Here is a 71,624-nt window from a genome sequence, read left to right as displayed (position 1 = left end):
TACAGATTCTATTTAGATTATAACTGATTAAAAAAAACATGCAATATAGAATACAACAAAATAAAGACACAACAAGCCGACCGAAGCCTTTCTTGATTCACCAAACTGTCGGATTAGACAGCGAGGAAAGCTTACGGGAAAATAGAAACAAGACTTGCTAGCAGTGAGGCTGCACGCAGTGCTAACAGGCCGATGTTTAGCAGGTAGGATGTTTGCCGTGTTCGCCATCTTAGTTTGGCGTGTTAGCATACTAACATTTGCTAATTAGTCGTAAAGACAGTGCACACACGAAGTCAGGGAGAGCCATTTGGTCATAAACCAAAACAATTCATCATAAAGTATGGAGGGATGTGCAGGAGAGTGACCAGTAATAAATAGTTCTGTGAGGGAACCTGCGCTCTGTTGGTGGGCCCGACTGCCGACGGGAAAAAACGGTTTGCGTGGCGTGAGGCCATCTCTCCTGCCAGAGGGAAGGGAGGGACACGAACAGACAATATTTCTAGCCCACTGCAGGGTCCTTGAAGCGATCATGTCCTGGAGGGAGGGCAGATTGCAGCCAGTCACCCTCTCGGCAGAGCGGATGATGCGCTGCAGCCGGCCCTCGTCCTTGGCAGTGGCTGCAGCGTACCAGACGGTGACAGAGGAGCAGAGGATGGACTCAATGATGGCGGTGTAGAAGTGCACCATCATTGTCTCAAGAAGAACATCAAAGTTAAACCAAGGGATTTAGTGTGTGGATCTTTTATGATGATTTTGATGTTTGCAAAGTGTCTTTGAGTACTATGAAAAGTGCTATATAAATAAAATGTATTATTATTATTAATCATCAATTCCCAGTCTGCGCAAAACTACCAAACGGCCTTCTTCAAGGACCGTGTCTTTCAATGCGTCCCTCAAAATGTTGCTGAACCTCAGAGTGCCAATTGGTGGAGAGCGAGGCCAGCTTTGCTCCCACACAGATGGAGAGCGCTGCTCACCGGCCAGCAGTATACAAATGGCCGCTGACAAACCCGATGTCTCGGTGTGTCCGTGCGGACGCACTTAGGAGTTAGGTAGAGGCAGAAGCTCAGAGAAACGACTAAAAATCGCTCTCTCGTCACTTTGTCTCTCTCTCTTTCTCTTTCCCTCCAAGGCTGCAGTTGAACACTGACGTTTTCATCCGCTTCTGAAAATCTATAGGCAGTGACTTCTGCCATGAAATCTCGAAGGAAAACCTTGACTTATGAAAATGTAATGTCGTTCCTCGCTGCCACACATCCGCCCCGCCCCCATCCCTCCTTCTCTCTTCTTGTCCATCCTCGAGGCCGCGGACATATCCTGGATTCAATCTGCCTCTGGCTGCCTTCCACTTTTTTTTCTCTTCTTCACAACAGCAAGAGCCAGCTGGACACGAAGCGCTTCAGAGAAGAAGCCAAGAATTTAATAAAGACATAAGAGCAGGATGCACAAATCAAAGGGAAATAATTACAGACAAAAAAAAAAAAAGAAGGGAAAAAGAAATGAAGCATGCTGGATCCTTGGGTGATAATTCAGATGCAGCGCCTTCTTGTGAGATTGCTTTGCTCTACCGGGTGGCACGCAGCTCTGCGAGGATCAAAAGCCTCAAAGCGAATGAGTTTCCCCGCTCTGACGCCGGTAAAGCAAAGGTAATGAAACCCGGGGGAGGGGGCGCTGCTACCCATCGCAGGACGTCGACTTCCAACGCCGTTTCCACACAGTTTCCCCGCTCACAGTCTGCCGCCGGGACATTTGCCTACGTGGACACTTTGTCACGCGGCACCAGCCGTGTGAATAAAAGTGACACTAATTTTCCGGCGTTGTCTCGATCGCTATTTTTGAAGACGGTGCAAGTCCCTTGTTTGAAGCTATTTAACCCACCAGGTACATATAGTGACTGCACACACACGGCCATGCCATGTTGTGATCATGAATACAAATGATATGCATCGAGTGTTGCAGAGGAATTCACACCGACCCCTTTCAGCAGTTCTTCCCCCGACTCAGACACAATTTATGGAAGTAGAAATGTGTATTTACACTCTCGTGATTTGGTTTATTCGGCTACTGCGACTCGTCAGAGTGTCTAAAGCTAAGCTAAAGTGTAAAAGAATAAAGTATTACCAATGGAATATACTTAAAATACCAAAGGTAAAAGTATAAGCAGGACGGCCCATTTCAGAATGACGTTTATTATAAAATTGTATTTTATTATTAATGGATTTATGTGTACTTTACTTTATTTTTCAATACATGCTGTATATATATGACACATAGCAACAATTTCCTGTGAAATTCAGTGACCCATTGAGTCTGTTTTAATCTTTATCCATAACAATATATCATAATATATTTGTTGATTACATTTTCCATTTCTGTGTATATGTGACAAGATAATCTGCCAACAAAGCGGATTCTTCTATATACATGAAGCCAAGGGCTGAGCAGTATGTGGGGTCACACAGTATACAGATATTAATTATCTCACAGATTAGAAGCTGAGGCAACTGTGAGCACTTCACGAAATTAAGACCCATTTCCCATAAAGCCATTTTTTCCTCCTGTCAAAAAGACGATGTTGCGAACAAAAAGCTGCTGCTTGAGTGTTGTTGTGTTTTCCTTTTCTCCACTGAAGAAGAAACACCAACGTTGGAAGTGCATCTTCCTCCGAGGATCTCGTGAACTCGGAAAGCTTTGACTCCATTTGTGTTGGAAGACATTTTTTCTTTCTTCTGTAATCTCGCCGAGTTCCTGCAGCGCAAGATGCCGTAAAGGGCTGCCGATCTTCTCCCAGACGGACCGTTTGTTAATTGCAACGCGTAAAATCAATACGGTGACGCTAATGTGCTGAATGAAGAATACTGCCTGATGAATATTGCATGTACACAGACACACGTGGACCGAATGGCATCCGACCTCAGACGGTGGTGCGTTCTTCAACATCGGAGGACAACAGACAGAAAAGGCACACTGAGTGCAGTCTGTCTTCATAAAAAACAACCACCACCCAAAAGGTGGAGGTACATCCCCTTTCAGGCTACCTGAGATCTCTCATCTCTGCCAGTAAAGTAAAGTTGCAGCCAGGTTCACAATGTGCAGCCGTGTTTAGAAGCAAGTGAAGGCACACATGCTAAATGAAGGTGTGGATGCTGCTGCTAATGAATTTGGGCCTCAGTCTCTTTAAAGATAAAACCTTACTCATCAAATCTTCAGCCGTCGTTCTCTCTGTGTGATGAAAGCCTTTTGCCCAGATTTCCCAAAGTGAGACCTTTACAGTTATCTTCCAATATCTACACAATTCTAGAGCACACATACAGTTTTGGACTCATCATTTATGAGTGTGTGTCTTTGGTTGGTGCCTTTTTCTCAGTTTTCTTAATGTTTGGGTTTCATGGAAGGAGGTTTGACTTGTGTAACTTTTGCCTGCGTCAGTGACAAAACAAAATCCACCCTTGAGGAGGAGGGATACGTCAGAACACGAGAAGAAAAAAATAATCTAAATATAGCTTGTTGACATAAAATAGTAACTGTAGCTAATAGCTAATTATCCTCACAAACTTGACAGAAACATCGCGCAGAATGCCTAATGTATGCAGAGGAGAACATAATCTTGACTGAGTTGAACTGAAATATGTATTTTTGTGCGTTTCTGCTGCTGGAGGATGCATGTCAGAGGGAAGCGGGAGCGCGATGTTGTCAACTGCGTTACGAGGGATTTAAAGACTGAATGAGGTCTGTGAAGTTGCTCCCACTCCTCGTGCACGCTCATTATTTTGACTGCGTTAAAGAGAAGTGCGGTGTTTGTGAGCATGTGTATTCTCTTTTTGTTTAGTTGCATCACTTGCCGGGTGTTTGTTCACAATACACCCGACGTGAATCTCCTCGGTTTCATGTGGTTTGACTGACAGGCGGCATAACTCACCCCCGAGAACAGACGGGGTCACGCGCACAAGCTGAGCGGGAACAAAAGAAGCGCCGTTGTTTTCTGGATTCGCAACCTGAAACGTTGCGTCGGGACTTCTGACTCAGAAACACAAGACTGCCAGCCACAGTAGGAATATAAATATGTGGAGTTTGAAGTGAGCAGTATTTGAAATGTGTGCATTACTTGTTGTACTTGGTGTGTATTTGCTTTTGGTCCAAAGAACCAGGAAGAGACGCCAATCAAAAACAAATCCCGTGTTTGATTTTGTCTCCGGTGGAGCGGCGGTGGATATGTCGACATGACGAGTCGCTGGCAATCTTACGAGTCACTTGGCACTTCATGAACTCCACAGAGCGGCACTGTTCAGCAGACTGTGGAGCCAAATTTTGGGTAAAGAAAAATGTGTGTTTTCGAGTGTGTTTGGTTGTTGAAGGTTGACGGGATTCAGACCGTTTTTATAGCAGCAAACAACAATGTCTATGGAAAGAAATAGTGGAGTGATGTCTACTAAAGCACCGAGCTAAAGCACGGAGCTAATGCACGGAGCTAAAGTACGGAGCTAAAGCACGGAGCTAAAGCACGGCACTAATGAACGGAGCTAATGCACAGAGCTAATGCACGGAGCTAAAGTACGGAGCTAATGCACGGAGCTAAAGTACGGAGCTAAAGCACGGCACTAATGAACGGAGCTAATGCACGGAGCTAAAGCACGGAGCTAAAGCACGGAGCTAATGCACGGAGCTAATGCACAGAGCTAATGCACCGAGCTAAAGCACGGAGCTAAAGCACGGAGCTAAAGCACGGCGCTAAAGCACGGCGCTAATGCACGGCGCTAAAGCACGGAGCTAAAGCACGGCGCTAAAGCACGGAGCTAAAGCACGGAGCCAGCGGTTTCCATCACCTCTGTGTGGCTTCTTCACTCTAGTTTGTAGGGACAGGTGCAGCTTCCTGGCTGTGCACTTTGAGACAGCATCAAAGCAGCAGAGAGAACGAACGCTGTCCGACTTCCAGCCGGCCGTACGAGAGGAGTCGCATCGGGGCGACGAGCCACAGCTCGCACGGCGAGGCCTGAATTGTAAAAGTAACGATCCCAATAGAGCGGCACGAACGGGAAAGAATAGACGCAATCGATGTGAGCGAGAAAAAACGCCCCGGTAGGGTTCGATTTCCGCAAGATTGCACACAATCGATTCATTCCAAATGAAGCCATTCAAGGCCTTTTGTCTGAGGAAACCTTCTGCAGAGTCAGTCAGCATCCGGAGAGAGGATGGGGAGAGAGAGGGAGGGAGAGGAGGGGGGCGTCAAAGCCCTCCTGGAGAGCAAGACTCAGTGTTATAAAGAACTACTTAAATGGGATTAGAAACCCTTTTTATGTTCTCGCGCAGGCGGTGTCCATACAGATGTGAAACCCCCCCTATCCCCCAATTAATTGCGGCATAAATCAAAGACGAGGTGAGTGAAACGGCCCCGCTGCAAGATTAAAATGCTGGAATATCTATTCAGTGCAATCACAGAAGGGCTGCAGCGTGGGAACACTCCACGTCCGCTCGACGCATCTGTCGTGGAAGAACCCGTCTTCAAACGGTGGAATAAAGAACAACACGTGGAACATGAGCAGCTCACTTCTTCCTCCCATTTCTGATTCACAGTTTTGATCGGCGGTATCTTGATGTATAATCGTGATGGCACGTTCCTGCACATGGCCCACGTAGCCACGTCAGCAGGACACCCCCCCCCCCGAGGGTCCATATGGACACTTTATGCCGCACAGCCTTCTCACGATCGTGATCCTCTCTGAATCTATATCTCACACGTGCACGTTTGAACATATCAGAGCGAGCCGTCATCATGCGGCCGAATCTGTCCGCGTGCGCGGTGGCGTGTGGAGAGTTTTCATGAAGCGATGGCGTGGCTCCGTGTTCGGCCTTTCTGCGATCACCTCGTGGTGTGAAAGGTCACTCTGGATTAGTTCTCCCCTTTTTCATCAAGATGTCGGATAAATAAGTCAGCCGAGCCGCCTCCGTGACAACGGGAGCGACCTTTCACTCTCGCCCCGAGATGCAGGAAAAAGAGCCGGTCAGTAAATGTGAAATCTTTGGGTTACTTGACGTAACCCCGGTTCTTTGATAACAAAGTGAGGTGGAACACCGAACAAAGTTAGAAAAAGAACCAATTATTCCTCATAATATTACAACTGTGTATCCAGTGGAGAGAAAAAATAACAATAACTGCACTTCATATCGTATCTTTTATTTTTTTTTATCTTAGTAAAGTGTCTTTTTGGATTTCGCTGCAAGCCGCCTCCTGTCTTGTCCCTCCAAACCCGGTCGCCACAACAAAGCTGCACAGTTTGACCGGAGTTGATGCTCCTCGGCTCTGATTGGTTGTTTTTTTCTGGGGGCGGGGCTAGTGGAATCCTGCAAAAATCCCATCAGAAGCTCTAACGGGAGGCAGAGGGACCAGGATGTGTCACAGATTATCTGCGTGTCAGGATACGGCGACGCTTTGACCGAATATGACACAAAGCGTAACTAAAATATACCAAACGCGGCTTTTAAAGCGAGCGCTGACCCCGTCAGGAGCGTGTCAGCAGGATGCGTCGCTGGCGTGGCTATCGTCTAAAAGATCTCCATCACAATAACAGAGTTTTGTGAAGCGTCTGCTTTATTTCATTAAGTTAAGATGAGTCAGACATTGTTCCCAGGGCTCGCTGGTGGCTCAATTTTCCTTTTTTTTTAAATTGTGGAGTGTATTTTTGTTGTTTAAAATGTTCCCCGACACAATCACACACACGACCGAGTCAATAAACCACAAAGAGCTCGTCACAAACCCATGAACAGAGAGATGAGCAGGTGAGAAGGTTTCTCCTCTCAAGAGTCCTGACCGAGGTCTAGTGTGCATTAAAAAAAAGCCTCTTCATATCTTTACAGCGGCGTGTACAAGAGGGAATGTGTCACACACACACACACACACACACACACACTGACTGCCACAGCTGCCATTAGCGTTGCAAATGAAAAGACGAGAGCGTCTTTAACTCCCTTACGCTGAGCCACCGTGGTAATTCTCCGTAGCAACAGGCTGACCCCGTTTCTATGGTTATCGTGTCCCTTCTGCATTTCTTCCAGGAAGATGATGACAAAAAAAAAAAAAAAAAAAAAAAAAGGAGCCACATGAGGACGTGGGTGCAGCTCAACCTGCAGCAAGTGGTTGACTTCATCCCAGGCCATGGAGACAGTGTGTGGGGCAGGACTCCTGCTGCTCGCTTCACGTCTCCTCTCTGTGATCCGCTGACTTGACGTTTTGATGCCGCCGGCGCCACGAACGCCGAGTCATCGCTTTCAAGCTGGAACGCGATCAGGGAACACCTGCAGGTTAAGACGCAGCCGGCAGGTGTATCACGCCGCAACGAAAACCTCCTGCAAGACAGCTCCAGCTGGATTTCCTTCTTTTTCTTTTTTTTTTTTTTAAACTTCTGAGCCGATAAATGATGTGGACTGTGATTTGATCTCCGGAGCCCTCGTGCCGGCCCGCGACTGCTCCGGCGTTGCCACGCAACAATCGTGAGCAACGAGAGTCCTCGTCGAGCGAGTCGTTAACTTTAAAGGCGGCGGTTCAACAGAGGCCTCGTGACTCGCCGGGCCGGCAGGACGGCGTCCACAAGACGACGGAGAGTCCCGCCGCCGCCGCCGCCGCCACTCAGCGTGACGGGCGGCCGTGACAGCCGATAATGAGCCAGACGAGACGAGACGGACGGCGATGTGAAGTAAAAGAAGAAAAGGCTCTTTTCCGGCTTCCTGGTCCCCGGCGTCCACACGACCACACCCGAGCTCTTGACCCCGAGTGACCCCGAGTGACCCCGAGTGACCCCGAGTGACCCCGAGGGAATCCAATTCCATTTCCTGCCGCCAGCTGCCCCGAATGATTACTCTGACTAACTCCATTCATGGAGAGGAGAGGGGGGAGGGGCTATGAGTGAGTAGCTGGCAGCTATGAGTGTGTGTGTGTGTGTGTGTGTGTGTGTGTGTGTGTGTGTGTGTGTGTGTGTGTGTGTGTGTTAGTCAGCAGAGGGTGTGTGAGGTTTTTTTTTAATTTTAAAAGAAACACAAGCGCAAGCAGTATTTATTCGTGTGTGTGGGATTCTGTTTGGTGCTTTGGCAGTTTGCGTGTGCGTGTGTGTGTGTGTGTGTGTGTGTGTGTGTGTGTGTGTGTGTGTGTGTGTGTGTGTTGTTTCATTACAAGTGTCCCCTGGCAAAACCAACACAGACACCAATTAAAGCTGCTGCAGCGTCCCGCTCCCTTTACATCGCTAACAGCGAGCCGGTGGAAAGGAACGAGCCGCTCTCACCTTTCACATCGACACCTCAGCTTTCCCCCTCAATAATAATAATAATAATAATAATAATGCATTTGATTTGTTCCTCAATCGGCCTGAGAGACTCTCACAGTCCGGCTGGATCTTTCCCTCTCCTTCTAAACTAAACTACTGAGACGTTGGTGTCTGCGCGCTGGTATGAATAACACTTCTTGAGCGGATTTGCTGGTGAATTTAAGATGTCTTTTTCTCTTCAAACCGCTGCTCTTTGAAGTTATGTCAGCCATAGTTCAGTAACTTCCTGCTCGCACTGTTTCCTGGCAACAGAATCGACTTTACTCACCGAGACATTTGCTTTTTTTAACTTTGAAAGAGCTGATTTTGGTCAACCACGAGGTTGAATTTGTGGGAATGCTGAGAACAGATTTATGAATAGATGGATCCACGAATGGTATCCGAGTTTATTTTGAAGTAACCGTGTGTAACTTTTTAGGAGGACCTGAAACAGAACAGAATATTATTAAGTATGTTTTATTTCGTCATCTGAAAATAAGAGTTAGTTTTTTGTTGCCTCCGTTTATCTGCGTTCGGACGTCAGGTCGTCTTCAGCAGGCGGCCATGTTTCTACAGGAGCCCAGAACGGACAAACTAAACAATGGTTGCAATCTGCAGCCTCACCGCTAGATGGCGCCAAGTCCTGCACATTTCTACAACTTTAAGTTATAAACCACGAGTATGTTTTACGTATGATAGTAAATGTTTTGAGTCACAAATATGAAGTTTTAAAGGTTAAGTTTAAAAGTTCTTCTTCAAAAACAATCCCGGCACATTGAAGTAACACAACTACCACTAAGTGCAGTTGAGATTGATTTAGTTTCCAGTTGCTTTTTGTGCAGAAAACAGACCTTGAAGCTGCTTCATGTTGTTTTAAAAAGTCATAATTTTATTTCCAGGGTCATTGTGTTGCTCTAATGGACACAAACAGACAAAGTGATGTCAAAATGAGACATTTCCAGATTGCTTACAGACAAAATGCTCTAACTCCTCCATCCCTCATCCCTCCATCCCACCTGGACGAGTTCATGTCCCTTTTCGTGGTCGTCACTTCTCTCGCTCTTGGTTTCCCAACGTTAACGCGACAGGACGTGAGAAGACGTCGCCGACCGAAGCGGACGAGTCGGGCCGAGGAGAAAGCGTCCGATCCTCGACGCTTTCGGACAGGAAGCGACAGACCGAGCGCACGCAAACCGATACGCCGCGGCATCCAAACGAGGACAGGTCTCGCTATCAGCTGTCGGCCGATCGCGGCTATTCAATTACACCGATGAGGCGGAGGAGAGAGCGAAGGTCGCGTGGAGGATGATGTCACCGGCCGCATAAACACTCCCAATCAGGCCGCAGAGCTTCCTCTACGATTGTTCGTTCTCAGCATCTTCTGTCGGAGGGCGATCCGTCACTTCCTGTCCTCTTACTCCTTACTTCCTTTCCTGTCGATGCGACGCTCTCTGCGTCGTACTGCAGCTGGATCGCTTTGGGTTTTTCCAGCGACGGCAGCGTGATTGAGGCAGTTGTTTAAAATGCTAAAATGCTTTTTTTCCCCTCCTCCCTCTCACTGATTCACAGGCCTCCCATGAGCAATTAAGTACAACACCAATTACCAGGAGAGCTTTTCCCCCCAGGGGTTTGTTGACTCTCTCTCTGTATGCTTTTTCAACATCTGCAGTCAGAAACCCCCCCGGGGTGCATCCGGCGTGAGCTGAGCTTTTCCTCCGACATCGGTGCTCAACCACAAAAATCTAATTACACCTCCTGTGGTATCGCCGTTTGCATTTCAACGAGCAAACACGCGCGTCACAATCACGATCACATTAACGCAGAATTTCTTTTAGAGCTCGACGCGGAAAACTCATGCAATTGTTGTTGTTTCCCTCTTCTTCTGCAAAAAAAAACAAAACACACATCTGCACTGTTTCTGACGTGGCGGGATATGAAGGCGGAAGCAGTGACACACACACACAGAGACACAGAGAGAGACACACATGCTACACACACACACACACACACAGAGACGCAGATCTGTTGAAACAGCAGCATCATTAGACGCATGTGAAGCAGCCGTGAAGCAAACGGAGGGTCAGAGGTCATCGTAAGACGAACCACCATCCGGCAACGTATATATGTATTTCCAGGGGAGCAGATTTTATGTTTTGCCTTTCAGAATATATCAAAAGTACAGCTTTATGAAGCAATACTGACATGCACTGAAACAGCCGCTGGCTGGAATTGTTCCTCTTGTCCACGCCGGCTGTGACGGAGTTTTATTCCAACGTTTGTGATCCACATGTCCTCCTTCTGGAATCATAGTATCTCCCAAATTCATAGTTCTTTCTGCACAAAGCCCTCCTTGTGACAGTGACACACACACACACACACACACACACACACAAACACACACAGGAGCCCGTTGGCATCCTCACATTTACGGATCTGCTTCCTGGATTATATTCCTCTGTCTCTCCGTTATACCTGAGGCGACACGCCCGCCACCGAGGAGCCTCCTTTGTGTCGTTTTATGTTTCTGGTCGGAGTCGATGCTGCAAATCAAACTTGTAAATCCTCACGTTGGGCTGTCGCAGCAGAACTTTAAAAAAAAGAAAAAGCATTTGTATTCAAAAGGACTGAGTTTGACCTCTGCAGGCACCGGATCTGTTCAAGGCCGGAAGGAACAATTACAGCCAACAGAGAGTCTGTCAGAGCACGAGTGGGCACGTGAGTCATGAATGAAGACAAAAGAAAAAAGTCCATTTATGATCTAAAAACAGACTGTAAGAAAAAAGAAAGAAAGCAAAAGGCTTTAAACTCCAACACATCCTGTTACAGGGCAGCAGGAGGAGGATTTCTCTCTCTCTTTCCTGCTTGTCTGGTCCATAAACTCAGCTGAGCACTTCTAGATCCTCATCAGCCGCTGACGCACGTGAGCAGGACGCCCGCGTGGGGCTGGATCCTGATCTCAGGTGGATCGACCCGTACAACTTGGCCGCGTGTTTGGAATAAGCGAAAGCCTTCCTCCTCATCATCTCCCCTTTCCACATGGACACCATGAGCAAGGTGGACAGCAGCACGCCCCCGAGCGTGAGCAGGCACAGTCCCGCGATGACGCACCGGTCCAGATGGGCCCCCACCGCGGCTTTCTCCCGCTCCAGCCGCTCCATCTCCCGGGCGGACACGCTGTCCGGGTCCACGCGCACGTCCCTGGGCACCGCGTAGGATATGGCGACCAGAGAGATGCCCGTCACCAGGCACGTCACGGCGGTGATGAAGCCGTAGTCCACGGACTTCCCCGAGGCGTCGTCGGAGAGGTCGTCGTCGGACAGCAAGTAAAGTTCCGGGATGTCCTCCTCTTCCTCCTCCTCTTCCTCCTCTCCCCCCTCCTCGCACAGTTCACTTGAGGAGCTCTGACTCAGGCTGCACGTCCCTATCAGCCGGACATCGTCCTTCTCCTCCTCTTCATCGCCGCCTCGGTGTTTGCAGGTGAAGGATGTTTCCGTTTCCGCCTCCGGCCGCGCGGCTCTCCGGGTCTCTGTCCGTGGTGCTGAACCCTCTCCTCCTCCTCCTCCTCCTCCTCCTCCTCCTCCTCCTCCTCCGACCCGTTGCTCCTCCGCAACCGGGGAGCTGTCCGTCGGAGCCGGTTGATCAAAGTAAAACAGTTCCAGATCCGCCATCTGAGCGCGCGGCCGGGTTCCCCGTTTGGCCAAGCCCATGCGTCCGTCTGTGTCGCTACAGCGCGCGACCGCAAACCAGAAAAGGAGCGAGAGGAGAAGACGTTGAAAGTACCTGAAACCTCTTGATTCCTCCCCGCATGCCTCGTCCCCTGCAGCCACTTTGTGTGTGTCTGCGCTTTAAGTGTTGGCGCGAGCGCGCGTCTTCCTCCCGGTGGGTGCAGCGCGAGCGGCTCAAAGTACAGCGAAGCAAAGTCTTAAATTAATCCCCATGACGATATTCATCCAACACTTCTTCTTCTGCTGCTCTTCTTCTCTCACATCGCGGCTCCGGAACACTTCGCGGCGCGCTGATGGATCTGATCCCCCTCGTGTGAGTCAATAAGCGGTTATTAAGCAACAACAACAACAACAACACAACAAAATGCGGGTTTCTGAGCACCTCTCTCTCTCTCTCTCTCTCTCTCTCTCTCTCTCTCTCTCTCTCTCTCTCTCTCTCTCTCTCTCTCTCTCTCTCTCTCTCTCTCTCTCTCCGCGGTTGCAGCTTCTGCTCCCTGGTCAATTAGAGGGGAAGGTTTGGCAGACCCCTCCCACGGACCGGGCTCCGGCAGACCGCCTCGTGAAGCTCATTACTAAGCCAACTCTCCGGCGCGTGCACGCCGACCAGAGGCTTCCCCTCATGTGGCAACGCACGAGCAGAGATGTGTCCTGTTGCTGTGGCCACCTCCAAGCAAGACGGTGCAAATGGGTCATGAGCCGCTGCTTCTTTCATAGTTCAGAGATCAGTTAGTGAGAGGGACATTTTGGATTGTCAGGCTGTGAGGAATCCTTCTCTCTACAGGGAGTGATGTCATGCTTTTCTCCCTTTCAAATAAACAGAGAGACTGCTGTTAAATGCAGATACATCATAAAGTCTGCAGCTGCGGATCACAAGTTTGTCACTTTCTGGTGGCCCTCCGGCGAAAAATCAATCTGCAATTACCCCACGAGACGAACGATCTGGAGCCGCCTCAGGCCGTTGAGCTAAATGCTAAAGTAAGCAGGCTAACATGCTCGCGGGGACAATGCTAACGAGCACAGTGTTTACCATAATCCGCATCTTAATTTAGCGCTGTAGCATGCACACACATTCGCGGATTAGCGCGAAACGTAAAGGACAAATATAGCTGCACGGCAGCGTTTGTTGCAGAGGTTTCATCGTGAATCACAGTGCGCACAAAACCACAAAGGTCAACCCGCATGGTGCAGCTGGAGGAGAAGTCAGAGGATCAGCAAAGCCATTAGGGTTCATCCTCTGGGGACTTTGCACGCCGGCTGAGGGAATCCATGCAATGAGTGTGGGTTGTTAAACGGTAGAGGAGCAAAGCGGTGAGCCGATTGGACGGCTTCCATCTAGCCGTGAAGCTAATGAGTCAAAGGGCTTTTATGCTATTGTCTCGTCTGCAGTTGGAAGTGTCGATAAATAATAAATAAATATCTTTTCTCCAGAAAGTCAGAGTTCAAGCTTCTGGCTCCAGCTTCCAACGGACCAACAGAAAGTAGAGCGTAAAGATCTTCTCATCTGACTCTCAGAAAGAGGATTCAAGTCAACACCAACATGTTGCTGTTTCTTTAAACATGGGCTCGCTACCAGTTTGCTAACAGCAATAAAACCCAATTTCCCACAAATAAAATGACAACAGATGACATGATGTCAGTGTCCTCAGTGGCTGTGTTTGCTCTCAGCAGAGCTTCAGATCCTGTCGTGGAGGAACAGATTCAACGTGTTATCGGTTTCATACGCATTCAAACAAAAACTAATCCGAGTCCAGAAAAAGAGATTCTCCTCCTTTGAAGAACAAAACGTTGGCTTTCCAGACGAGACAGCTCTACTTTGATATTCAATCCAAACCATGTCAAATCCACGCAGAGGGAGACGCTCGTGAATCCAAACTGGCAGCTTTTCAGGAAATAACAAACACATCCGCTTACCCCGATGACGTCATCGCGTATTTAAACGTTTACCAGAGAGGTATCAACGTCACAGAGTATCATTTTCTGACCCTCAAGAGGAGAATTTCATCCCCTAAACTTGCTTTTGATGGATTGAAATGAGGAAAAAAATGGCGTCCCGAGGTTTTTTAAACGACAGCCACAGATTCCACTTGAGCCGCTGGTTTGAATCCTACAGCTTGCAGCGTCTCTGCGGCGCACTGGAGCAGACGGAGGCTGCAGGTAGCCAAAGGTCACGATTACAGAGCGCTTCAACGCTCCACCGTTCAAGCTCCTTTCCTCTGTTGACGGAGATCAAGCGCCTGGTTGCTCGTGGGCACGCCGGCACGCAACCGATTCAGCCGTCAGGACCTTTTTATTTTCCCAGGGAGAGGAAGTGTGAAGGCGATGCGCTTCAGGGCGGCGTCAACATTTCCTACAAGCGGAGAGAGGAAGTTTAAAAGCAACAGAGTTTCACAGCTGTGCATCTCAGCCTGCAGACGGTCAGCTGCACGGACCAGGAGGCCTGAGGGGGTGTGTGTGTGTGTGTGTGTGTGTGTGTGTGTGTGTGTGTGTGTGTGTGTGCGTGTGTGTGTGTGTGTGTGTGTGTGTGGGCTCTTTAAAACAAATACATGTCTCACAGAGAATCTGGCATCGTTCTATATTGACAACCTACTTCATGGTTTGATTGAGCTGGAATCATTTTTTAAAGGGAGTTTGGAAGAAAAAAAGAGACTACGATCTGAAACCGTCTTTTTATTTTTATTTATTTATTTATTTATTGGCAAGTACACAAAAATACAGTGCAATCGTGATACATTTAACATTTTTCTTCCCCTCCCCCCAAGCGTTCAAGTCTCATTCTTCTTGTAAACAAAGTCTCTCCCCAATCAACAAAAATACAATTTAATTAATTAATTTGAAAAAAAAGAAAATATAAAAAAAAATAAAAATAAAAAAATGTAAATATATATATATATATATATATATATATATATATATATATATATATATATATATATATATATATATATATAACCTCTTATTTTCAAGATAAAAATCTAAGGAAAAATAAATGAAAATGATATAAGAATCAGTAAATATACAGTTATATAATAACTGTATAATAACATATTTTGAGAAAATAAAAATAAAAAATAGAAAGAAATATATATAAAAGAAAAAAGGAATAAAAATATATATAAAAGAAAAAAAGAAAGAAAAAATGTATATAAAAGAAAAAAAAATATGAATATATATATATATATATATATAAGAAAAAATATGCCTTATACATTTTAAGACATGAAACACAACATCACTCACACACTGCTCTATGAGAAATACATGATACATACACAAAACCATAAGTTTGTGACATTAAACATTCAACGTCGTAAAATCTCTTCGGGCCATCGTGAAGGAATCGACGTCCGTCAGCGATGGACCTCACACTCGCAAACTCTGCACTTTGAACAGCTTTTCCTGATTGGGGAAAGAAAAGACATCTTTTGTTGGGAAAATAACACGATATGTTGAAAATAGTTGGACGTCCGTGTCCTTTGCGTCCTCATGGTGGCGCTCCAGGCCCCGTCAGTCTGCTAGAGAACAGAATCTTAAGCTAAAGCGTTCGTTACCATTTTAAACAAGTATCCTGATGCTGAGCCGCTCCACGGTTCACTGAACAGGCCGTCGCCTTCCTGCGTCCACGTGCTTTTTCTGGCGACATCAGCGGTGCAGCACGCCTACACAGTCACCATCGAACAGGCCGACTCAACACCACCAGACCAGGTGAGAGGAGGAACGCTGCACAGAGCTGTCGGCTCACATCTCTTTTCTTCAGCTGGTTCGCGGAGCGTCCAGAGTTCTTCATCTCCTGACATGTTTTTCCACGTCCTCCAGCTTCAGAATCCGACGCGGTCGTGCTGATGTGGGGGCGATAGCCGAGGTTTGTTACGCCACTGCAGGCAATATCCGCCTATCCGTGTCTGTGCGGGACATGCAGTACAGCGTGTACAGCGTGTACAGCGTGTACAGCGTGTACAGCGTGTACAGCGCGGTCTATTCATCTGTCCTGCGGCGTCGTGGTTGTACAGTCGGGGCAGCACTTTAATACACAGAGTCTGGAAAAGCTAACAAGGCACGACTCCAGCAAGTATGATCCTTATATATACATATATTTATATACTTCCTATATTTTGCAGACAGAATGCGAAATCTGTGAAAACGCTCTCTGCTGCCAGACAAAGAAGAGTCGAACCTCACTCTCAGGGATTTATTGCCTTTATATCGCGCCTCAAGATATCAGCTGTTGAATTAATCTGCAGGTGTTTCCGGCTCAAAACCAGACAGAATTTTCTATAGATGTCGGTCTCTGAGACCAGGTGAGACTTCTTTTCAGACTTTCTGCTGCCGAAGCAGTTGTTGCTCACGGTTCAGTGTTGAACAGTTAAGACACGGGAGGAAACGGCAGTCAATGTATATTTTTATTTAACAAGAGAACCCAGAGCAGACAGTCTTAAACAAGCAAAAAGAAAACCGGCTGATTGGTTCAGGATGCGAGATTAGCTACGGACAGACGGACGGATACGCGCACGCACGCACACACGACAAAACACATGATCTCCCCCACAGGCTTACGAACTCTCTGCTAGGGCTGGAGTCCAGGACCCTGCAGCATTAATGCACCGCCGTCTCTGCTGTCCGGCCTTTATAACCGCGACTGTGTCACGATGCCAGGAAGACTCACGCATGCGTTCATGGCCACGCACACACACATTCTCACGCACGGAGGAGCCCGAGGGCGGCTGTCATCGGTCCAATGCTCAACGCGGCACGTAACACACGGTGCACATGCCCAACTGCAGCTGGAGGTTGAGGACGAGACGCGGCGCCATTAGTCCAACGTCCAACCAGGAAGGTGAAGGAGAGCATGAGCAGAGATACACACATGTGCTGCGGTTGTGTGATTTACAGGGAAATGGAGTGGAGGGTGTGGTGGGGGGGGGGGTCCCTTTTATACCTGGAGAAACTGCCATCAGTGCCTTTGGGTGGGGGGAGGGGGGGTCCATCTGTCTAACTACGACTTGGAGTGCAGCGCTGCGGTGAAATAAAAGCGATAACCTCTGGGCGAGCTGTGGAGACGAGCGCCTGCAAATACTCAAATACTCCGGCCCCGTATCCGGTCTGAAGGAAAACCAGCAGGCTGCTGTCGCGAGCCGCCGCCGCCGCCGCCGCGGCCGCAGCCGGTCTGTTGTTTATGATCTAAACTGATTTGTCATTTCCTCCAGAGACGCTCGCCGACCAGCAGGGCCCGTTTTATTTACGCCGTCGAGGCGAAGTGTGGCATTTTACACTGACGGATATCTGCTGCGAAGCCGCCCGAGTGCACGCGAAGCTAAGAATAGCTGATGGGGAGCCGGCAGCAGCAGCAGCAGCAGCAGCAGCATCAGCAGCAGCAGCAGCAGCAGCAGCAGCAGCAGCAGCACCAGCAGCAGCAGCAGCAGCATCAGCAGCAGCAGCAGCAGCAGCAGCAGCAGCAGCAGCAGCAGCAGCAGCAGCAGCGGCGGCGAAAGACGCAGGTCCAAGGTTAGACTAGGACAGCATCGCCAAGCAGGAGGACACGGAGACAAGACTGAGTCAGACGGCCTTTCAGCGGGGGAGGGGAGGAGGGTGTGTGTCTTTGACTGGACAGAGCGGTCATAAACACACACACACACACACACACGTACACACACAAACGTGTCCTGTGGTCACTAATCATAAGAGCTGAGCCGAGCTGCAACGCAAAGCTGAGCTGACTCGTTGTTTATTCCTCTCTGCCGAGTCACTCAGCACAACTTAAAGGGTATTTTGGCCGAGGTTCAAACAGGTAAATCACACGACATCCAGCAAACATTTACCCAGACGGCTGAGCTAAAAGCATAAGGGGAGGCCGGAGGTTCACTTCCCTCCTCTCTTTTTTATTTGCTCGCAGCTTTGTAGAAACAAAACCAAAGAAAAATGCAGTTTCACAAGCAGGACAGAGTGAGATGAGAGTTGGTGATGAGTGTAAAACATGTCGGATGACGGAAGAAGAATCGAGTCGATTCAGGAATAGTTCAAATGTCACTTCTTTTTTATTCAACCTCAGCTGTGACTTGTGAATAAAGAGCTTTAAGTAGTCAGGTTATGAAACCAGATTTAAGGATGAAATGGGAAACTTTCCACATACGGAAGGTATGGAAGCCCATTTTGGCCAAAAAAATTAAATAAAATAGAAAGTCATAATTATGAGATAATAAAGTCAAAACTATGAGACAAAAAGTCAAAACTATGAGATAAAAAGTCATTATTATGAGATATAAAAGTTGAAATTATAAGATATGAGCTTTATGTAGTTTTTTTTCTCTTTGTAGTCGTTTTGTTTTTCATTGTAGTCGTTATGTTCCTATGGAAGCCCATTTCCGCCACAAACAAAACTATATTAGGACAAAAAAAAAAAAAATAGAAATTTGTTTTGCCTTTTTTTCAAGTCAACAACAAAAAAAAGAGGACCAAAAAAAAAAAAAAAAAATTTTTTCCCCCGTTTTTCGAATTAGGGCAACAAAAAAAAATCTACTTTTTTTTTTTGCCTTTTTTGCCTTTTTTCAAATCAACGGAAAAAAAATTAGGACAAAAAAAAATAGTTGACTTTTTTTTTTTTTTTCGTTGACGAAAATATATATAAAAAACATCTAAAACCTTTTTTTTTGTCCTTTTTTTTGTGTCGGAAATGGGCTTCCATATGTTTCTCTTTGTAGTCGTTGTGTTTCTCTTTGTCGTCGTTTTGTTTCTTTGTAGTCGTTTTGTTTCTCTTTGTAGTTGTTATAATTCATAGCAGTTGTTTTGTGTCCTTCACATTAGCTTTGTGTTTACATTGTCATCTTATTAAATAATGTAAACATACTCACCTCTTTGTGTTCAGAGTGCTTCAAACAACACAACACCTCCGCTGTGCTTAACATTCCCAACACAACACGGCTTCCTTCAGACGAAAATATGTCAGAGGAATTGTCTTTTGGCAGCTCTTGAAGCTTCATTTTATGGAGCATTTCAGGGAGAAAACTGGAGAACACCCAAGTTTTAAAACACTGAGACGACCTCGCCTTCATCAATCGAGTACAAGGGGACAGACACGAAGACGCAAACTCCAAAGTCAAGAGACAATCTCAGCACGAGGTTCATTTAGTGGCCGTCACATTGAGATATTGATGGAATTGTTCAATCCTAAACTTCTGAATTCAATACAACACTTTCCTCATCAGTGCTGGGGAAGAATGCAGACACTTAATGTTCAACACACACATTTTATGATCCAGTTATAGTGAAACTTCTGCCTCCGTCTCAGAGGTCAAAGCATCACATTTCTGCAGGCCTCAGCCGGTCGTGGCTGAAGGAAACTATTCTCTCTGCTCATCTTTTTTTAAATTGAAATGTAAATAAAATCGTCTTCTCCTGTTTAACAATCTGTCCCGAGAGCGAAACACATATTGGTTGTGTTTCCATTGAGCGCACGTAATTGTGTTCTGTCGTCTGTTTGTGGCGTAACAAACGTAAAGCGACAGGACCAGATTTAAATCTCGACTCAATCTCAAAGGAATCCCCGCAAGACACTTTCTCATCACGTTCCACCCAAAACACTGAGAACGAAAACCAGGAGACAGGAATGAGGATCACGGTCCGTACGTATTGAACTGTGTCTGAACATTTTGAAGACGCACGAGGTGATTAGAGTAACAAATTAAACGAATACAGAGAGATTATTTACACTTAAATCAGAGAAAATACTGAAACAAACACCTAAATGTGTATTTTGGATGATTTCTTCACGCGTCACTGAAGAAAAACTTAAGCAGTGCATGAAAAACAATGTTCTCGTCTTTCTTTTTTATTTATATATTTCTTTTCTTTCTTTGTATTTTTACCATGTTATTTATTTGTATTCATATATTTATTTGTTGTGTTGGTGTTGTGGATGTTTCGGGGATGTTTTTCATTTTATCCGAGTCAGCGGATGACTCGGATCTTCCCTTGTTGGGACAGCCATGTTCACATTTTCTGTCTGAATTATTTTAAATTTTAAAGAAGATTTTAAAATGTTTTTAAAAGCCCTGGACGGGCTGCTGCTGCTGTCGTGGTCTCTGTCCTCCAGATGTTCGGTACGCGGCGGTGAAGACGACCAGGAGCTGCCTCATGAGCAGGAGCGATGCTCTCGGTCAGCAGGTTATGGATCAGACCCCACAGTGTACTTAAAGATCACTCAAGGGAGGTCAGGGTCGGCTTGTTTATGACCGACCTTCAGCCCTGTGTGTGTGTGTGTGTGTGTGTGTGTGTGTGTGTGTGTGTGTGTGTGTTCATGTGTCTAAGTCCACTCTGACCGACTTCCTGTAATAAAATGACCTGCCTCCATCTCAGTGAATCAAAGCGGTCAGAGGTCATTTCACATTTTTAAAGTACTCCGTTTGCTGAGTTATTATATGCAGAGCAGAAAAAGCAATCTTTTTTTTTTCTTTCTCTTCCTCCAGCAAATAATTATTTATTGATTTACTGAACAGCGAGCTGGCGTGTCCCCTCGCTGTGTGCACAGTGTGTAACAGCAGTATAACTCAAACCGGACTGACACCTTTTATGGTTTTGGGGGGAAGAAATACAGGCGCTGCTGTGCATGTGACGGCATAAATGTTGCACAATATCACCCGGCTCCGCTTATCAATATTCATGAAGTACCAGCAGAAGACATCACAACCCCTCCCTCTGTGGGCTTTTTAGTTTTAGTCTCTCAGAGCGAAGCAGTGCTGCTGGATGTGCTTCAGACGTCCGTCTAAATGTTCTTCTGACAGGAAACTCTTTTAGACGCCGCAGGAACAAACAGACTTAGAGGATGTGAGAGACGACCTGAACGGGTCCAACGCTTTTTTGTCCCTTTTGACGGCAGCGTGAAGTCAATGGAGGGTCCCAAGTGGTAAGACATGGCGTTGCTCGATGGCTTTGCAGCAGAAATGCAGAGGAGGGAGGGCGGAGTCGGGGTGGAGCACGGCCTGAAGGGATCCGCCTCTCAACTTCTTCAGGCTGAAATCAGAAATGTTTGGAAGTTTGGAAGTTGGCAAATGATTTGGCCTGAAAGAAAAGAATAAAAGGACGACGAGTCTCTAGAAAAACAAATCAATAAAACTCTGTGCAACAATTTCCTGCACACAAAAAGATGCAGGCTCAAGCTATTTATGTATGGATCTGTGTGTGTGTGTGTGTGTGTGTGTGTGTGTGTGTGTCTAAGTAACACTATACACCAGAGCATATGAATGTATAGTTCCTAAATACTAAAGTTACACACATATACATATAATTGTATCATTACTCCAATCGATACTTCCTTCCTTAATACAAACACAAAATCAATTTCATAATAATTCATAATATGCTTTTAGCCCAGTGTGCAGTCTTTGTGTGTCTTTGTGTGTCTTCTCGCGCTGCATTCAGAGCAAACGCTGCGGCCTCAACAACGTCGTCACACTTACAGGCGTTCTGTTGTCGTGTGATGACCTCGTCTCCTCCTCCTCCTCCTCCTCATCATCATCATAAGCAGCAGATCTGCTCTGTGGATCCAGCGGGGCGTTCGGGTGCTGCTCAGGTGTGTCCTTTGGGTGGCAGTAAAACTCTTCCAGTCCTCGTCCACAGCTCGTTCTTCTCTTCTTTCAGCCGCGGCTGCTGGGATTTGAATTATGTAATCCAGCAATTTTGAAGCAGGAGCAGCGTACGGCGGCACCGCGGTTACTGAGGAACAAAGATAAGGAGCCTCTGGCACGTTGTTTGTTCTGCAGATTGATCTGAAATTCACACAAAAAGCATTAGATAATGCCTCATTTGCATATTCAAACATAATATTTCAGAAAACTTGAAATCCAAGTAAAACATAACCTTAATGTGAATAATCTCTTGGGGAAGTTTCATGGTGATATTTATTAATTCACTGTTTTAACACCCATCAAAGCTCCAGTTTCTATCTTCTGAAGGTTATTAAAAAGGGATTTGTTCATATAAACTTAATGACGTCTGTCATATTACAATCAGTCATATCAGTCAAAGCATGATTTATTAAACATTTTATAACCAAAAACAAGGAGGAAATAGATTTTTTTGCATGGCTGTTGACTGATAGCTGTATTATTTAACAAGAGAGTTGTATTTAATGATAAGATCATGCATACTTTGCATATTCGAACATTTAAGAAAACTATCTTAAGGCAAGTTATTAACTTGAAGCTTTATGGGCAATTTCATTTGAGACATTTTTTTTCTCCCCTTAATTTGAGACATTTTATTGTCCACAAGTTGGCTCAGAAACAGCTTCTTACAGCTGCCACCAAACAAATCCTCCTCATGAGTCACTGCGGTGTGGACTCAACAGCAGGCGAACACACACACGGTCACACAGCGTGAGCTCACACTCTTCCTTCACAGCTGAGAGCTAATGGGAGTCATGGGAGAGCGGTAAGGAAGAGGGCGTCATCATTACGTCATCGTCCCGGTCCACCTGTTGGCCCTGAACGCAGCGCGGTGGTGATGAGCGCGTGCACAGATGGCGTGGAGGAGCAGCGCGTGCACAGATGGCGTGGAGGAGAGCGCGTGCACAGATGGCGTGGAGGAGCAGCGCGGCGCCACCTCCACACTGCAGGCCACGCCCACGGCGCTGCTGGACAGTACGGTGGCTCAAGCGGGTCACTGCGCTGTTTCTTGAGCTTTTCATGCAGACCGCTGGTTTATTTATTTATTTATCTTCAAACTTCACAGATAACATCTGGTTTTTTTTTTGTAAACCGTATCAGCTTCCTGTCCAGGGAACTAACTTGAGTGCCTTTAGTGCTTTAGCTCATATATTTTACTGCATGGAGGTGCTTCAAAGTGAGGACGTGTGTCTGATACAAACAATAACTCATAAACATCTCCACTGCTCTCCAGTCTGTAATGTCATTAAACTTATGACACACTTCATATGGTTCAGGATTGTATGAGCTGCTTCTAGTTTGCTTTTCAGGCTCTCAGGCCTGTACGGAAGCCCATTTCCACCACACACCAAAAATTAATTAGGACCAAAAAAATAAATAAATGAAATTAGGAACAAAAAAAAAAAAAGAGGAACAAAAAATAAAAATAAATTAGGACAGTAGAAAAAAAAATCAACTTTTTTTTTCATTGCCTTTTTTTTGTTGAAAAAAAACCGTTTCCTGTTTCATGCCAGGAGAGAAATAAGAACTTGACTGACTACAATTGTCAAAATTACAGTTACAGCCTAAATATATTTGTAGCTAATATATGTACACACAAGGTACATAGTTGTTGTTGTTGTCATTGTTGTTCCATTGACCATTTTTATGAACTAAGTAAAATTCAAAGTCCACACATATATTAAATGAATTATTTACATTAAAGTAACCCATCAATAGGCTTACGGGTGGTTGACATTGCCAAGTTATCTTTTGGTAAATAACAAGAGCACTTTAATATAAAACAGTGCTTGCAATGTTAAATTAAAAGAACACGTGAATTGAAACAAGATTGGATTATTATGTGACTTGTACTTTTTTTTTGTATGAACAATACATGTTTACATTTAAATGAAGGGATTGTAAAACCAAAGTGATGAAATAACGTATTGCTTAGATGTCTATTTTTTTTGGTCCTAATTCTTCATTTTTTGGACCTAATTTTTTTTATCCTGACTTTTTTTTGTCCTATTTTTTTATTTTTCTTTGGTCTTAATTTTTTTTCTCTTTGGTCCTAATTATTTTATTTTTTTGTGTGTGTGTTGCGGAAATGGGCTTCCATACACTTGAACTGGAAATGCAGAATATAATATATTCATGATACTGGGATACAATGTGTAGTGAGGAGACACTCTGCTTATAGACGGCTCAGCATTTTCCTCCTCGATCGATGCCAAGAATCCATCTGTGACTTGGACATATTCCAAGGAACAATTGAGACATTCATACGTCAGAACATTATTTATACCGACACTTCTTAACTTGGTTCTGCGACTGTAATCCCGCATTGCAGCTTCACCTGAAGCGATGCATATTGATCACAGCACCATTTTTCTAGAGGAGGCTGCACTTCATTCCATAATGCAGATTTTAAAAAAAAATGAATTAAAGTGGCAGCCAGTTGATCTGAGCTGCAGGCGGACTGCAATGCATCTGCAAGAACCTCACGAACAGAGTTCTGGTGTTCAGGGTTCAACTTTCTCGCTGCAGTCCGCAGACTGACACACGGACAGACAGACAGACAGACAGACAGACAGACAGACAGACAGACAGACAGACAGACAGACAGACGCCGACACGTTGAACTCATATTTACAAAACAGAAGCAACACTGATGTCTGCAGCCTTCTGTGAGTGATGAATGGACCGGAACAGTCGCAGCTACGTTGTGGCGTTTGAGCAGCTTTTGTTGACGGAGGGGGAGGAGGGTCTGGTGCCCAGTAATGTCATGGTGGGCTAATCCCCTCGCATGCGTAATGGGAGCTCGTGCCAAGAGCAGGGCTTCAAAACCAACCCGACATCTGCGCCACGGACGCAGTTTATTCTGACTGGAACTCGGCGCCGCATCGCCCACTGCTTTTTATCCTCTTTTTTTTACGCACAACCCGAACGCGTAGAGAGAGAGAACCATCAGAGTCCAAGCGGCTCTTTGGCACATTGAGATGTGTTCACGTGCAGCACGCGACTGGGAGCAGCTGTGAGCTTTTCGTGTTTTGTTTTTTCTTGTTTTTTCATTGCTTTTCGGACCGGTACACACTCCCTCCCCGGGACGCGCAGCGTTGATCCACCGCGCGTAAAACCCGAGCGTTGCGCGCCAAACCCCGCGGTGTTTTGGAGAGCTCGGACGTCAAGATGGAAAACTTTACAGCGGCTCCGGCGCTCAACGACACGTTGGGCTTGTGGACGGACTACAGCCTGCAGTACAAGGTGATCAGCAGCTTGCTGCTCCTCGTGATCTGCTCGCTGGGGATCGTGGGCAACGTGATGGTGGTGCTGGTGGTGCTCACCACCAAACACATGAGGACTCCGACCAACTGCTACCTGGTGAGTCTGGCGGTGGCAGACCTCATGGTGCTGACGGCGGCCGGCTTGCCGACCATCACCGACAGCCTGTTCGGGTCGTGGGTGTTCGGCCACTACGGGTGCCTGTGCATCACCTACTTCCAGTACCTCGATCAACGCGTCCTCGTGCTCCATCAGCGCCTTCACCATCGAGCGGTACATCGCCATCTGCCACCCGATTAAGGCGCAGTTCCTGTGCACGCTGTCCCGCGCCAAGAAGATCATCGTGTTCGTGTGGGCGTTCACGTCCCTGTACTGCGTGATGTGGTTCTACCTGTCGGACATCCAGCAGCTGGTGTACGACAACGTGACCATCATCGCGTGCGGCTACCGGGTGCCCCGGAAGTTCTACCTGCCGGTGTACTTCTTCGACTTCGGCGTGTTCTTCGTGCTGCCGCTGCTGCTGTCCGCGGTGCTGTACGGCCTCATCGGCCGCATCCTCTTCCTCAACCCGTTGCCCTCCGACGCCAAAGACAAGAAGAAAAAGAAGAAGAAGAACGAGCCGAGCGGCGGCCCCAACGACCAGAGGACCAGCTGCAAGAACTCCCGCCACTCCAGCTCCACCGCGACCTCGCGCCGACAGGTGCGTGCGCGAGCGATGGTCTCTAAACAAGGGAATGCACATCTGGTGATGACGCGACTGAATGCATCCAAGTGCATTTACTCTCGTTAGTGCAACTGCGGAACTCGTACTTTACTTCAAAATGTTGTTTTTTTACACAACACGTGCAAAGAAATCTGATAACAAAACATGAAGATTAAAAAGCATACTAATACTATACCAAATACTGGCTTTTAATACAATAATATAATGTATAAAAGTACGTCTCAAAGGGGCATTTGTTCTCGTCCTTTAACAGAGCAGTATTGCATAGTACACCATCTGAATCCTGTACCTCCTGCACCTGTGAATAACTAAATAAATACACAGCGTTGAAAACCTATTTATTTATGAATCAGATTGATCCCACATGAATACACCTGTCTTTAAAAAAAAGCCTCAGACAAGCTTATGCCTTTTATAATATGAATCCCCGAGATGGCGTCTCATCTCCATCACGGTTTCCTTTTTTAAAATTTTAGAGTATCAGCAGCAATCTGTAACCGAACAATATGCTTATTCCACATGAACTGTTCAAAAAAATAATTCAACTAAATGAATAATGTCTTATTTTCTTCGGTGTTTTTGATACAGATATGCAGTGATGATTGCTGGGTATTATGTACGTTGACTTTCAAATGTCACGGCTCTCGTTAATCATCTGTAGATGAAATTCAACCCAAATCTGTCAAGACTGACAAGCTGACATCTGGAAGCCAGCAGGATGTGTGTGTGTGTGTGTGTGTGTAGGTGTGTGTGTGTGTGTTTGCGCGGCGGGGGTAGTGTATGAATTTATTTAAACATGCATTCTGTGCATCCAGATGGGAACCATCTGCGTCAATGAAATGAGCATATCCGTCCATATCTGACCTGGTTGCTTTGGGCCAATAGAAACTGATTGTGACGCGTCGACTTATTGTGAGTCAGTCACTTCACTCGCCAGACGTTCCTGCAGGCATTTAGCTTGGCTTGCTAGCCATCCAGCTAGCTGGCTAGCATGGAGAAACAGTGGAGCCCAAGTGCCGCCAAGCCCCCAAACCAGCTAGAATGAGTCAAATATGACGACGGTTCCAGTAATTAAGATATTTCAACAACTGAGATTACGAGCAACTGTGGCTCAGAAGGTAGAGCGTCAACCCTGAACCGGTTGGCCCCCGGCTCCTTCAGTCCAAGTCCATGTGTCCTTGGGCAAGACACTTAACCTTACATGTGAATGATGGGTGAATGACGTGTAGTGTAAAAGTGCTGTACTAGTATACAAGTACAAGCCTTCTACCAATGGCCAGAACCTTCTCATTGTCAACTTCAAAGATTGTCTCTTTATGGATCATGAAATCACAAAAAGAAAGACGCTAGCAAACCCTTTTCTGGCCTCAACACATTGCTTCGTCCGCCATAGACCCCTCCGGGTGTTTGACTGCATGAGTTCTCATATTGATCCTTGCTGCCCAACTCCAGGTGACCAAGATGCTGGCCGTGGTGGTGATCCTGTTCGCCGCGCTCTGGATGCCGTACCGCACTCTGGTGGTGGTCAACTCCTTCCTGGACCGCGCCTACCTGGACAGCTGGTTCCTGCTCTTCTGCCGCGTCTGCGTCTACCTCAACAGCGCCGTCAACCCGGTCATCTACAACGCCATGTCGCAGAAGTTCCGCGCCGCCTTCCGCAAGATCTGCCTCTGCGGCAGGAAAGGCTCGGACAAGCCCGCCGCCTACAGCGTGGCCCTCACGTACAGCGCCGTCAAGGACACGTCCATGGTGGAGAGCGCCGACCACTTCACCACCGAGCTGGAGGAGCTCACCGTCACCGACGAGCTGCTGCCGGACCAGAAGATGATGTTCCCGGACCCCTGCGCGTACGAGAAGGTGGACTTCAGCGACGGCTGAGGTTCGTTTTTTCCAGGCCAGACGGGCGATTTCAGAAAGGGCCAATCGAGGAAGTTTGAAAATGTCACTTAATGGATGCTATTTCCTGAGTGCCTGCTGACCTTTTCAACGCCGGCCTGCTTCGACCGGACGTGTAAACACAGATTACAGCCACTGATGAGAGGCCGTAATCCCGGATCCCGGACATTGTAAAGCTGCAAACGACGACAGATAAGCGCTATCTCATCTCGGACCCGCCGACGCGATGAAGCGCGCACGAGTGAACAATCGCACGAGTGAACCAAGACGCCTTGCCCACTTCAGATACACGCGGTTGTTGCCACAATCAAACTAGAAAGTGGAAGAAAAAACGCTAACGAGTCACAGGAGCCGAATTAATTCCTCATGTTTTCCGAGTCACCGCTTTTCAGAACGGGTTGGTTTACTCAGCGTTATACAGACTTTGGGGAGGAAAAAAAAGTCTATTTTCACACAAAAAAAGCTGTTTGACATACATGTTGGAGGTCAGGGGGTTCACGTCCCGGCAAAAGGTCTCTGGATGGTTCGATTGTTCGTCGACGGGAAAAGCAAAAGTACGCAAAGTACTCTGTAATATAAATTCGAAAAAGTGCCATAAAGACGTTTATTGTGTTGTTTTAGCTCCCACTGCATCGACCTGCCTACTTCATAGTGGGTTTATAATTTATCACTAATCGCTGCAAGCCAAAAACAAGGCTTTACAGATTAGTAATGAGCCCATTGGGTCGCCAGGTGTCCTTTTGGTCGCTGTGTATATTCCGTCTCATCACATCAAACCCTGTTTTCAACACTATTCATGGCCGACATGTTTTCAGCCGTTGCCATTTAACGGCTCTAAATTGTGGGTGTGGTTACACACCTGTAACCACACCCACATGTGATGTCACAGTGCACCAACGCAGCCCAGAGTATAATTCTACATCACAGACTTTCTCAGTTTTATAAGCATTAGAACTTATAAACTCTTAATAAAATATGTTACCGCCTTCACCCTTAAACTATTTATCTTTGATTCTCGCAAATTTGGAGAAAAAATTAAGTTTGAGCAGGTGAGGTTAGGTTGTGAACCTCAATGCGTCACAATGTAAAAGACTGTATATAGTGTGACAGAGATTTAGTGTAACACAAAGAACACGTGGACATATTTCATCTATGCATCAGTGTTCAGTTGATGCAACGTGAAGTGAATGTTTCGTATCATGTGGATGTAACAAAGCTTCGCTCTTCAGCTGTGGACGGCGGCGGCGGCGGCGAGCCGGTGGACGTGGCCGGATGGACGCGTGATGAGTCGACATGCTGGAGTTGTGTCACCGCATCAGTGGCTGTTTGTGTGTCTGCCACACGGGGAATGTAATTGGGCAGCAGCAGCAGCAGAGGAAGATGGAATCAGGGGGTTTCAATGACTGCTGTATGTGGAAAATGCTGCAATTCCTGCTTAACGATTGTGCCAACACTGTAAATGCCTTGAGTATCAGTAGATTCATGCACTCGTGTGTGTTGCCTGTGTATTTAAAAAGGATTGTTATGTCATGGTAACTCCTCTGTTTGTCGAGAGACGTTTTTTCTGCATATTTTCAATGCCACGTTGTTGCCCACTCAAACTGTATAAATAGGATTTTGTGATGAACAATTTGAAAGCTGCTGCCTTGGACTTGTTGTTGTGGAGTAATGTAACGCTGTGAGTGTGTTTGATTGTCGTAATTTGTACATTGTATCATTATGTTCCGTAATAAAGTTGTTGGAGTAGATAATTTAGTTTTTTTTCTTCTTTTGGGTTCTTTTGGGACGTGAATCTTTTCTCAATTAGAAATTAAACTGATGACATGATCGTCCAAGATGTTTTAGAATGAACTGTACCTTCTGCTCGTAACATAACCACCCACACTCAGCAGGGCTTTAGTCAAAGGAGAAGAGGGAGGAAATGAATTAATGGAATTAAATGTCTTTCTTGGACATTCAGAGGATCAAAACGACTTCTAGACATGAAGGGCAAGACTTCTTTTTGGCAAACTGGAGGATAAAACTGACTCAAAGGAGTTTTTAATATAATTTATTTGAATCCCAAAAAAATTCAATGCATATTAAAATGAGACTTTGTAAAAAAAATATATTAAAACAAGTAGAAAAAAAGAGAGAACAATAACACATTCTTCCTCTTTCGAATAAAAAAATGTCCATTCAACCCTATGCTGCGACAATATTCTCATCTCTTTCAACACAAGGGACGCAGTCGTCACAATGTCTCTGGAGTGTGAATAATGTTTTAATGCCAGAGACACACACACACACACACACACACACACACACACACACACACACACACACACACACACCTTTAGCCAGATCAATGGAGGACAATGCCTCCTTTAGTTGAACTTACCTAAAACCTTAGCTTAAACTACGCTTCAACCATGGCTTCAAAGTTTGAGTTTGAGTGATAAACAGACGAGTAATGACAGGTAGCGTGTCCTCCAGGGCCTGGAGGTCTTTATGTAATTTTTTTAATTTTTGTAAAATAAATAAAATAAAAAATATTTTAATAAATTAATAATATATATTAAATAATTATAATACTGGGCGGGCCGGATTAAAACGCCCAACGGGCCGTATACGGCCGTAGTTTGCCCATCCCTTTTATTTAATTATTTTTATTTTTTGGAGTTTTGGGGTTTTTAATTAAAATTTGAGTTTATGGCGGCAGTGATAGACAGACGGGTAGCGCGTGCCAGGTTGGGTCAAACTATCGTGATATGGGAGTGGGGGGGTGGGGGGGTGGGACTGGGTTTTTATGATAATTCAATTAAATAATCTACTTAACTCAGTTTATGAACCTACACATATGTTAAATAACTATTTTGAAAGGATTTTTGTATGGATGCTAATTTTAAATATATATATTTTAAATCTCACGTACCCCCCCCCCCCCCCCCCGCCCCTCCTCCCCGTTTGAGAACCACTGTTGTAGTATGACCTTCAAAATAAAACACCTATTATCCATCTCGACGTCTCTCTTTGACTGACACTTCTCCGTTTTTAAACACAACTATAACATAAGATGTGAAACACACAACCCGGACATACACGCAGCCTCACCCGGGAGATTGCTGTCACGAGACTGACTACACTGGCGCGAAACTGCTAGCGCGCGAGTAGCATCCGTTGCTAATTATGCTAGCCACAGTTAGCTGCCTCCCGTTTCAGCACTAAAACACTTATTAAACAATCAAAACATGGCACTACTAACGTGACCGAACTCAACACAAATCTATGTATGCTTGTGGACCTAGTCTCACCTGTGAACACAACAAAGAGATATCCTCCTTCTGGATCAAAGACTGTCTCTTCAGTGCACATTACCAACTCTACTTCTTTTTTTTATCTGTGCTTTTGGGCTATATGAACTCCAATACAATATTGTGTTTGATATTGTGGGTAATGTTTGCAACGATATTGAAAGTAATAAAAATATATATTGCACATGGAATTGAAATGCACACACACACATTATAAAAAGCAGCTGTGCCACCAACACTGTTTGATTGACAGGTGATTGCAGAGCAGAAACACCACAGCAATTATCCATTGACAACAAGGACAAAATCCTTTTAAAAAAAACAACCCCTGCCGATTCCCTCTTCGAAGGATGCTCATTTACGACAGGCTGCAATTAGCAGATGGTCGGCTGGCTGCAGTCCTTGAATTAGATGAATCACAGTAATGCCCCTGTGGCAGTTAAATAACATGTCCCCCTGCTATGATCTGAAGTAGTCTGAAATCATGTGAGTCAAGTGTCAAACAGATAAGGTGCAAAGGTGGGAAGTGAAGAAGAGAACAAGAGGGAGGAAGAGCAGAGAGGAACATTGATCAGAAAGAAGCACGGAGGGAGAGTTGAGAAACTTTCCAGGTCATTAACTCTGAAATGAAAGTATTTCAGCACAATATGAAAAGGGAGGGATGAGGGATGTTCTGTGATACCGGGACTGCAATGTACGTACAGGACGGTGGGGTTAATTACAGCTCCACTGCAACACGAGAGCAGCCTCTGCGTTTCTGAATAATTACACGTGGAAGAAAAAGGTGAGTGGCTCACGTTTCCCTCCTAAACTACAGTTTTTCATATGCAGCGACAGTAATGAAACTAAACGTTGTAAAGCTCTCGGCCGAGGATTAATGATGCCGCATATTTCAAGGACCAGACGGGAAATATTCGATGCTAGTTCACTTATTGTGAAAAAGATAAAAAAAACAACAATTAATCCATCCCACTACCAAGAAGTGTGTGTGTGTGTGTGTCCATATACTTACCGTTAGCCTGTTATAGAACACACTGAGTGACATGCCGTGAATGTGCGCACTTGAGTTTATTTTGAGTCCATCATACATTCACCCTCCTGTTGCCAGAAACACTCATCACAGACACACATTCATCGTATTGTGAATTCATCCACAGCCGAAAATAGTCCACCGCAAACCTGGGGACTAAAAACTAAGTTCCCGGCATTTCTAGGGAAATATTTGTCCTTTTGAAAAGATAAAATTCCATATTTGCAGCTTTGAAGGAGACAGACTAACGCCTGGTAGGTTTCAGTGTTTTCATAAGATTCTTCGTCATGAGGAAACATGTAAATATCCACAGCCGTGTCCTTCAAAGCTGCTATGAACAATGTTTTTTTCTTCACAATGGAATAAAAGAATACAGTGTGTGTAATGTGACAGGCCCTGCTAGAAACAAACTGACGGGTATATAATACAATTCTTCAGAAGCTACAAACCTCCTCCAGCTTACAGCTCAAAGAAGTGGTTTAACATTTTGGTGAACATGCGTATTTGTCTGCTAGATGAGAGTTAGACGAGAAGATCAATATATTACATGTCTGTAGGGAAAATGTGAAGTTACTGCCAGCAGCTGGTTAGCTTAGCTTAGCATAAAGATTGGAGTGTAGGTGTGTGGGGGGATTGCTAGTTTTGTTGTGTCTAAAAGTAATAAAACAGCTACCAGCGCCTATAAACCTCACTTTCTTACACACGTGTTATGTTGTTTGTTTGATAAAAACAGAAGAGCGAAGTGCAAAATTGCCTGAAGAGGTTTTTATAGTCTTTGTACCATTTGCTTCTCTAAGCTAAGGTAATAAAAACCCATCATCTTCTCAACAAGAAAGCAAATAAACTCAAAATCCTGGGGAAATAAAACGCATCAAATCTACATTGCTTTATTACACACCTTGTGGAAGTTGACAGAAAACCATAAATCTTCTGTCATTACCGTGAAACAATATGCAATTTGAGCGCATGAAAACATTGGCAACACAAATCCGTCAGTGACAACAAGGTTGCTTTGAAGCCGTCTTATCTGCCTGGTTTTTCCCCGAGATGTTTTCCACGCCGTCGTAACATTCGCCGCCCGCAGAGAGACGAGCGCGCAGGCATGACATCCATAACACCCAATTACTCTCCCTCCATCTCCCGCCGGGGGAGGATCTCTATTCATTACCGGAGAATGTGTAATCAACTCGATAATGATTCGTCTCCACGAGCCTCCTACTGGAGAAATGTGTGGGTTTGTTTCATTTAATCATTTAAAAAAAAGGTGCCAATTAAACCTGCAGAGAAAAGTGGCTTCATCGTGAGGTTGAGCTGTAATCACAAACCAATTCTTTCAGGGCTTTTTTTTTTTACCTCGAGCCCCCGGGACGCAGAGGAAGAAGAAGAAAATAAAAGTCTGCTGCTTCTTCAGCACCACAGACAGCGACGTGGATGCATCAGTACTGGGTCCAATGATAGAGATTAGCTCGCACAAACCTCCGTCTCCGTCATATTCTGTGGCTCAATGGTTAGCATTGACGTCTTTTAATCAGAGGATCGGTGGTTCGACCCCCGTTGCTGTGTCTACGGTGTGTAAATGTGCGTCAGCTACATGTAATGTTCTGGCCCTGCGCTCTCTCTGCTGGGAGGAGATCGTATTCTTTGTTTTAAGTGACTTAAAGTTACTGTGGGGAACTTTTAACTGACCATCGGCTACGTCTATATAGTTCTTCTTAACGCTCGTCAGCCGTGTGTCACCGACCGGGTCGGATTACTCGCAAAATCAGGGGAAATTACGCAGGTTCAGCCCTGGAAAACTCCTTCAGCTCAGACTCCAGACACAGATCCGGCTTAGCCCTGACGGGCGCTGATCTTGGAGGAGCAGAGGAAGAGGAGAGGAAGAGGAGAGGAAGAGGAGAGCTCAGAAGTGACGCATTGCATATTCGGTGGTGAGAACGGGACGAGGAGCTGATGCAGAGGGAGATATGAAGCCCCTGAAGGCCCAGCTGGACGAAGCCCTGGTTCTACCTCTACCAGCCGCTCGTCATCCAGAGTGTCTGGAAAACAAAACAGTTCAAAACCCCTGAACATTTTCCCTCCAGCTGCATGTGTGCAGGTTCACAGTCCACCACGCTGCAGGTCAGGGTTCTGTTGGTTCCCAAACGCATGTGAAACCTTGTAAATGCCACGAAGAGAGGAACGACATCTCCACCAACGCACAGATAACCAGTCTCTCTCTCTCTCTCTCTCTCTCCCTCTCTCTCTCTCTGCATACCGCCTGCAGTGCTGACAAATAAATAGACTGGGATCTGCTCAGCAAGCTGCTGGAGGAGTTATGTTCTGCTTTAAAACGAGCAACAGGTGGGATACAACTCATTTGTGTGAACTAAACTATCAAACTAACCACATTCCATTGAATCAACTTCATTAAAAGTTGCATCTTTATTTCATCGAATGTCACTCGGCAACCTCTGCGAGCTGCACGTCCATCCTCCTCACATGGCGAGGACTCGGCGTGCGTTAGTTAAAGTATATCTTAGCGCAACAGGAGCCGGCCGCACGTCTCAGGAGCGATGATTTTTAATTCAGAGCTAGATCCGGTCTCCTGACCCTGAAGCCAGCGAGACTCCCTCTGAGGGACTGACATTTTCTTTTTAAACAAAAAAAAAAAAAAAAGGCCCGGCTGTCGATCCTGCGCGGCCTCTTTTAATTAAGTCCTCAAAGAGCTCTCTTTGTGGAAGGCGCGGCGGCGGCGGCGGCGACCCGACCGAGGCGACCCCGAGGGGGTTTGGGGGTTGCGGGCGGCCATCTCGCATTACTCGCTCCTCTGCCTGTCGAGATGGCTCGATACACTTGTTAGACGTCCTCGCCTCTCTGACAGGCCGCCTTTGACTAATCAAGGGCCGCTGGTGCAGCTCGTAAAAAAAAAAACAAGCGGTGGAGTCTGATCCAATTACGCAGGAGTAATTAAATAAAAACTGAGAGCAAAAATGATTTTTTTTCTTGAGCAATACAATGGCAAGGGAAAGGAGAAAAGGGGGATTACAGACAGCCTCGGGGTGGAGTGGGAGGGGGAGGGGCCGAGGACACAAAATGGAGGCTCGTCCGTCCCGATGAAGACGGTCGATTTGAAGCCAAACCGTCTTTTCACTGCAGTCGCACTGATCCTCAGTTCCTCGCTGGCTCCAGTTCACACGACGCCGGCAAATTTTCAGACTTATTCGATAAGTCGGTCGGAGGGAACGCAGGCGTCCGCTCGTTGTTGCCTGCAGCCGCACACAAACACACTCAGATACGGATCTGTGCCGCGCGCCAGCCTGTTCGCCAATCTAATCCCGCGAGGACGCTCCTGTGTCTCTTTCGCCGTTTTCCCGGGTCGCAATCAAAGAAAATAGATTTGTTTTGAAGCCGTAAAGTGGACATTTCCTCCCCCCATTAGTTTCTAATCCATTAGACTCCCCTGAATCTTTTCCTATCTCGTCTTTTGATTGGATGAGTGGTCTTCTTTGGGGGTTTTCTTAAAATGGAAATAGAAAAAGTCGCTGAAGGAAACCGGGGCATGCAGAGGAAACATTCAAAAAGTTGAAAATAGGAGCGTTCTTCTGTTATCTGTTTCTAAAAAGGCCACACGTACATTAGTTTAACATCACGGAGGATTAACGCATCAGACGCCAGCCGACGGTGTCAACAACTGGGGAGAAGCCGGGCGGCTCGTCCCCTCCAGCAACAAGATTTAAAAAAAGAAAAAAGGTACCAGACATGATGCAATCTTTAGGCCTCGCAAGATTTTAAGGCTCCAAATCCATCCGATCCGGCTGATGCGAGTGGCGCCATGTGTGAAACGTGTTTTATGGAAATTTATGGTAATGCACGATTGGCTTCGGTGGTAGAACGAGCCGAGCGGAGGGATTCCCTCGCCGCTGACCATCTGACTGAACGCCGCGCGCAGCCAGCAGACATCCGTCAAGGGGAGAAGACACGATTCACGAGCTGGAATAACGTCCCGTAGCATCGCGTGAGATTTCCTACATTTAAAAGGAGATGATGTGAAGATTTTTGAAATCATGAGAATCATTTTCTCACCCCGGACACGTTCAGCTCTAGTTTATTGATTCCTTGATCACAGACATGTTGGAACACAGATGACTTGTGGGAGGTGAAACAAAACCTCGGTCGCAGCTTCAAAATGTACACGTGACGAGAGGCGCCGATGACAGATCTTCAGCCTGGAATGGTGAACATCTACAACTCAGAGTCTAATTGTTATTGACCTTCAGAACAAAGAGGTGGGTGGCGGTCAGGGCGTACAGCCGCTCGTTGCTCGCCCTGAAGCCCAGGATGGGCTTGTCGGAGTCCAGGCTGGCCACCTGCTGCTTGGCGACCTGTCCCACCTGGCGGCCCTGCTTCCGGTTGAAGAGGACGGTCTCCACCGCCGCCGGCTGCCGGTAGATGAAGGCTCGGCGGAGGCACTCGCCCAGCGAGGCGTAGGAGAAGTCCGGGGCGCAGGTGGCGAACTTCTTGTCCCGCTTGGACGCCTGCACGTAGCCTGCGGGGAGACGGACAGGTGACGCAATGAATAGGAATCCAGCAATGTCGTCATATGGACCAAGTCAAACGCCAAGTCACACATGAAAGGCGTCACGTGTAGCGCGTGTCTTAAAGCAGTTTCTAAGTTTCAAACCTGTGTCCATGTGTTTATCACTCATTTATCTTTATTATTAAATGCCCAAAAAACACGACCAATCTTGCACCCGTCATCCATTAAAATGAGCGTCAGGGCGCTCATGTCAAAGACAAGGTGTCCGGTGTCGACTTCAGCAGCTGACGGAGAGAAAATGAATCAACAACAATGTTTAGAATTGATTCATTTCCTGGTTCCGGCTCCTCAGACGTGAGGATTCGTGGATTATTTCTCCGTTTCATGTCGGTGTAAGTTCTGGGTTTTCGACCTCACCTTCGGGCTCTGGATAATCAAACCGAATCAAATCAAATCTCATCTCCGCGCCCCACTAGAGGGTTGCGCCCCACAGTTTGAGAACCACCGGTCTAAACACATCAGTCAGCGTCTGTCACCAGTCAAGCTTTTAAATCACGCAGACCTCATCGAACGGTTTACATGCGGCGCAGAAGACGACAGAAGATGGCCGCACGCGGACGCTAACACAGATGCTAACACAGACGCTAACACAGATGCTAACGCTGCAGGCTTTTCCATCATTTGTCCATGAGGTGTGACAGTGTTCCCGCTGCGGGCCGTTGCTGCGGCCGCACAGCGTGGACGGTGTTCGGGTGGAGCGCTCACCGAGGGCGTTGAAGGTGGCGACGTGCTCCCACATGTCGCCGGGCCGGTCGGGCCGAGGCCGCCACACCAGAGCGTCCACGTCGTGCCGGAGGCAGAAGCACGGCATGTCGGAGGGGTCCACGTCCACGGTGAACAGGTACTGGTTGCTGCCGAGGTTCACCTGCAGACACGGACACGCCCACACGTCAGAGAGCAGATGTCACATCATGGAGGGAAGGAGCAACGCTGTCATGAGGAGCTGTATCTATTTATTCATTTCCTTCACACCCACGTGTTTTCCTTACTTTCTGTCTTTCTGGTTTGTTTGCTTCTTCCTTCCTTCCTTCCTTCCGTATTTGTTTATTTCTTTCTTTCTCTCATTACTACTTTTCCTTCTTCCATCCTTCCTTTTGTCTTTGTTTGATTCTTTCCTTCCTTGTCCACCTTTCCTTCTTCCTTCCTTCCGTATTTGTTTATTTCTTTCTTTCTCTAACTACTACCTTTCCTTCTTCCTTCCTTCCTGTATTCTTTCTTTCGTTGCTTTCCTTCTTCCATCCTCCCTTCTGTCTTTGATTGATTCTTTCCTTTCTTTCTTGTCCACTTTTCCTTCCTCCATCCTTTTTTCCTTTCTTCTTTCTGTCTTTGTTTACTTCCCTTTTTTCTTCAATATGTTTTCTCCTTCCTTACTACTCTCCTTCCCTCCCTTCCTTCCTTCCTGTCCTTCTGTTTGGTTCCTTCCTTGCTCCCTCCCTCCTTTCGTTTAAATACATTTCATTCTCCGTGTGTGATATCCACATCTTTCCTTCCTCCGTTCTTTTTTCCTTCTGTCTTTGTTTGTTTCCTTCCCTTTTTTCTACAGTATTTTTTCTCTCTCTCTCTCTCTCTCTCTCTCTCTCTCTCTCTCTCTCTCTCTCTCTCTCTCTCTCTCTCTCTCTCTCTCTCTCTCTCTCTCTCTCTCTCTCTCTCTCTCTCTCTCTCTCCCTCCTTCCCTCTCTCTCTCTCTCTTCCTGTCCTTCTGTTTGTTTCAGATGTTGAACTTCAGCGTTGGTTCACTACGAGGTGAAAGACTGTATCGAGCAGTTTGTGTAACAGCCATGAAAGTCCACGTAGTCGCCCAACATTCACTCCACTCTGATGGATGTGCTTGACGTAATTGTGCTTGTGTGTGTGTGTGTGTGTGTGTGTTTATGCATGTGTGTGTGTGTGTGTGTGTGTGTGCGCGCTTCGAAGCTATTCGACTTCAATTGCCGGGTCGTAATCGCTCCTCGACATCTGACGGCTCGCACCGATCCCTCACTGGGAGTCGACCCGCATCCTGTGAATACGTGTCAGCCCTCGCTGTCCCCCCCGACGCCACACACACACACACACACACACACACACACACACACACACACACACACACACACACACACACACACACTTGACAGGCATTGAAAGCTCAGCATAAAGCAGCTCGTACGTCGCTGGCTGATGGCCGTGTGCAGCGAGGAGCCTTCTCGAGCGAGCCGTCGGTCTAAAAAACTCATTTTCTCGTCACTTCGACTTCGACAGCGCCTGCGTGACGGTAAACCGCTCAGGTTCCCGACTTGTGAGACATAAAAAGAAACAAATAAGTGCACTGTTGACGTCAATCAGGAGCCTGAGTGTGTGCAATGATTAGTTGATCCTCTCTGCACTGGGAGACGTTAATCAATGGGAGCAATCAGCTTATGTAAAAAATGATGCACGGCTCAACATCTGCAACCGCAGCAGGATGAATGAAGCTGGATTGTTTTTCATGTGTGCCGCTCAGAGCATTGATTAAAAAAAGAGAGTCAACGGCAACACGTCCCTCAAGAAACAATCTCCCAGTTAATGGATCCGTCAATCAACAAAAAATGCAATTAGTTTGATTATCAAATGAATCCTGATTCCACGCGTCTCAAACCGGAATATTCACGGTGGAAACAGAAGAAGTCTCGTATGATATTAAAATGAAGCTTCTGGTTTTGGGACTGTTGTTGAATCCACTTCTGTGGACGTCCATGAGTCCGTGAAACAGCGTCGGACTCATCGGCCTCCGATGGAAAGAAACGACGTGATGGTATGAACGAGCTGGAGATAATCTCGTTAAATCTCAGTCAATATCTAACACTGAGACATAATCACATCTCCGTCTCCGACTCACATTGATATGGACGCCGCTCGCCGGCGTGGGCGTGTCCTCCAGTTATTGTTTGGTAAAGGATATGCGAGAACTTGTGGCAGCAGCATTAAGCAGATCTAAACAGATCCAGACGCTCAAACACACTTCTTTTGCTTTCTTTCTCCGCCTCGAAAGACGTTTCACAGCAACGTAACGCTGGAAACTCTTCGCTCTGACAATCTGGTGCTCGCTCACGGTTTCCTAAAAAAGAAATTAATCCATGTATGAAGCTTTTATCTCGTTATTTTAGAGCAAACCCTTTTCTCAACGGGCCGATCAGAAGAAACTAAACCTGAATGAAACCTAACCTGAGTCCAAAAAAAGAGCTGAACATAAAAGAAACTTCTCTCCTGCTTTTGTTTCTGTCACAAAGCCGTGGAGGAAACAAAGCATCGCATTAAACTCTCGAATTCAAGAGTCTAAATTCATGCTAATTCCTGTTACCTGTGAAACCCAGATATGCTATTGAATACGAATAAATTAAAAAAATACAGCTGGATTAGTCAGATTTGACGACTCGGCCTCAGAGAAACCCCCTCAGGTGTTTCCTCCGACAGACTGTTAAACGTCTTCGACGCCTCCGACGGCAGGAACCATGAAAAGCTTCTGTTGAATGATCCTTTCTTGTGGTCAGGGGGTTTCTAGACGTCATGTTCGGCCTGCAGGAAATGAGAGGTTGGCACTAAAAGGCGACTGTATCTGTCAACAGAGGCCAGATGTCTGGAATAACAGCTGAAATGCCAACTCTCTGCCTCCGTCGCCTCCGTCTTGTTCCTGTCAGGCTGCCGCTCGCTCGCCGTCACAGCCAGAGGATCGATCCTCGTTTATTTGAGCTTCTCCTGAACAAATATCACGCAGGCTTGGCACCAGATTGTTAATACGGAGGCAATTACTTCCCCTCGCCCGCTTGGTATTGCTCGGATACCACATTTCATTCGTGTCGCAACAAAAAAAAAACAACAACATTATTTCAACGCATCGATCCGTCTTTTAGAAAAAGGGTTGAAGTCACGTCAGCGTCACCGATTCAGAGACACAGCGGAGATTCACAAATACGATGTTGTAGTTGTTGTTTTATCAGGATGAGAGTTTACACCAAAGTTCATGCAAACAATATTAAAGGTTATAATATTTCATAAAAAAAGAAGATAATTATTCATCATTTTTATGTTACAGCAAGTAAAGGTGGAACAATTTGAACTACAATTTTATTTTTTATGTTTTTATGTTTTATGTTATTTTATATATTTTTATTTTTTATGTTATTTTATGTTTTTATTTTATTTTATTTTATATGTTATTTTCTATGTTTTTATTTTTTAGGTTTTTGTTTCTTATGATCTATTGTGCAGTTCTTGTTATTTCTTTGGTTTGGTTGTGTTAAAAGCTTCTATGGTCTTTTATGTTTGCCGCCATTTGTGTCGTATTTATCTGTTTGCACTTTGTAAACTCTGTTTTTAAAAGTGCTCTATAAATAAAGTTATTATTATTACTTACTATACTTAATAACTAGGCTATATACGTTCATAGTTTAGTTTATTTATTTAGATTTTAAATTAAATTAAAGGCAAAGTAGCCTCACTTGGAAGTGATATAGTGAAATAAAAGTAGTGAAGTAAAAGTACAATCTTTCTCCCTGAGATGTGGCGGCAGTATAACGTAAAGGAGGCAGCAAGTACTTCAATATTGTACTCGAGTAAATGTACTTGGCTCCATCCCACCACCGCTGGAACCAGAGCACAGCGCTCTTCATCGATCGAGCCTCTAAACTTTAAAACCATATTCATGCATTTCACTTTAAAGTACACACATTTCTTGGGAGATCCTGACATGTAAATCCCTGGATTGGCTTGAAATATTCAAAGAAAATGTATATTTGCAACACGTGGCGCTCACACACATCATGTCATGGACTACCTGCATTCTCAACATACATCTTGATTATTTTCGTAGGAAAACTGTAATTTTCTCAAAGGTTCCTAACCCTTGTTTTTAAAGGAAAGCGTCAAAGCCTCCACTAAACACACAGATGTCCAGATACCATCCGCTGCTAAAAGGTATTAAGAGATGCGAGTAGCGGATATGACTCAGGCTCCCTCTGGGGAACGCACATAAAGAAAACATTCTCCGTCTTTTCCACTGGAATCGCAACTAAAGAGAGAGGCGCGTTCACAAAGGCTCTGTATGAAATGATAGAAAAATAATACAAAGGTCAGCGTGTGTCCTGGTGGGCAGGAGAGCGACTGAGGCATTAAGGCGGATACAATGAGGGAGGGAAGCGGTGAATAGAAAAAGGTAAGGCTCCCTGGATGAGACACGGATAAACACACACACACACACACACACACACACGCCATCAAAAAGGCTGATGGTCCATGTCTCCTCTCCGTCTCATTTCATGGCAGCGGCTCGCCCGGCTGCACCGTCCGCAGAGTGAATGGAGGGAGCGACATTGTGTTCACATCCGCCCCCTTCACTTCATCCCGGCAGAAACAGCGATGCTCAGCACGCATTAGCCTTTCAGCGCAGAGAGAAAGGGTTCATTTCATCTTCTCCAATGGAGGAATTCTTAACCGCGAATGGTTTTTGTGCAAATGAAACGAGAGAGAAAGAGAGAGAGAGTCATTAGGGACGGACGCATACGCTGATGTGCACATTTGAATAGAGCGTATCTGCTTTGCCGAAAAGAAAAAACAATGATAAAAAGCTCTTGCTCATGCTCATTATTGCAGGTTTCTATGGCGCTAGCACAGCACCTTAAGTATCCACAAACACATGTGAAGTTACGTAACTCTGCATCTGTACTTCCGCACCTTCCATCTGCAGCTCGTGGAGTCGCGTCCACGAGCTGCAGAGGACGAGCTGCTTGAAGTCTCGTTACACTCAGAGCTCCAAGAGACGAGAGAACGGCCACGAGCAGAGATACGAGATCACGCCATGAGGGCCGGAGGAAAGATGATGATGTCATCACCAAGCTGCGGCTGTTGCCATGGTAATCAACATCCAAATCAGGATTCAAATACAAAAGTATTTTTATATATATATATATATATATATATATATATATATATATATATATATATATATATATATATATATATATATATATGGTTTATGCCAGAAATCCCAAATAGTATGTGTTTATGTATGTGTGTGCATGCATGTTTATGTGTATGTTTTTTATAATGTGTATGTGTGTGTGTGTGTGCATGTATGTATTTGTGTGTGTACGTGTGTGTGCGTGTGTATATGTGTGTGTATATGTGTGTGTGGGTATGTATATGTGTGTGTGTGTGTGTGTGTGTATATATGTGTGTGAATATGTGTGTATATGTGTGTGTGCGTGTGTATATGTGTGTGTATATGTGTGTGTGGGTATGTATATGTGTGTGTGTGTGTATATATGTGTGTGAATATGTGTGTATATGTGTGTGTGCGTGTGTATATGTGTGTGTGCGTGTATATATGTGTGTGTGTGCGTGTGTGTATATGTGTGTGTGCGTGTATATATGTGTGTGTGTGCGTGTGTGTATATGTGTGTGTGCGTGTGTATATGTGTGTGTCTATGTATATGTGCGTGTGTGTGTGTATATATGTGTGTGTGTGTGTGTGTCTATGTGCGTGTGTGTGTGTGTATATGTGTGTGTATATGTGTGTGTGTGTGTGTGTGTGTGCGCGTGTGTCTATGTGTGTGTGTGTGTGTGTATATGTGTGTGTATATATGTGTGTGTGTATATGTGTGTGTGCGTGTGTATATGTGTGTGTGCGTGTGTATATGTGTGTGTATATGTGTATGTGTGCGTGTGTATATGTGTGTGTATATGTGTGTGTGTGTGTGTGTATATATGTGTGTGTGTGTCCTCCTCCACCGTTAGACAATGATAGAAAACCAAAGCAAAAGAAGTGAAGAACGACCGAGGCTTCGACAGCTCGTCCTCGGCAGCAGAGATGTTTTTCCTCACAACCGTCCAGGAGAGACACACAACCTCCCTGCAGCTGCACGCTGTCTGACAGACGGACACAGTCCATCAGTTCTCGTCCACCGCGCGACAACAAGAGCACAAGCGTGTTCTGGAGGCCAGGCCGGTCCTCACAGAGCCTCTTCTTCTGCCTCCGACTGACGCGTTTACCTTCAGCGTGGACGACGCTCATCCTCGTTACCTGACGTCTCTTTCGCAGTAGAAAAACAAATAAAAAACACTAGATTTTAAAGTGTAAGCAGCTGTTTTTAACCCCATGTTTCCTCATCCGCTGTGAGCTTGTTTTCTCCGAGCTGAAATGGATCTCATGGTCTTCAGGAGCGACTGCAACATGCGACGCTTCTTTGTCCCCTTGGGACAATAATGGATGTGAAAGGACAACTTCTCCTCGCGCTTTATGGATGGATGGTCAAGAAAAAGCTGCCATCTCCATCAACAATCCCTTTTTTTTTTTTTAAAGAAAAAGCCTCCCAGTGCTTCAAACAAGTTGAAAAAGGACAAAAAAATAATACAATTTGTTTTTTTACCGAGCAGCATTTCAGATGTAACGTCTGCAAAGCTCCTTCGTAGCACAGCTCCGACTGAAGGCCACCGCTGTACGGGCTGAATGCCGGCACAGCCCTCGTCTCATAATGGAAACAACAAGTCCTCCATCTGCGGCCTTGAGGAAACGTCCATTTCTTACATCCTGAAAACCCATTCAGAGCTCAAGCCATGCAATAGCTTTCGGTTTTTCTTCAGACGGTACGAGCTGTTTGAGCCGCGCGGGCAGCTTCTGCTCGGCCGTCCATCACCTCTGCAATAGCAGACTGGAATAGCTCAGTACAAAAAAAAAAAGTGCATTGGATTGGATTGTCATGAAATTTGGGGCGGAGACTCGTGTTCCCCTGAGAATCAGTTCTAAAAAACTATAGTGATCCCTTTAGTGAAGTGTCTAGTGCCGTCATCAGGTGGCAGGTCAGGATCTTCATGCGAATTTGTGATCAATGAAGTATCATCTCATATGAAATACTTATAAAAACTCCCAACAGATTGTGTTTTCATTGACTAATGCAGATGTTTAGCACGCAGAGCAGCCGATGGCCGATATGAATAAATACATACAACGCTGATATCACATCAGGATTGAGTCTCTGTGTCTCACGAGCCACCTGCAGACTGCTCTTGCATCGTCAACTGGTTTAAAAGCAGCGACGAGACTTCATATAAAGCCACGAAACTGAAAAAAAAGGGAGGTGAAGATGCACAGCCCCGTCTCCACCGATGGAGCCGAGAAGTCAAGTTCTTGTTAACTTTTTACAGAGGCGCAGAAAAAGGAAGCGCCGTGACTAGAAAACAGCCTTTTCACCCTGCGGCCTTCTGGCAAGACACACAAAAAGCCTCCTCGGCCTTCAGAGCAGCTTCTTGTATCCTAAATTCCTCCTCCGCCATATAACGCACTTTTGCTTTTTGTGTCTTTTTTTATGGAGCGAACTTGAAGTACAAACTGCATTCCTGTTGCACAACCCTGTTGTACAGTTAAATGTGACCTTTAACTTTCAAAAAAACAAAAGGTAACAACCTTCACCCCGGGGCTCCCGTTAGCTTTTTCTCACGTGACAAGCAGCTCCTTTGAGTTTTGGCTCTTGCTGGGAACACGTGACATGCTAAGCTCGCTGCCAGGTGACATGTTGTACCCTGACGACTCACAATGAGCATTTATGAAACATAGAAGTCGGCTACGAAGCTCCGGCTTCTTGCTATTCGGGTCACGAGGAGCGGGTTGGAAATGAAGCGCGTGTGCCGCCACCGCTTCTTCTTCTTCTTCTTCTTCTTCTTCTTCTCCTTCTACTTCTCCTTCTCCTCCTCCTCCTCCTCCTCCTCCTCCTTCTTCTTCTTCTTCTTCTTCTTCTTCTTCTTCTTCTTCTTCTTCTTCTCCTTCTACTTCTCCTTCTCCTCCTCCTGCTCCTCCTCCTGCTCCTCCTCCTGCTCCTCTTCTTCTTCTCCTCCTCCTTCTCCTCCTCCTCCTCCTTCTCCTCCTCCTCCTCCTCCTCCTCCTCCTCCTCCTTCTTCTTCTTCTTCTTCTTCTTCTTCTTCTTCTTCTTCTTCTTCTTCTTCTTCTTCTTCTTCTTCTTCTTCTTCCTCTTCTTCTTCTTCTTCTTCTTCTTCTTCCTCCCCGTGGCCTTTGTGGAGCTCTCTGGTCAAGTGGCTTGTTAAAAAGGAAAAAGCGAGGCCGAGATGGCTCGCTCGCCGAGGGGCGGAGGGCTGAATGAGTACGTGCTCTTATGAAGGCGGCGAGCATCAGCCGACGGTCCACTTGAGGGGAATGAAGGATGGAAAGAGGCGGTGGAGGGAGGGGGGGGGGGGGGGTAGAGAGAGGCGACGAATATGAAGGCTCGAAAAAAAAAAAAAAAGGATGGGAGCGTCAGAGTGTTCGCTTGTGAAGGAGAGCGATGTTAACTCACCACCAGAGTGGGCTCCAGGGATTCTCCGTCAAAGTGTGTGAGACTAGAGCCGTCCTCTGGGAACCCGTCACAGTCCTCCAGCTCCTGAGAGTTACAAGGGGGCTTGTCCCCGTCAGGGTTGCCAGTCTGGATTTAGAAAGGAGGGAACAGGAAAACAAGACAAGAGGCCATGGTTACACTTGCTTTGCATTCATTAACATGTAAAAAGAGCTCCATTTGCACGAGGGGGGCCTGGAGTGGACCCAGATGATACTGATGAAGGGCTGAAACGTCTCTCCACAATATCACACGCAGACACCAAAGACCTCGAGGAACACCGGAGAACAATGCATGCTGGGATTTGGTTTTAAAAACACATTTAACGTTTCTGCAAGAGTCGCAGCGCTCCGGTTCTGGGAAGCGCTCAGAAAGCTTTTCCATTGTCACACACATGTCAGACACCTCGGGCATGAAGTGACGCCCGAGGTGTCCGGCATGTGGTGGTTGTGTATGCGTTTGTACTGCCGTGTCGCTTGCGAGTGGCTTCATCATTTCAAGTGTTGATTGTAAAACGTTATTCTCACGACGGGTCATTTCACACATTGAGGTCAAGTATCAACAGGGACTGACATCATCACACATGAATACAAAGACTTTGCAGGCAAACGCAATTCTGAGACTCTTTGGAGCTTCTGTGCCGAATCTGATCTAATTAAATGCATGATTTTCAGAATAAGGGAAAATAACACGTTTAAATTGCTTGTTTTTGTGGACACTTCGGTGGAGGGAGCCTCCACGGCTTCTTGAGCGAAGAGGTCAAGGAGCTCCTTCAAAAGAAAAGTCCAAACTTTAGCCGAACTTTGGAGCGTCAACCAGCCCGATTACTGACGAGCGAGCCGGAACCAATGACGTTATTGTGTTTTCTAGTTCAGCTCCAGCTGGAAAGAGCTGAGACGCAGGATGCCGAGTTTTTACAAAATGGACTCCATCACAATACATATTGATATCGTGGAATACAATTAAATAAAACATGGATAGTGGAAAATGTGCATTTTATCTATAACTAAAGACATTTTCCAAAAATAATTAAGTAAATGTATACTAGCGAATTGGTAGACTTCCAACTAATGTATTTTACTCAACTGCTTTTGTAATCTAGAGAGTATTTTGATGATGCAAAATGTGAAATGTATCTCCAAGCGTGCAAAGAATATAGTTACTAATAATAGATGGATAGCTAAAACATATTTATTTAGGTTTAAATTAAAGTTCTTAGCCCCTAAAATACATCAAGTACTCAATGGATCTAAATTACCAACCAATAAAGCTTCATGCTACATGTCATAGTTGCTTTTAAATTATAAAATATTATGAAATATAATGAATAAAATGTCTAGTCCCTTTTGTTGTGTTTGTCTTTGAGTCTCTGCAGAAATACTGACACATTGTTTTCACCATCTGTCACAATAAATGGGTTTTAATGAGCGCGTGGATGAACGCTCAACGCAAAACGGCCTCTTTTGCACACAAAACAGCTCATTTAACGTCACTCAGGAGCCTACCAGGTCTTCAGAGGTGAGGAAGGTCAGTCTCTCGTGGATGAGGGCGGCTTGCTCGTCGCTCACCACGTACTCGCCTCTCTTGTCGCCCGTCACCAGCTCGGCCCACAGCGGGCCCTCGCCGCGCTTCTGCAGGGTGACCTCCAGGCTGAGGACACAAACAACAACGGGGGCCACTTTTCATTCAAAGTGCTGACGATCAGACGGTCATATATATGGAAATGGTGACGCTGGAGTTCGCCGGAAGCTCTCGTGACTTCTGTAACACTTTCGGAAATCGCCTGAGAGCGTGGTCTTTATGAAACGATGTGAACGACGCAATCAACCAGTAGACAGCCAATCGGGAGCCGTGGAGGAGGCAGAAAACGCAGCAGAGCTCGAGGAGTTGTTCAGGCTGACGGGTCTGTGGCTGGAAGTGTTTCACGCTGCAGAAAACAGAACCGAAAGAGTCCAAAAACACCGCAGAAGTCCTTCAAACCAGTCGTGACACATCACAATAACGTGCTCGCAGCCTCGGCGTGAGAAGAGGGAGGTTCTCACGGACAAGTCCTCGTTCAGGTGTGTTTCTACGATCAGCCCGTCCATTCTTTCCGGGGCGACTGCGTCTCAGTGGTTAGCGCGCCCGTGTTTCAATCAGGAGGCTCGGCGGTGGTTCAAACCCCGGCTCCGCTCGTCCACAGTGGTCGAGTCCTTGAGCGAGACACTAAACTCTGGATGTAATGTACTTCTAGAAGTTGTTTTTTAAGCAGAAATGCCAAATAATGTGACCGTGCTGGGTTCAAAAATGTGAAAAGTTGCTGCTTTTCAATTAAAACATTGGTGTTTTGGACAATTCAGACATTTAATGGAGTCCCAGTGAGCTCAAGGACGTTGTGAAGGAGAAAATAATCGTCAGATTACTGTTATGAAAATATATTACTCTTTTTTTTTTTTTTTTACAAAATCACATACAGTAATATTGTCCGGGACGTCCTTTAATTGTTTTATCGCCACGCTACACAAATCTAATGAAAGTAGCCAGCGATGGCGGTTTCTACGTGGCCAACTCGGTGAATTGGCTCTCGTTTACATTAAATACCGTCGACACAAACATGTCGCATCTCACGCTGCTCATCGGCTGCAGCTGTGCAGTCTGAATAATGTCGTTATGAATGAAATCGATACAACTGGTGAAACACAACCCGCTAATTGTTTTCACTAAACGACGGTAATGAAGCTGCGTCTTTCTGGATTCATTATGAACCAATTAGAATAAAACCTGAGAACGTTTTCTTGTCCTTCATGTTTTTATAGGATGTGTTTGCATGTGTGTGTTCTCCCCCAAAGCAAAGCCTTCGCAGTATATTCACTAATAGTGCAGCACTTGCAGTTCTTTGCATTGAGTGGAGCTTAATGAGCTGCTGTGTGTTTTCTGAGACTGAATGTGCAGCAGTGCATTGTGGTCCGCTGAACGGGGCGGGATGCGCCGTCCTCACTGCAGCACAAGAGCAAACGACTAGACGGGAAATGAGAAAAATCTGAACACAAATTAAGTAATAATTACTTAAATGTATCCGAGTTAATTGTATATTTTAGCCTGATAAAGATTTATAATAATTTAACTGAAATAATTGTGTAGTTTTACTTATGTGTTTAGAAAAGTGCCATAGAAATGCAGTTTATTTCTGCCGTTATGGAAACTAATAAGGCTTGGAACTATTTATTTTTTTTAATTTAGGGCTTGACATCACATTTTTACCAGGATTGAATCCTTAACCAAAGTTCTTTGGTTCAGCCTTCAGCATTTGCACGATGTAAACAGCTCAAAAGGAAGGTTACGATAGTGTAACCCCGGCTACAGGCGGAGCCCTCGACTGGACTTTATGGATGATAATCTGCAATGATGAACGTTTAATGTGTGAACCTCAGATTGTACTGAAATGACTTTGGGCTGCAGCCTCAACCCAAGAACGACAACCTTCAAATGTAAATATCATTCATAATCTTTGTCGCTGCTGGATGTGTAGAGACCGGCTCTCAGGAAGAGACACAAAGAGAAGCTTCTGAATTCAGCTGCTGACTAGAGAGACGCAGCGTGAAGCTCGCTGCCGGTTTACAAAGAGCCGAATGATTAGCATGAACAACACAACAACACAAACAATGTGTTTACAATGTAGGAAGACATCTGAATGCACACACACGCACACACACACAGACACATACACACACACACACGCACACACATTAAGACACATACACGTACACACACACACAAACACGCACATACACATGCATGCACGTGTATGTGCACACACACGTACACAAACGCACTAAAACACACGCGCACGTACACAAACGCACTAAAACACACGCGCACACACAAACACATAAACAAACACACACACTCTCTCCCTCTCACATTCACACACGCGCACACACTTAAACACATACACGTGCACACACACACACACAAACACACATACTTAAACACACACACATACACATAAAGACACCCATAAACAAACACTCTCCCACATTTTCTCTCTCTCAGACACACATCACACACACACACACTCTTTCCCTCTCACACACGCATACACACACACACACACACACACACACACACACACACACACACCCTATTGTATTGCTACCATAACGTCCTTCATGCGTTTGGTAAACAGTCAACATCCAGTAAGAACGTGTGATTGTCTGAATTGTTCACACACGCATAGACACACACACAAACTTCAGGGAGCATCGAGACTCACACACACACACACACACACACACAGGGAGAGGAAAAGGGCCACCGGGTGGAATCATCACCCACAAAGCGCTGAACGTCAGAACAATACGTCTTTGATGCGCTGCAGCGATGAGCTTTTATCTGAATAAAAAACATGAATACAAGCGTTGCTGGATGCAACATGTCCGCCTCACAGTTCCTTCTGAACAACATTATTTTTATCTTTATCTTTCTGCACACGAGTAACAGACGCAGGCATACTCTCTCACACACACTCACTCCCTCACACATACTCCCACAGACACACACAGAAGCCTTTCACCGTATCGAGGATGATCCGATATCTAACAAACAGACTATGTAACATGTTTTTACAGTGAATGGAGCTTTTAAAGGACTCTTATTGAAGGAAACAGGAAACGTGGCTTTCCACTCTCCGATTTCTGATTCATCTTTTTCAGATGAAAGGTCTTAAAGTGGAGGATGTGACTCAACTCATAGTGACGACTGGATTAATAGATCCGATGCTCGTGAAAGGTACCCCGGCTTTTTTGTTGTTTTTCCTCTGACATCCACTGAATCCCAGTGGATGTCATTTTAAAAGTAATAACACAAAAAAAGGAGCTGCTCAACCAGGACAGCGTGTCCTCGTGAATCGAGTGTTCAGCGCTGCACGCTGAGAAGGTAGTGTCGTCGGAAATGCGGAATTTTGATTCATTTTGAACATTTGAGACTTCTATACAACCAGAGGAGTCGCCCCCTCGTGGTCAGGAGAGAGAATGCAGCTTTTAACACATGAAGCATAGACTTCTATACAACCAGAGGAGCCACCCCCTGCTGGTCAGGAGAGAAAATGCAGCTTTAACACATGAAGCATAGACTTCTATACAACCAGAGGAGTTGCCCCCTGGTGGTCAGGAGAGAGAATGCAGCTTTAACACATGACGCATAGACTTCTATACAACCAGAGGAGTCGCCCCCTGGTGTTCAGGAGAGAGAATGCAGCTTTAACACATGAAGCATAGACTTCTATACAACCAGAGGAGTTGCCCCCTGGTGGTCAGGAGAGAGAATGCAGCTTTAACAAATGAAGCATAGACTTCTATACAACCAGAGGCCCCTCCCCTTGCCTTTCCCCAGTGGATTCCCAGTTCCAGGCGAGTTAACACTTCACCAACGATTCAGTGTGCGAAGCTTCTTGAAGCGCTGTGGGTCTGACTCGTTACCTGGGACCAATTTGCAGAGAGAGAGACACCGCGGGGTCACTGTGACCAGGGTCACACACACACACACGCACACGGTAGCAATTTACAGAAGGGTTGTGTTGCTCAGTGTGAAACTACATCCCACACCTTGTGATTCAGAATGGGGAAAAAAATAAATAGAAAATCGTGAAATTATTAGCTCCTGAAAAAGCAGCTGAATCCTTTTCCAATGTAATCTGTGGGGCGATGAGGTAATCGACCCCGCTCGTTACTTTTCAATCAAAAACAAACAATCATGCACGCTCACATTTACACCCACGAGCAATTTTAGGTGTCAATTGAGCTGAGCTGCATGTCTTTGAACAGCCACCACCGCATCGCCGTGCAGCCGTCTGCAGCCTCAATTCAGCTTGAAACTGCAGATAAACAAATACATTAAGCTGGTGAGCAGGTGGACAGGGGAGAGAATGCAGCTTTAACACATGAAGCAAAGACTTCTATACAACCAGAGGAGTCGCCCCCTGGTGGTCAGGAGAGAGAATGCAGCTTTAACACATGAAACATAGACTTCTATACAACCAGAGGAGTCGCCCCCTGGTGGTCAGGAGAGAGAATGCAGCTTTAACACATGAAGCAAAGACTTCTATACAACCAGAGGAGTCGCCCCCTGGTGGTCAGGAGAGAGAATGCAGCTTTAACACATGAAGCGTAGACTTCTATACAACCAGAGGAGTCGCCCCCTGGTGGTCAGGAGAGAGAATGCAGCTTTAACACATGAAGCGTAGACTTCTATACAACCAGAGAAGTCCCCCCTCTGGTGGTCAGGAGAGAGAATGCAGCTTTAACACATGAAGCATGGACTTCTATACAACCAGAGGAGTCGCCCCCTAGTGGTCAGGAGAGAGAATGCAGCTTTAACACATGAAACATAGACTTCTATACAACCAGAGGAGTCGCCCCCTGGTGGTCAGGAGAGAGAATGCAGCTTTAACACATGAAGCGTAGACTTCTATACAACCAGAGGAGTCGCCCCCTGGTGGTCAGGAGAGAGAATGCAGCTTTAACACATGAAGAATAGGTCTCAATACATAGTGTGTCAAATAAAGTCTGCCAAAAAAATACCAGGATGTTTTCGGTCACATTTTGCAGTATGTTTCTGGCCATTCTGACCCACAATCCTTAGCGAAAGGGTCAAAGTTCGAGGTGCCATGTTTACTATGATGAAGCAGCGTGTCCCAGTTGAACGCCTGCTGCCTGCAACAGTGTGTACTCGGTCAGGGCAGCCCCAAAGAGCGACACAATACAACGACTCTGCACACCTCTTGTCGTCCTTGATGATCCAGGCGCTGGCCTCGGGGTCTACAGACGAGTGCAGCTGGCCCTCCAGGATCGAAGGGAAGCCCCGGACCCCGAGCCGGATGCGGTCCGCGGTCAGCCTGAACTGCACCTCCTCTTTGGTGACGCCCTCGGGCATGCGCACGCTCGCCGTGACGTCCTCCGCCGTCTGCTGCCAGAAGTAAATGGGATCTGAGAGGGAGAGGAACGGCAACGGCGGTTACAGTCATACATAAAACATCTGACGCGCCGCAGGAGTCGAAGGGGGAATTACTTCTGAGTATTCGGCGACGCCGCAGATGAGGAGACTATTAAAATAAACGAATTACAATCCCGGTGGGCAGCGCCAGGAGGGCCGAGCTCGCGGTGGAGCTATTAAGCCCGACGCTCGCCCCGCAAATTGACATTTTCAACTGCGCAGAAATATCCTGTCAGGCCTCAACGTCTTTTGATTTTGATTAGCTGCTTAAGTAATTCACTTCAATCACGCTTTTACAGATCACAAGTGACAGCTCGGCAGCGGATCCGAGAGGTTTTTTATTTGCTGGTGAGAATCGTGCCTCAAACCCTGTTTTTGGTAGTGCGACGTTAAGCTATGGGAGCCAAGGCTAAAAAACGCGCTAGCTGAGAGTTCATCTAAAACAACGCCTGATTTCTGTGCCTCAACTTCTTCTGTTTTTGATTAGCTGCTTAAGAAATTCACTTCAATCACGCTTTTTCCAGATCACAACTGACCGCTGGGCAGCGGATCCGAGAGGTTTTTATTCGCGTTCATCTGCCGGTGAGAACCGAGCCTCAAAACCTCTGTTTTCGGTAGTGCAACGTTAAGCTATGGGAGCTATCGGCTAAGAAACGCGCTAGCTGAGAGTTCATCTAAAACAACGGCTGATTTATATGCCGTTTCATTAAAAAAAAAAAGGATTTCACAACATTGTTCTGGTGAATAATGCCATTTAAAGCAACTGCTCTTACTTGAATAAAGAATAAAAAAATCGGGCATCAATAAAGTAGAGCCGTGATAATCCATCATGAAACATTTATTTGATTTTTGATCCAGATCCAGACGTAAAAACATAATGTCCTAATAATTCAAACATTAGGCAGCACTGGAGAAGAGTAAGAGCCCAGCAGGTTACACATAGGAAGAGTGTGACTGCTTGGCAATGAACCAGGAGAAACTTTGTTTTTCACAGTGTAATAAGTTACAGCTACGCCTGATTTAAAACACTGAATTCGTTCAGGCCTCGGCTCTCAGCCGCGTCCTCTAAACCGAACATGACGGCTGCTTTTCCGCTTCTTCTGAACGAGTCTGTTTCCCACCGTTGTCCAACATTGTTAAGAAGACAATGTTCCCTACTTCCTCTGACTCAGCGCCTCCGCTGGCCTCCTGTGATCCGTCACCGAACCCTTTTATTAGTCCTCAGTGATGAAACCTTTACCGCGCCGCGCGCCATAAAGTCGTCAAAGAGATAGAGTCGCCTCTTAAGTATTGCTGAGGGGTGTCGAACGAGGCCGAGCCGCCTCTCCTCCTTTAACCTCTCTCTTCACCGTCCACGGACGCTCGATGAAAATGACTTTGCCTGCTAAGTACATCGTTATGAAAAAGGAAGACGACGGGAACAACCTCGCAGCCTTGAGTTTGAATTGCTTCTTTCAGATGTTGTTCACAGACAAAGATTTTAATTTTCGTTCCAGATTCACATTTTCCTTTTTTCTCGTGACAGGTGAAAAGCTTCCTCCTCTCTGTGATGCAGCGGAGAGACGAAACACAGTGACACGCCGTCACTGAACAGTCCAACCGCCGGGAAACTCAACTCAGAAAGTACTGCTGGGTGTCAGGAACCAGAGAGGAAGATCCTATTCATCACACTCACTCACATAAACGAGTATATACACATAATATAGTGTAATATTATTAATAACAAAGGGTTGGAGATTAATACTTTATCTTTATCCGAATATTTCCTTGTAATTCTACGTTAATGCAAATACATTTCCCAATATTGTCCATTTTACTGCTTAAAATATATTTAGACATTTAAAAATCTTTTTTTTTGTTGCTCAAAAATGTACAAATAGAGAAGAAAACTAAATGATTCAAGCTGTTAGCTCGACAGCTGTCACTAACAGTAGCCATGATGGTTTTGCACGTTCATTTTCTGCAAAAACAAATACTTATTACTAGCTTTAATACCTTACATAGTTAGTACATTTAGCTAATAATACTTATATAGTATTTTTTACATTGTTGTATTGATGCTTTCACTAAATGATTTGATCGTTTCATGTCAATGACTTTAGAAGTGAGTTCTTCTATTCTGAATAATGTCAATGAAAGAACATTATTGATGCTTTGAGACAAACTTTGATAAATTAAATAAAAACAATAACTGTGGGGGATGTTTTTATATTTTGATAAGGCTAAAAGGTGGAAGCTATGCCATGTGATTCACACACAACACTCCTATAGAGGAAGCCCTGTGCCAGAACTGTCGTGGAAAACACACTCGCCGTGCGATTACCACTAAAGCCTGAGCACCAAAATTGGTCCAATTAGGACGCTCCGAACCAACAGACCGGCGCCGTAACCTGGCGGGGACGCGAGAAACCGAGACGTGTTCGTTATCACCTTTTGTTGCCGACGACTAAATCCATAAAGAGGCTGATGAGAAGGGGAGAGGGGAGCTGCCAACATCCTTCACTTCCCTCCCCACTCCTCCAGTGAACTTCTCTGTTGTTCAAGCTGATTAAGACACACATGACGCTAACGTTGCACCGCAGCCATCCACGCAGAAGTGACCCAGAGACTTGGCATTATTATATATTCATAAGCATTGTTCAGACACTTCATTTTTCGCTCCACAGTATCTGTACCACATGCATACGTGCACATCATCTCCATCAGCGCTGCATCCAGTGACCTCCGTCTCTCTCCTCCTGCCTTTGCATTCTCCTCTCTCATCACTTTCAAGCCTCTTTGAAGATGCCTCCCCTCTTGACACCTAATCCACTTCTTCCACTCTGGAAAGGAGAGCGCTGATAAAAGGAAAGGCTAAAAAAAAGCGGCCATCATTCTGCTTCTGCACCATCAACACACACACACACACACACACACACACACACACACACACACACACACACACACACCCCTGTCTCCTGTCACCTGTGTTTTTTCTTTAATGAATCTTTTGAAGAAGGGGTTGGCTAGTTGTCCGTGTTTTAAAGCCGTCAGTAGAACAGGAAAAGGAATGAAACCAGTTGGATATGAACGTCTGGTTTAGCTGAAAAACAGGATGTTTTGAGACTTTCAAAAGGCTATCTGTACGATATTCGGGGCAGACATTTTCTCTCTAAAGATACTCTGACTTCATGCTCTGCTGATGCCACTGTCCCTCTGTCAAAAGCTCTGATTCCTACACGCACAGTTAGCTCATCGGTTGTCTGCTCGCTCTTTACCCCGTTTCAAGTATTTATGCTAAGCTAAGCTATCCTTCTCCGGACTTTACCCTGTTGATATTTATTGTACAGGCATGTGGGGTATCAATCTTCTCATCAAAGTCTCGGCAAGAAAGTGAAATCATTCCAGCCTGTAAATTGTGAGAACGTGCTACTTTTTTACCTCTGTTGGAGTTTTTCACTGTAGACGATCCATTTGGGCTCAAGAACGGTGTATTTTTGACATTGGACACAAACCATATAACGGTTATATCAATCGTAGGCCTGGACATGAATCCCCTAATTCTTGGCTGACCAGACTGAACGCTGCTAATGATGGAAGAGCGATTATGGCGAGGCTTTCACAGGCGAACAACGGCGGAACAAGCGGCAATAAACGGCCTGGAAATGCATCCAAAGAAGAGGCAGATTACCAGATCTGACGGACAGCAATGATTGGAAATATTCTGCTGCCTGCTCAAGTGTTTCTATGGCTACAACCCAGCTGGTCAGCGCAGTGCCTCTTAAAAGTGACACCATGTGATCTGTGGAGGGAGGCCAGGCGGCAGAGTGCAGATGATGTTTGTGTCTCACTTTGTTTCAACGGTTTCACAGACTGTGATCTCCACCAGAGGGGAGAAAAGGAAAGTTTCTCGCTATAAATAGACTCAATGCCAAACCACGTCAAACCCTCTTTCAGTGTCTGAACAGACCGATGTGATATCACGACTTCTTCTTCTTCTTCTTCTTCTTCTTCACAAAAATCTATCTACAAAGAGAGCCGGGCGCTGAAAATTAATTGTGGCATTGAGTTGTTTTATTTGCTAGAATTGGACTGGAAAAAAAATATATCAAAGAAGTGATTTCAGCGTAACACACAGGGGAGTGAGATTGCACTACTTATTGGTTTAGGCTCATTGTGCGTCAGGTCACCTTGTTGGTGCATTTTGATAATGTAGCAGCCCATAATAACCCCAAGGTTTTTATTGCTAACGCTTCAACTGGATTTTCTTGCTATGGCACACATTATACCTGTGAGTGAGGCATTTTGCATCCCTTTTAAAAGGTTATTTCACAATTAATCCTATGTCCTAATGTCTTTGTTAACCACCCTCTAACCCAGTAGTTCTCAAACTTTTTCTGTCAATGTTCGGGCCTCACCGCCCCGACAACGTTGAAAAGAAATGGTCCAACTTTCTGCTTTTTTAATTAATAGATTAAAGAAAATGGAAATCCCTTTAAAGTAAACCAGATTGCTCCATCTGACAAAACATGTTCAATCACTTTGTTAAAACAATGCAAATAAAGGTATATATGTGCAAAGAATAACTCATATTTGGCAAAAAAAAAGATGACCAAGGAAGCCGGTTGAATCCCTGTTTTCTCCCCATAGTTTCAGGTTGAAGTGTCCTTGAGCAAGGCACTGAAGCCCCAGAGCTTCACAGCAGCACAAAGCTCCTTAATTACTAAGGATGGTACAATGCAGAGAATAACTCCTCCACTGTGGGATTAATAAATATGGAAGCCCATTTCCGCCACACACACAAAAGAAAATTAGGAGCAAAAAAATTTAAAATGAACACAGAAAAAAAAATAAAAAAAATAAAAATTAGGACCAAAAAAAAAATAAAAATAAAAATTAGGACCAAAAAAAAAATTTTGGGAAAAAATACGGAAAAAAAATGAAAAAAGATCTTTTTGGTCCTCATGTTTTATTTTTTTTTATCCTTTTTTTTTTTTTTTTTGAGGAAATGGGCTTTCATAAATAAAGGATTGTTAAAAATTTTTTTTTTTTTTTTTTTTTTTAGAATCTGCATTCCCCCGGCGCCCCACCTGTAATACCTCCGCGCCCCACTAGAGGGTCGCGCCCCACAGTTGGAGTGCCTTAATCCTTACAATGGAGTAGCACTGATGCACATAAAAAGGCTTTCTACGTGTCTGATACCTGGTCGAGGGGATAAACCTGTCTGAATCCTGTAATAACCGTTTTTTCCCAGCAGCACCTCTGAACCCACCTGTCTTCTCCACCTCCGTGGGCTCCGGGCGTGGCCGCTCCACAGGGCGGCCGTCCACATGCGTGAAGGAGAACGGTTTGTCGGAGGCCACCATCAGGCCCTTCCCCTGCGGCTCCACCGCGGCGTAGTGAGGCACCGACTTCCCCGTGAGGACCCTCCTCTTCTTCACCTCGTACGTCTTCTCCTGACCTGCCAGGTGGAAACCGAACGCAGAAGGTGTGAAGCAATCACGTCCGGCGTTACACTCTGACACGTTTCATGTGTTTTACTGGACTCCCGAGAGTTACGGTTATTTCCGTCAACGGCGGAGGAAAGTGGAATATCCGATCTCTTCTTCCGCCAGACATTAGCTCTTTGAACTAAACATAATACTTTGGACTCGTGGTTACGGTTTTTATTTTTATTTTTTGGTGCCATACACTCGTATAATGTGTACTCTGAACACTTGTGATCACTTTAATTCATCTCCTGGTGCAATATCCGGTACGTTTAAGTACTTTTACACACATTTTTTATCCCATCTGTATATTTAATATTCTTCTTACTGTTTTTTTTATTACTGTTTATTTACATTACTTGATTTTTATCTTTATTTACTTGTGAGCAATGCTGCTGTAATCCTATAATTTCCTCACTGAGGGACTAATAAAGGATTATCTTATAGCAATAATTAGACAATAGTATATAATTGTATATGCATTTCTTCTGTATTTTTTGTATTGATCGTTCATTTGACACCTGGCTTTAATCCACAGTGCTGTGACTCATCTGATCTCTACAATATCTCACACTGGGAAAAGCTTTGAAGTCCATCAATAGGCAGCTTATTATTATTATAGAGTCCATACTGCAATGCAACTAAAAGGAGATTCAGGCTGTTTAATTACTTTTTTTTTAAATCATCTTTTAGTCTTCAAACAAATTGTTTGGACCATCACAACATTTAAGCCTTGCGCATCACTTTTTACCGGCGTTTAAATGTTTGTCTTAATATTTTATTAACAGTCTTCTGTTAAAATAAGTAAATAAATCTTTCAACCAACTCTGGTTGTGATCATAATTACCAAATATTTTTGAATTTTCATAACGGTAACACTTTAAATGCCATACTGTTGTTATGAAGGAAAAACAAACTAAATAAAATATTGCATTATTTTCCCCCCAGTCTGGAACATGAGAATAATTAGCGATAAGATTCAGTTTTCTGTCGTTAAAGCTGTCTAAATATAGCGTACTCTTTTATTAATGCTGATCTACCTCGTGCCTTTAATACCTTGCATTGAATCTACGACTAAGTTCATTTTGGAGAAACACGTTTCCTCTCTTCAGGGATATTCTGAAAAAAATTGTGACGCGAGATGAAAAGTGAATCACTGACAAAATATAGATTGAGTCAAACATGGAGACACTAAACAAACATTACAGGAGAAAGGAGTCGTCTTTAAATCCATCTTGATGAGGAAGGGACTCTCCGGAGGCCTCGTCTGGGTTTTATCATCAATCTCTGCATCACGCGTCTGTTTTTCTTCCTCAATGTGTGCCAAGAACTTTAATGAAACTTCTTCTTGCCAATGTTTGATTTAGAGTACGCTAATCTCATCTGGGAGCATAAAATAATTACAGCGCATTAATGGCGGCGCGTGACTAACCTCCGACTGTGAGCTGATTAACAAAGAACTGTGTCGTCTGCTGGCTGGGAATATCAAGAACGTGGAAACGACATAACAGCCTTGAAATTTCGCTCTGAATTCAGACCTAATTACGTACGACACACTCGTCTCCACTTCGTGCTCGATTACTGAAATTGATGAGCGGCCGGCCGGGCGGCCGGGCGGCCGGGCGGGCGGCGGCCCACGGACACCCACCGTGTCCTGCGGCGCCGGCGACCGAGATCCACTCCAGAGACACCGAGTACCCGCTCCCCTTGGTCTCCTCGGGGTCCTTCTGGATGCGCAGCAGCAGGACCTCCACGACGTGGACGCCGTCCCGGACGTGCGAGACGCTGTGGAGGACGGTGAACGGCTCCCCGGTGTCCTCGCTGAACAGCGGCTGTGGGAACACACGGCCAACAAGTGAACATCACGTCACACTACAACACATTTTAATGAATACGAGACACAGCGCGGGCAGAAGCAGCCGGCGGCTGGAGCATCGAGCGCTACGTTTTCATAGAAGTGAGAGCAGACTGTGCAAGTGTGGTAATCTGGATATCGGGGTCGTCCTTCAATCAGAGGATCGGTGGTTCGATCCCCGGCCCCGCTAGCCCATGTCGATGTGTCCTTGAGCAAGACACTTAACCTTAAATTGCTCCCGTAGCCGCGCCTATGGAGTATGAATGGTTAATAATCCTGATGTGGCACCTTGCATGGTGGCTCCTCCCACCAGTGTGTGAATGGGTGAATGATGTCATGTAGTGTTAAAGCGCTTTGGGTGGTCGGAAGACTAGAAAAGCGCTGTACAAATACGGATCCATTTACCATTTCACAATATATTCCTCTGACTATCTGAACTAATATTACAATAACTATTCAGTATTCAAAGGAATCAGATGTTTGTTACTCGTTCCAAATTCCTGCTGTGAATCCAAAATCTTTGGGGTTTGACGCTTTTAACAATCGTCGGTTGCAGCCCAACACTTTGTGTTTACACCTCCTGACCGGCCGCAACCTGTTTTACTTTGGTCCCTTGGAATAAGCTCGAGTGGCTACTCGACATTAGGCGGCGGTGCATCGGCGCGGCAGGCCGCTGAAATAAGAAAAAGGGAACATCTATCTTCAAGGGGCCGAAGTGCTGTTTTCGCACATCAAATTATACACATTTAATGAGCGGGGGTGATTGTTTACGATGTCGCCGGCAACTGTGTTCGAGGCTAATTTGATCAGGAAATGAGTTCTGGGTAACCTCTCGGCTGGCGCGCTACCCGCAAGGCTGTGGGGAAATTAAAAGGGAAGGCCCAGACGCAGGCGAGCGTAACAGGACATGTCATAATGCAGGACACATGAGACGGCCATGCGCTGCCTGCACTTCTCAACGCGAGGCTTGGTTCATTCTGACATCAATAGATATTGTTTATATTGATATTTCCACCTTGAAATTCGCCGTGCATACGGTTCTGTACATTCTATGCACTGTTATCCCAACTAGTTATTATATATTCTCTATAATAAAACTGCATCACACACAGCGGGTTAAAGGAAAAGGCTAGCATGGTGATCTCTTATCCGTTATTTCCGGCTACTTTCGGACTTCCAGACGCTCCTCAATCAGGAGTAAACATTGCATTATTTGGGGATTATTCTCAGCCGGAGATGAATGCGAGGCCGTTTATCAAGTCGTGGATCGAGAGAAGCTTTGTGATTCTTCAACACAACAGGTCGACTAGTGCTGCAGGGAGGAAGAGCGAAGAGCAGCGACCACAGAAGAGGACTTCTATTGTGAAGAACTTTTGCGAAATGAAATGTTTTTGTCCACCGCTTCACAGCGACGCCTTTGTCCAATAAACATTTATCTGATCAACAACTGCTGCAGTCGGGATTTAAAAGTCACTCTGAGACGACAAGCGTCGCCACAGACGGCTCGCAGGAACACGCTTCAACTTATTGTCATTCATGCGGTTTATTTCTCATTTTTTCCTACTTTATTAAAGAGGTAGAGAGATAGAGAGATAGATAGATAGATAGACAGACAGACAGACAGACAGACAGATAGAGTATGGTGTTCAGTCTTTGTTGCTGCACTTCTACTCAGTCACCAATAGAGGTCAACAAAAGGTCATGGATTAGCTGCCGCCCCTTTACTCCCACGTTGTAATTTAGTTTTTTATCACTTATGCTCATTATTACATCTGACTTCATGCAGTATCTTGGATATTTTTTATGCTACGGTTTTAGTATTAATTTTAACCTAATTTATTTAGGGTTTATTTATTATTATTGGTTCCTTTATCTTATCTTTCTTATGTCCTTGTCAATCATTTGTAAAGCACTTTGAATGATTGGATGAGTTTGCTGTATAATTGATATAATGAGTGCGAGACAACATTGCAACATATACACTTAATATCCCATCGAAGATGTCTATAATAATGAAAATATCTCTGTGTGTTGCCAGCCAGCTGCTGCACTTACTTCCCACTTGGCATGGGCGCTGTCTCCCCTCTTGCCGGTGCGGAGGAGGTAGAGTCGGCCGGCGCCGTCGGAGAGCGCCGCCCAGGTGGCCGAGGTGAGGCTGAGGGAGGCGCAGAGACGATGCTCCTTCTGGCCGGAGTCAGCGGGGAGACGGTAGACCTCTCTCGGCTTCCCCAGCGCGGTGTCCTGGACTCACAACGCAACACCCAGTGAGACACAACACAGGCAGACAGAACCGATCAACACCAACCTCACCTGTGTGGGGGTCGTTCACATCAGCAGGTGCATGAGAGGAAACTAACGATGAACTCACGGGGCTCAAGTTTGTATTTTATATGAAACTTTTTATACGACACTCTCTTTTTCTTGGCATCTCCTACATCTCTGAATCCTGTTTTCTTGATTAAACAAGACATAATATTAAATGGAAATGTCATCAAATAGTGAAAAAGTGATCGTTCCAATTCCTCAAAGCCCTGCAAACGACTTGTTTTGGCCATTAATCCGTCCAAAACCTAATTAATTTACTGTCATAATATTTCAAAGAAAAGCAGCAGATCTAATTATTCGAGAAGAAGGAATCAGAACAAAACGTCGGCTTATATTAGCTGGAAAGGTGACTCGGTTATCAGAAAGGTTGACATGTGATTGTGTCCATCCACTTATTGTTTCAGCACAAGTGGTGGAGGAAAGCGTCAGGAACAAAATGTATTTTGTCCCTTAATTGAAGGGTTGAACTTGTGTGACGTTAGCGAACTACAAAACTGCCTTCTGCAGTCCAGTCATGACCCACAAAGACAGAAACAGACACACTTAATTAGAGGAAGCTTTGACCACAAAGGCCACTGCTTCCTTACTGAATAGGGCACTTTAATCCCATAAGAACATCCGGCATAAAGACACACAGCAACGCAGGATTTTTAATGTCCTTCCTGCTCAAAAGCCACATGACAGTATCTTTAACACTGGATCTGAATAACATAAAAACAACGTGGAACTCATCGAAGAGAGGAAACCGTCATGTGACTTGGGATTCAGAGCCTCATTAGTGATAGATGGATGGATCTGCCAGCGCCTGAGGATCAATTACTCATTGCTATATATAAATATATAAATAAATATATTGATAGCTGATGCACCTTTGAGACCATTTTCAGCCTGTACCGCCTCTGTGCAAAAGTGCACAAGGAAACTTTTGTCAGGGACGATAATTACAGCCTGATGATGATTGTAATTAGAATTTGAGCCGCACATTTTCATAAAAAGGGCGATTTAATGATGCCACTGAAAGACTCGCAGGATTACAGCCTGACGAGCGTCATTCAGGCCTCCTATTATCTCTAATCACGGTCAATGATGAAAAGAAGTCTCCGCTGAAAGGTCTCCGGGCTCATTTGCCTCGTCGCCTCTTAAGATCTTGGTTTTGAGTAACGAAAACCTGGATCGGCACCTTGAGTCAATTACGTAATCGCACGAGGATTCATCCAAAAGCTTACGCGCTGATTCGTACGACGGACGGAGGGAAAAACTTCCGCCGTGAACACTGACACTCTCGCTGCCTCTCTAATGGCCTCTAATTGAGCTTAAACAAGGAGAACAGCTTGGAAGATTTCCAAACATTTTCTCCTGAGAGCCCAACAGAAATGAAACGTGGGCCGACGCTGCCGTCGCACGAGTATTTGGTCACCACCTGCTGGTGTGTCAGGTGCATTAAAGTCCATTCAGCTGTCACAACATCAGAATCACAACCGTTGTGTGTGACATGAGCAGTAAACACACAGGGATTAGCCTAGGAGGAGGAGGAGGGGTGATGGGGCTTACCAGGGTGACGGTGAGGCCGAGCACCCGTCCTTTGCAGTCCACAAACAAAACGCTGTCTTGGTACCACGGGTCCAGGTGGAGGTAGTTGTACATGCCGAAAGCACGCATGTGTTCCAGGGTGTACTGAGTGTCCTTCAGCTTCACTTCCTCCACATCTGCAGGAAAAAGGCAAAAAACACGTTTGCACATTAATGAGACACAGAGGGTCTCTATATCAACACGGCCTTCATCTCAGAGTTAGTCAACACCAGGTCTGTGACTACGAGGTGGCAGATTGTGACACTGCTGGGAATTTTTGTAGGAAAAAAAACACCCAGTAAGAGAAGCTTGTTTATTCCTGCACTGTATTATGACTCATAGACGCACATGTCTGCTGCTGCGGCCGCAAGAAACATTCTTTCATTGTCTCCTTTCATGTCCTGACTGAGATTTCTTCACTCAAACTTTTTCACTTTGGTATTTTCTGTGTGTTTTATAATATTGGCACGCAAGCAAAAGCAAGTAATTTCTGCCAAATGCAATTAAAATAGTTGATGCATAGCCTCCTCCACAAACTATATCTTGCCACTTGCTCCTCGCTGTGTTTTTAAGTTCATTTTGCCAAGTGCATTTTCTTATCTTGTGTGTTTTTTAATGCTGTGTGGTGAACATAAAGGACATTTTGTCCACATTATAGACAAGATAGATTCCTCCCTGAATAGCAATGCTTTCAGTAGACAGCTAAATAGATCAAGTTGTGTTTGTGTATTTATGCAAACATAGTTGTCATACATCCTCATAACTGAAACCAATATGTATCTATGTATAAGTGCATAATCTAATAATTATATTTGACTTAAATTTACATTAAAATCTGATAAAATGGCCCAAAAAACAAAACAGGTATTTGGCAATTTCTGCATGTTTTAACTTGACGTATTTACAGATTTAACCATATACCATCATATTATTTTAAATGGGCACTGTATTAGAGTTTAAACATATTGAATTAACTTAAATTACATGTGAGAACAACGGATACATAAATAGCTTTTGGAGCATGTGGACACACCAGTGACCAGTGTGCATGTATTTTCTATTGCACATGGGGGTTTCTAGTCAAGAAACAGAATTTATTCTTTTTGCATTACCACCGGTTGGGAACGACGTAGACACCATTGTTTAGCCTGTGACTCCTTATGCATATTGTTGATCTATTGATGGAGCACAATAGTAAAAAGTGTGTCCAGCCCTGCACTAACTTATAGTGAGAGAGCTAAACTGCTGCCACACTCCACTCAGCCACGAACTGCATGACATAATTATTATTAAATTATTAGCAGCCCACTAATTCAAACGACTCTTCCCGGGTACATGTGTGAGCTAACAGCTTAAAGCTCCAGTGTGCATAAGAGCTAGCACACTTGCTAACTGTACTGCAGGTTAAGTTCCTCTCACCAGCATCCAGCTCAACGCTGTACGTCGGTATGGCGTCCAGAGATAACCTGTAACTTTCAAAGCCGGGGTCCAACAGCTCTCTATTGACCTTCAAGGAATAATTTGACGCAGCCATGTCTTTTCTTTCTTTTTTTAAACGGGATAGGCTTGTCCACAAGTTGGTGGGATGCAATAAAGATGCTGTGGAAGTCGCACGTTTCCTGTTATGAGTCGCTACCCGGAGCCATTTCTCCGACGGACACGAGCGGTTCGTGTGCTCATGGGAGGTTGAGTTCTTGTATTTTCTCTGAAAGCGTTTTTAATACATGTTTGAATACATGTCGAATTCGTGTGAAGATAAAGTACGATATATCAAACGTTATTTTTTATTATTTTTCCATCAGCGATATTGTCGGTTTGTGTGCGAATTAAGGCCCGCCAAAGCGGAACCTTTGCATCTTTATCGTTTCCAGTCGGCACGTTTGTGTGAAGGAACCGTGTGTTCCCCCAGCTGATCCATCTCGACAAAATAAAAAAGGGGAAAAAAAAGAAACGGTAACGTCTACCTGATAGCTAGCAAAATAAACCTTTTCTTCCAGTAGCTACTTTCCCCCGAAGCAGCTGAATCCAACCGGAAGCTGCTACCGCTCGCGTGCGCTTTGCGACAGACCATGAGCAAAGACTCCCAGATGAGGGCTGCAATAAACCAGAAGCTGATAGAAATGGGGGAACGGGAGCGGTGAGTGGAGCTTTTTACTCTCCGTGCGATTGTGTGGTCGTGAAATGTTGTTGTACGGACGGCGGTCGTCCTTCAATGTCCACTGACTGCAAAATGTGTGGCCGCAGGTTGAAGGAGCTGCTCAGGGCGAAGCTGGTGGAGTGCGGGTGGAAGGATCAGCTGAAGGCACACTGCAAAGGCAAGTCGGACGAGGGTCTGTGCGTGGTATTAACGGGGCTTCCTCGGACCCTGGCTTCACTGATTCCTTCTTGTGTGCAGATGTGATCAAAGAAAAGGGTCTGGAGCACGTCACGGTGGAGGATCTGGTCACAGAAGTCACACCAAAAGGCAGAGGTGCGTTTACATGCGGACATCTAGCTGGCTTTCTGCTGCAGAACACAAAAAAACACTCAGTCAAACTTTGTTAAACCCACTGAAATGTATTTGTAGCGCTCATAACGTATAAATTAAGATATGTTTTATTCATCCCACACAGAGAGACGTTCAATGAGATGTAACGTTACAACCAGGACACTGTAAAGTTACACACGTGACCTTTAATGTCGATGAAACATTTGAGAACATCAGGTGCTTAATTAATAGACTAATTACTATTAAAACATGACAAGAAGATATTTCCATTTGGTGCAATAGTGCAGTCGTAAGCCTTCGTGAATATAATATTCTGTAGCTTTAAATAAAACATTTTCTGCAGACAAACAGACTTTGATTATGTTTGTTAACTTAAAACTTGAGTTTTAAAAAACCTACTTGATCTGAAATTATTTCAACTGTATTATTATTTCAACTTTAAAGCTTAATTTTAAAAAATCTACTAAATGAGGGTGACTCGGTCAAAGTACTGGCGGTTCTATTTAACGCCTGCTTTATTGTTGCGAGGTTCAAACTCTACAATTAAACACATTTAAAAATAAATAAATAAAGTCTTTGGTCAGCTGTTTACTGCAGTTGGCTCCACATCTGGTTAGTTTGCATCTGGCATGCTCCTGAACAGGAGATTGTTCTCACTCAATAAAAGTGGATCAGCGCTGTTCATCAGTTAAAAAGTACTGACATCTTTTATTTTATTCATCATTTTATTCATTTACAATTGCGCAAACATCGCATTGTGGCGACGAGATTATGTTTTCACATAATCACATCGCCACAATCTCTTTAAAGCCGATCTTCACCGACACCAAGCGCTGCGCTGTGCACACAAACAGCACGCGTGTGTGTGTGTGTGTTTACACTGTGTGGTAATAATGAGTCATTGTGTGACTCACGGTGTTGTTTTGAACTGCATTTTACACAAAGTAGATTCAGCAAACGCACCTTTTTATAAAGCGGTCAACAACATCACAGCCAGTGGCAGCATCTACTGGACCTTCTGAAAGTGTAGTGCTGTGTGTGTGTGTGTGTGTGTGTGTGTGTGTGTTGCTCCCTGACCTCCTCCTCCTTCTCCCCATGCAGCACTGGTACCGGACAGCGTGAAGAAAGAGCTGCTGCAGAGAATCCGAGCTTTTCTAGCTCAGCACGCGACCTTGTGAAAGGGACGGTCGCCGTCTAGACATTTTCTTTTTCTTTTTTTTTTTTTTTTTTTTTTTTACACTCACAATTCAAATCCAAAACTGATGTTTGTTCTCATTGTGAGCGACGCTCAAGTGTTATTTTTTTATTTGATTTTTGTATGTGTTTTCATATTGATTTTAGTTTGTTATGCAGCAGTTTTGGAAAACAAAAACAAATAAAGTCATGCCTATTTTTGGTCATTGGGGGTGCTGATATTTTCTTTACTGCTGCTGAAGACCCGTTCGATGATGTCATTTTCTTCCCCTTTCAAGTGTGTTTCTCCGCCGACGGCTTTTCTTTCCTTTAACAAAAGAAACCTGGTGGTTCTGCTCATTAGGACGTTATGTGGGGAGACATTTTCCCCGAAATGACTCATCCTTCTTATTTCAAAGAGCTTAATAGTTGCGTCATTTAAAAATCGCTTCCTCCAGATAGAAAAACACACATCTCGCTGTGGTCAAACACATCTCACGCTGCCGCCGTTACGCAATGTGCCTTTCCAGTATTTGTAGTATTTGTGTTTTCTTGAGCGTCACTCGGAGGAAGTTGACGGTCACACGTCCTGCGCCGCTGTCAACCCGCCGGACGACATATCTAAAATGTTTGCAGACCCAGTGGAAAGAATTTAGTCAGACGAGCGTGCAGACTTCAAAGAGAACTGAGACTTTTGAGACTTTTGAGTCGTTAGTTTGGTGCGTGGGAACTTCAGGCTTTTCACTCGGCCACGTGGGTCAGAAATCTCTTTTGCTATAACTATAAACTCCAGCATCATTAAAATGCTTAAAGACGGCGTTCCAGATTCCATAGGTTTTTTTGTTTTGTACTTTTAATGCAGCTGCTGCATCCACTTTGACCACTGCTTCCTCAAAACACGGCCCTGCTGCTCATTTAGCTGCTGCGCAAAGGATTGTGGGTCAGAATAACCACGACAGCATGCCGGCTTACACACTGAAACACGACCCCAGAGCATCCTGGTACTTTTGTCCGGCTGCACTGGACATAAAACACAACTCTATCTCCACTAATAGACTCGTCCTCGCTCCTCACAGCTGTTAAATATGATGAGGCTGAAGTTTCTCCAAAATGATATTAATACGCTTTCATTTTTTAAAAATCACAACATTTTAAAATTGTTTTTAAGGTCCACTCACAATTCAACACTTATAAGTTTAATCTGTACAAATGTTGTGCGTCATTATTTGTACGGCTCAGAAGTTGATAGATTTTTCCTTTTTTTTTCTCATTTTGATTTGTTTCGGCAGCTGTTTGTCTTTTATTTGGACATTTTATGGCCCGACGAAGAACAGAATTACTTTTGATGGGAATGATTTGTTATGAAAGAACGAATGAAATAATCGACTTTCAGAGGAAAAAAACACTTTTTCTGTCGGTCTGATGCAGAGATCCTGCAGTTAAACGCAGATAAACAGCCAGGCGCTCACCTTCTGTACTTTTTAGTTTTATCGTCTCAGCTTCTAAACCAGAATCACTTGGTAATGTTTTTAATTCCTCTCTTCTACAACGTGACTATGTCTTCTCGTCTGAACGATGCCGTTGGAAAACAAAAACCTCGTCGTTCAAACTGTCAAAACAAAAAGTTTCCAGGACATTTCTCTTTTCCACATCTTTTCTTCTCTGACAACATGATTGACAGCTTGAGCTAAGAATAACAGGGTGACAAAGAAGCGCTGGCTTTACCTTCTTATCGCAGACGCCTCGCGAGGTTCTGCCGTGAGAAAGCACAATACCAACGTCTTCCTCACCCGCAGGCCTCTGTGAGCACGTCTGAGGCCATGCGACACATCTCCTATGAGCTCGCCATTTCTAGATCGATAGATAGATATGTACTTTATTTATCCCCAAGGGGAAATTTGTTTTTGTCAAGGAAGGAAGAAACGCCACGCAGAGCTCGTCTGACGACCGCTTTACATCTCAAAGAAAGATGGAAGACGATAAAGAGACAGAAAATGTTTTTTTAGAAAGCTTTTGTGGTCGTGCCGTGGTGTGTTATTCCTAACTTTTATTTTATTCATTTATTTTCTCTCAGGTCGACCTCAACAGGCCTCGCTCAACAATTTTCTTTGTTGACCTTTTGATTTAACGTCTTGACCTTCTTCCAACTATTCAATTAAATCAATTTAATATCTGTTTTTCACGTCAACAATCACACCTGACAGAGAAATATTCCGATTTATATGGATGTTTATGAGAAAGCTTCCTCGTGCCGTGTCCTAGGACAGTTTTCTGACGCTTTGCATCCTGATACCTCGTCGCCAAATTGTCAATTGATGTTTTTTCTTGTTAACAGACAAACACAGATGAGCTGAAACAATTATCAGAATACTTTATTGAACATGAATCATTGAAAGAAAAACACAGTTTGCAGGATTTCATCAAGTCTGAAGAAAACCACAAGAGCTTTATGTGTTTTATTCAGTTACCCAGGACAGACAACACAGTAAGAAGTACATTAAAATGACTTGCAAGACATAGATCTCTATATTCTGTATTTCAGAGTTGACCTCACTGTCACACAGAGTTCATCCGTGAATATCAGCGTGTGTAATACTACAACAAAGCTGGAAATACACACTAAACTGCTGTAACATGACATACGGTGTAATCAATCTCAACAATATAAAATAGCTCCACCCTTCCCGGAGGTCAGAGCTCCTCCACCAGCGTCTGCATCGCCCTCAGCAAAGCTGCAGGCCGTCGTGATGAAAGCAGAGCGGCGGTGACACCCTGACGAGGAAATAATGATTTCATTTCCTGTCTTTATGAATAACCCAAACAGTTCCCTATCTCCTCCCTGATAGGTTCCCGTCACCGCTCAGCTCATCGGGGTCTCTTCCCGGCCCAATCGCATCAAACACAAGAACTATATTTGTGTTTTTAATGGATTTAAAGCCTTTCACAGCCTCTGATCACAAAAAGGCCCATTTGAAGCACACATTAGCGCCTCTGAGAGCCCGCGACTGGCCTGAGCCTTTTGTTTGTTCACACAGGAAGTGATGTCGCTCTGCTCCGCGTAGAAGCGTCGGATTCAAGTGAAAACGGCACAGACGGGAATAATGGAAAGCGGGGATGATTAACACGGACGTGACGGCCGCCGTCCGAGTTCTGCCAGTTCAGCACATGAGCTATTAATACATCGATCGCTTGTTTTGTTGCAAAATGTCGTGTCGCAATCGTCTGCGGTGGCTCCCACGCTGCGGGCGTCATGCGTGTTGACACCAGATTCCCCATCAGTCCGTCTGCGCAGACACAGTTTAAGTTATAATTAGTAACTCTATATCGTTTAGATTGTGTTCAACCTTTTGGAAACCGTTCAAAATTGTTATCGCGCCCATTTTAAGCCCCAGCATGCTCCATTCAGACAATCTTTTGGCATAAAATACGTAATTTTTCCAGTTTTATTTTACTTTAACTCCTTCCTAACAGGTCAAAACTTTGTTTATTGTGATTTTTGTTGCAGATTTTGATTATTTAGGTCCTAATCTTTCCAAAAAGGTGTCTTACTGTCGCTCCACGAGGCACTTTTGGGGAAATCTGGCTCATATCATGCTGCATGTTCATAGTTACAATCAGCAGTGCTCGACAAATACATTTGAATTGCATCATTTTCTCATCACTGTGACTCGTGTCACTGACTTTGGCAATTTTTTGGGGCAGTTTCCCGTCACTTTTATTTATAATTGACCCAGATTTGCCCTCCGACTGGACCCACAGTGTCTGCTGATAGACGTGGTGGTGGTGCTGCTGGTGCTGGTGGTGCTGCTGCTGGTGCTGGTGCTGCTGCTGCTGGTGCTGCTGGTTGATTGCGTAACAGGGTGAGCTGGTCTCCACAGTCTCCTCCTCCCAGTTGCAGGTGAGAGGCGGATCCCTGAGCAGCAGTATAAAGAGTCTGTGTGCGTGTGTGTCTCTCCATCTGTCTACCTGACACACACACACACTCAGAAGGCA

At 45.1% G+C, this 71,624-nt stretch overlaps 4 protein-coding genes across 4 annotated transcripts; 2 read left to right on the top strand and 2 right to left on the bottom strand.

The window, feature by feature from the left end:
• Window positions 1-9,183: 9,183 nt before the first annotated feature.
• On the bottom strand, window positions 9,184-12,389 carry LOC137784932 (transmembrane protein 74). The gene has a single exon (XM_068575930.1). It carries the CDS (start codon window positions 11,996-11,998, stop codon window positions 11,171-11,173), a length of 828 nt encoding a protein of 275 aa, XP_068432031.1. The 5' UTR covers window positions 11,999-12,389; the 3' UTR covers window positions 9,184-11,170.
• Window positions 12,390-24,323: 11,934 nt separating this feature from the next.
• Window positions 24,324-29,273, top strand: trhrb (thyrotropin-releasing hormone receptor b). The gene is given in 3 exon segments (XM_068576377.1): window positions 24,324-25,160; window positions 25,162-25,633; window positions 27,110-29,273. Coding segments are annotated over 3 exon segments (1,218 nt in total). The 5' UTR covers window positions 24,324-24,840; the 3' UTR covers window positions 27,536-29,273.
• Window positions 29,274-35,944: 6,671 nt separating this feature from the next.
• Window positions 35,945-65,578, bottom strand: nudcd1 (NudC domain containing 1). The gene is made up of 10 exons (XM_068575756.1): window positions 65,390-65,578; window positions 63,953-64,107; window positions 62,132-62,317; window positions 59,870-60,053; window positions 58,005-58,193; window positions 52,539-52,746; window positions 47,290-47,434; window positions 45,749-45,874; window positions 37,158-37,317; window positions 35,945-36,401 (listed from the first exon to the last, which is right to left on the bottom strand). The coding sequence occupies exons 1-10, from the start codon at window positions 65,502-65,504 to the stop codon at window positions 36,112-36,114; spliced, it is 1,758 nt and encodes a 585-aa protein (XP_068431857.1). The 5' UTR covers window positions 65,505-65,578; the 3' UTR covers window positions 35,945-36,111.
• A 274-nt stretch (window positions 65,579-65,852) lies between these two features.
• LOC137784940 (transcription and mRNA export factor ENY2-2) lies at window positions 65,853-67,691 on the top strand. Its single transcript, XM_068575937.1, has 4 exons — window positions 65,853-66,107; window positions 66,215-66,285; window positions 66,366-66,440; window positions 67,560-67,691. Exons 1-4 carry the CDS (start codon window positions 66,040-66,042, stop codon window positions 67,634-67,636), a joined length of 291 nt encoding a protein of 96 aa, XP_068432038.1. The 5' UTR covers window positions 65,853-66,039; the 3' UTR covers window positions 67,637-67,691.
• The last annotated feature ends 3,933 nt before the right edge of the window (window positions 67,692-71,624 follow it).

Source organism: Clinocottus analis, unplaced genomic scaffold, assembly GCF_023055335.1.
Source record: "Clinocottus analis isolate CAN_PGR_092001 unplaced genomic scaffold, fCliAna1.0.p SCAF_14, whole genome shotgun sequence".
NCBI lineage: Eukaryota > Metazoa > Chordata > Actinopteri > Perciformes > Cottidae > Clinocottus > Clinocottus analis.
Note: the sequence above shows the minus strand (reverse complement) of the source record. Positions and strands in the feature narration are given on the sequence as shown.

Excerpts from the sequence above, each read along its gene's own strand:
- LOC137784932 (XM_068575930.1), bottom strand. The coding sequence starts at position 11,998 with ATGGGCTTGGCCAAACGGGGAACCCGGCCGCGCGCTCAGATGGCGGAT.
- nudcd1 (XM_068575756.1), bottom strand. The coding sequence starts at position 65,504 with ATGGCTGCGTCAAATTATTCCTTGAAGGTCAATAGAGAGCTGTTGGAC. Across the intron at positions 37,318-45,748 it reads CCCTGGAGCCCACTCTGGTG|GTGAACCTCGGCAGCAACCA; the intron begins GTGAGTTAACAT and ends CCGTGTCTGCAG. Across the intron at positions 36,402-37,157 it reads CGCCACCTTCAACGCCCTCG|GCTACGTGCAGGCGTCCAAG; the intron begins GTGAGCGCTCCA and ends GTCTCCCCGCAG.
- LOC137784940 (XM_068575937.1), top strand. The coding sequence starts at position 66,040 with ATGAGCAAAGACTCCCAGATGAGGGCTGCAATAAACCAGAAGCTGATA. Across the intron at positions 66,108-66,214 it reads GAAATGGGGGAACGGGAGCG|GTTGAAGGAGCTGCTCAGGG; the intron begins GTGAGTGGAGCT and ends GTGTGGCCGCAG. Across the intron at positions 66,441-67,559 it reads AGTCACACCAAAAGGCAGAG|CACTGGTACCGGACAGCGTG; the intron begins GTGCGTTTACAT and ends CTCCCCATGCAG.